This window comes from Cupressus sempervirens, chromosome 5 (assembly GCF_028749045.1).
Source record: "Cupressus sempervirens isolate cs-2001-9-10 chromosome 5, ASM2874904v1, whole genome shotgun sequence".
NCBI classification, from domain to species: Eukaryota; Viridiplantae; Streptophyta; class Pinopsida; order Cupressales; family Cupressaceae; genus Cupressus; species Cupressus sempervirens.
The window spans coordinates 439,916,354-439,988,442 of NC_143122.1; the positions used below are offsets into that span (position 1 = coordinate 439,916,354).

Here is a 72,089-nt window from a genome sequence, read left to right on the forward strand (position 1 = left end):
CACGGAAGATGAATATACAAATTCATATTCTGTGTTTGGTTGCCAATTTAGAAATTGGAATTGGAACAGAATATGACTGGAAATATCTTTTTCTTACGTTTGGTTGTTCATTTTCGAATTAGAATTGGAATTTGAAGTAAAAATTTTAAATCTTATTTTGTTAGTGAAACACAAGTATTATAATGAGTAAAGTATTAATATTTAATTTAATATTTATGATTATTAATTTATTTATAATTAGACTACATTATTATTATTTTTAATTCTTGAATATTCACAGTTTTATTTTGTTAATAAAGAATAAATAAAATGATTATTATTTTTTATTTTAATTCTATTTATTAGCAAAGAAAAGTAAAAAATAATCATACTTGCAATCATTTGTACAAAGTTATTTTTTGTCTCATAGTTGGAAATTGTGATCATATATATATTATATATTTTTGAAAAATTATATAAGACAAATTTATCATCGAATTGAATTTATTGTTGAATTCATCCAAACTTCATAATTGTTGAACTCGAACTCGAACGTTGTGACTTAGCCATTAAATATGAGAACACTCTATACCATTATGCCCCACATTCAACAAGAAACCCTCTCATGCTGCTCATACTTCCCATTACTGTCAGTATTGTTAGATGGTCAATCCTACATATATAAACTAGCAATCTCACCTTGGTGTGCAATGGGTATGCCAAATTTATTTTGGAGATAAATTATAGAAAAAAATTGTATTTATGTATACATTTGTGTTGCATGTGATAGTCTAAAATCAACTATGCATCCACCTAAAAGGATCCAAAAATGTCTTAAACCAAACCTCAAAATAACTTGAAGATAATTAGGCTCTTCACTCCATTAGAAATAGCTTCATGTTTGAGATCTCCATCTTTCTATGTCCTTGTGTCTCTCTCGCTTCCTCTATCCCTCTCTCCCCCCCTTCCTTTGTATATGTGTGTGTTTGTGTCCTCCCTCTGTCCCTCTCTCAACCTAGCCCACTCTTCTCTCCCCCCTCTATGTATATATCTCTCGAGGACATCTTTCTACAGATGCAGGAACACACAAGCTCCTCTCTCTCTCTCTCTCTCTCTCTCTCTCTCCCCCCGCTTCCTATCCCACACTCTCTGGCCCTCTATGTATTTCTCCCTTTCAATAAATTTATTAAGTTAGTTAATTATTCAACAAAATATGCAACTAAAATTTTACATGAAATATTATATAAGAAAAAATACACTATTTTACATTCACACACATTAAACATTTGATGATAACTTTAACAAGAAAAATGATGCTTTGTCAATAATTGTTCTTAAAAAATGTGAAATTTTGGCTACATAGATTTTACATGCAATTTTTTTATAAAAAAAAATTGTCTATATAAATGTCTACCCAAATCTTCAGCCATATCTATTCACTCAAATCACACTTTAGCATGTCTAATGTTTAATCCACTTTGGTGCATGTGCAAATAGACTTTACGTCATTTCCCATCGAAACAAGTTCCAACCCAAATAAAAACCAATTGACCAGGTTATTTTTGTACAACCATTACATCTATAACAATAATTACACATAAAAAAGCCATAGTTTTATTTCTTAAATACTTAAATATCAAAATCTCATTGACTATTTTTTTTAATGTTATTTTATTGTTAAAGGGAACTCTATAAAATAGTTTTAGCTTTCAAAATTTAATTTAATTATATTTATACTTAATTTTACTATTTTAATTTTTAACATTGATTTTTTCTCTACTTTTATCCACTTTTCTTTTTTGCTCTATCTCTACTTATATTTAGCCTCCCTCTCTCTCTCTCTCTCTCTCTCTCTCTCTCTCTATCTATCTATCTATCTATCTATATATAACACTTTCTATCTAGATACTTTCTTCCTAGAAAAATATAACAACAATCTATTGATAATGAAGTAAAAAAGCTTAGAGTACATGGACTCAAATTACATGTACATACATTATTTTGTACATTATTTGAAACACTAAATTTCCTCTAACCATAGCCTATCTAGTACACTATGTTTAATAAAAATTCTCAAAGAAATTTTGTAGCTTTCAGAGTTAGGACATCAGAAAAATATTATAGGAAGTTTTTAAATATTTTACTTATAATAAATCCAAAGTGATTAGGCTTGTGTATTTTTACACTATATCACATGTTACTATGAATCAGGGCAAGGATATGTGTTTGACTTGAGTTAATCCACGATGATGCACACTATATCCATCTTCAAACCATCTAAAATAATTTCATCTAATTTGGGTCTTGACATAGCCATGTTTGGTTTAGCTAAACATGATCATTCCATTAAGCTTAGACACACATTATCTGTTTGCAAATATTTTGTTCATGTAATCTTTCTTGATTGAATATGATGAAAAGGTGGTTTCGTTGTTGCATAGGGTTTTTCATGGCTCTAGAACTCAAAATTATAGCTTGTGAAAACTCAGTTACAAAATTTACAATGGTTGTGAAGTTTCTAAGTGGACCAACTATAAGAACACTATCATCCCTCACAATTGGACTCAAAGGTGTGCTTTATTGTATAGCCATAATATAGGAAATACTTCTCGATGGTATCATCCCCTTTGTCTTTGCAAAAGAGTATAGTGTGCATTTAGATATACTAAACATAGGGTATGCTTCTAGTTCTACTTGGTTCACATTGCTAAGTGTTAGTTTATGTAATTAAAACTATTGGTGATGCATGCATTTCAATTTTAGGGTCATATTTGGCATTTCAAATCACATCATTACCAATAAGGAGTTCCACACTAGGACTCACAAGGAAAGAGTCTCATCATGCGGTTCTATCCTTACATTACCCAAGTTTAGCCACTTAGGGCACAAACCCCCAATGAGAAACAATCGATGTGGATTCAAGCCACCTCCTCATGTTGACAAAGATGCTTAGTTATGCATTATACTGAAAGCATCTTCTCTCACTCCCTTTATGAGCCTAAATTAGTACGCAAGACAAGGGTGAGGCACATTTTATCTTTATTAGTGTTATCCATAATTTATTCATTAATTTTTCAATTGATTAATCACTTTCTATAGGTTGTTGCACCAACCCCATGGAAACACTTTCTCCATTAGTGTCCATAGACTTTTGTCTCAGGTGTTAAAATACATATGAAATCCATGACCAAATTTACACACATCTGTACAAGTGACCTCAAGCAACTTTGAGAATAAATAGACACTAAGGTTCTTTCAAAGATCATGTACTAATAAATTTTTATTATTATACAAATTGACATAATATTATGAAAAGAAAAATAAACTTCCCTCTATGATCATATAAATCATATTTTAACATCATGAAATTCTGATAATGAATTTCACATAATTGCTACAATATGAAAACTTGCTAACTTGATCACATTATACAACCATTAGAAAATTTTACCCATCATTTAAACAAGATTAATAAATTTGAAAATAATTAATAAATAATCCTTTTCAATAATGGTCATCTAAGCCCTTCCAAACATTCTAAATCATTGATCATCATAATCAACACTCACACTTCATATAGGAAATGCTTTCAGCATAACTATGTATAGATCAAACAGATACCAGCATTCAAATAACAATGTCATCAAAATATGTTTAAATTATGAATGTGATCCAAATATGTTTAAATTAGGTATGTGATCAATAATTCAATGTTACATATGTAGCATAAGATAGAAGATAGAAAAATAATATCCATGAACTGATGAGAAAGAACAATATTCATGATCTGAATGGTGGTGTGAAAACACACCGTTAAATATGAAAACATTGAGAAATCCATGATGTATGCCCTTATGCCCCACATTCGGCGAGTATCCCTCTCATGCTGCTCAATCTTCCCATTACTATCTGTATTGTTAGATGGTCAATCTTGCATATATGAACTAAACATGCTTGAAAAATTAAAACCTAATTATTTTTTAATGGAATACACCAAGGAGTGGCATTAGAAATATAGACCATTTACAAACATGCATAGTAAATAATCATCAAATAGCTCATTTTTTATCAGCATGTGTGGTCTTGCAATATCAGCAAATCAGGAGCAATAAAAAAATACAAAAGAAAGACACTTTGTCAATACCATTGATAATCTTGTTAGGAAGCACATACATAGGAAACAAAATTGTGGAAAAAAGACAAGAAATTTTAAAAATATCCAAGAAAATTAGGAATATACATATAACATGGGATAGAATCATGAACTGTACAATCATCTACCAGAAATCCTCAATACTTTTGATAATCTTGTCAACGAGAACATACATAGGAAATCAAATAGGGACAAAAAGACAAGAAATAAAAACATATGCAAGAAAATTAGGACTATAGATATAACATAGGACAGAATCATGAACTGTACAATCATCTACCAAACCACATTTCTATTAGCATATGCTCTCAAGTTCTACATTTGAGCATTCATCATTTTCCACTCCTCGTGTATTCCATGTATGTATGGTTCAAATATAACTCTAATTAACAATGCAATGAACAACAATACCAAACATTTACAACATCATAAACTACGTATAAATTAGGTATGTATACATCAAGTATGCTTAGCAAAATAGTAAAAATGTGCTCAGCAATGAGTTCTAGTATAGTGTTGTGAGAGATCAATGCAATACCATTAAACAAAGCCAACTAACCATCTGGAATTACTTCATATGCCAATCGTGTGAATGCCAATGAAATGAACAACTAAACTGTATATTGACCAATGCCAATCATGCCAATGAAATGGATGACTAAACTATGCATAGATCAAGTATGTATACATACGCACATACATGTGTGTACATACATACGTACATACATGTGTGTACATACATAAGTACATACATGTATGTACATACATACACACATACGTACATACATACATACATACATACATACATATGTACATACATGTGTGTACATACATATGCACATACATACATACATACATATTGTTTGTTTCAAATCTGTTTAGAAAAATAGTCAATATGTGCTCACTAATGAATTCTAGTATAGTGTTGTGAGATATCAATACCAGTGAAATGAACAACTAAACTTTGTAATAGTTTCTTGCCAGTAATGAGTTCTAGTATAGTGTTGTGAGAGATGAATGCAATACAATTAAATAAAGCCAAGTCATAAACTATGTATGGATCAACTATGTATAGATCAATGGCAATCATGGCTTTTATCTATACATAATCAATATTTGCTCAATAATGAATTCCAGTATGTGCTCATGTGATCACCTATATATATCATAGTGTCAATCATAATAGCCATATCATGGTTCTATTTCTATCTACTATCTACTTAGCAAAACAATCAATATATGTTGTAACTATTTGTTTCGAATCTGTTTAGCAAAATAGTCAATATATGTTGTAACACTTTGTTTAGAATCTATTCAGCAAAATAGTCAATATGTGCTCACTAATGAGTTCTAGTATAGTGTTGTGAAAGATCAATGCAAAACCATTAATCAAAGTGAATCATGCCAATGAAATGAACAACTAAACAATGGATATATCAAGTATGTATTGATCCATGCAAAATCATTCAACATATTGATGAGGTCATAAACTATGTAGAGATCAATTCAATACCATTAAACGCAGCCAACTCATAAACTATGTATGGATGTTTGTCCTATATTTATGTAGCATACATGGAAGATCAATTGAAATCATGGCTTTTATCTATACATAGTTGACCTATAGATAGTTTATCATGGTTCAAATCTGTTTAGCAAAACAATCCAATATAGAGATCAATGCAATACCATTAAACGCAGCCGACTCATAAACTATGTATGGATGTCCATCCTATATTTATGTAGTATACATGGAAGATCAATGGAAATCATGTCTTTTATCTATACATAGTTTATCATGGTTCAAATCTGTTTAGCAAAATAGTCCAATATAGAGATCAATGCAATACCATTAAACACAGCCAACTCATAAACTTTGTATGTATGTCTATCCTATATTTATGTAGTATACATGGAAGATCAATGGAAATCGTGGCTTTTATCTATACATAGTTGACCTGTACATAGTTTATCATGGTTCAAATCTACTTAGCAAAACAGTCCAATATAGAGATCAATGCAATACCATTAAATGCAACCAACTCATAAACTATGTATGGATGTCTATCCCATATTTATGTAGTATACATGGAAGATCAATGGTAATCATGGCTTTTATCTATACATAGTTGACCTATACATAGTTTATCATGGTTCAAACCTGTTTAGCAAAACAATCCAATATATGCTGTAACCGTTTGTTTAGAATCTATTTAACAAAATAGTCAATATGTGCTCACTAATGAGTTCCAGTATAGTGCTATGAGAGATCAATGCAATGCCATTAATCAAAGTGAATCATGCCAATGAAATGAACAACTAAACTATGGATATATCAAGTATGTATAGATCCATGCAAAACCATTCAACATACTTATGAGGTCATAAACTATGTAGAGATCAATGCAATACCATTAAATGTAGCCAACTCATAAACTATGTATGGATATCCATCCTATATTTATGTAGCATACATGGTAGATCAGTGGCAATCATGGCTTCTATCTATACATAGTTGACCTATACATAGTTTATCGTGCTTCTATTTCTATATGCTATCTGCTTAGCAAAACAGTCAATATATGTTGTAACTATGTGTTTCAAATCTGTTTAGCAAAATAGTCAATATGTGCTTACTAATGAGTTTCAGTATTGTGCTGTGAGAGATCAATGCAATACCATTAATCAAAGCAAATCATGCCAATGAAATGAACAACAAAACTATGTAGTGGTCAATGCCAATCATGCTAATTAAATGAACAACTAAACTATGTATTGATCAATGTCAAACATTAAATAGAGGCAACTCATAAACTGATCCATGCAAAACAATTAAACAGAGGCAACTCATAAACGGGAATTACTTCAGATGCCAATTAAATAGTCAAAATGTGCTCAATAATGAGTTCCAATATAGTGATGTGAGATCAATATAGTTTTAGTTTAGTGCTATTAGAGATTAATGCAAAACCATTGAATAGAGTAATCATGTAGCATATATCATTGCAATTCAGTCAGTAGTTGAAATAGCTAAATCGTACCAAATGTCATTGCAATCCAGTCCACTCTCTCCGCCTCATCCATCATTAGGAACCCTTTGGATCTTCCATGTTGAAGCACAAAGGTATCATGTGCTTTCACGAAAACTACTCGACTCAGTTCAGGGACAGCTTTGAGAGCAGTATATGTAGCACTCAAAACATTATCCTCTTCAAATTTATCCACTTTTACAATCTGAGGCTTACTGAGGCCATATGTTAATTCCTTCATAGTTTTGCATATCACATCCAATGATGTAGACAAAGATGTCTTCTTCCTATTTCCCCTCCTTGATGATGATGGTGGAGGAGTCCCTCTAGCACTTGCACTCGACTTATTGGAATGATATAACTCTTCATCAAAATCTGGTTGGCTGTCAAGAGGTGTACCACAATTAGTATCATCCTCATCAAGCACGTGAAATGCATCATTCATAGGGTGCCCTATTTCAGCATCAAGGGGCGTTGTAGCTGAGAACCCTTCAGCAATGTCATCGCCAACAATTACAGCCAACTCATTAAAATATTGGAAAGGTAACCTCTTATACATTTTTGCATTTTTGAATTCTCTCCTCTACATGTAAGCATTAATAGATGGATTAGGTTGTAATTTTTTCATTATTAAAATAAGAAGGGAAAATTTCTTCAACGAAAAGAGTAAAAAGATCATCCTACCTTCAAAAGCTCATCCCACACTGAATCCTCAGCATCCACAGTTTGAGTTTCTTCATTCCAAGCTAACCCACTTGTATTTTTCAAGTCCTTCATTACTCTATATCCTACTTTCCATGTTTTCAACTTATTCTTAAAATGATCTCGTGATAGATTCAAGTTCATCCCTACATTGAATGTCCTCTCTATCGCAGTCCACACTTCTTTTTTAAAACCATCTTCACCTTTTCGTCTGAGATGAACTCGTTCAAGGAGCAAGTCTAGAAACTTGTGTTCCATCAGTTTTGTCCACATTTTCTTCTTTGAAGAAGAAGATTTGTTGCTCGCAATGAGGGATCCATCTATATCACTCAAAGTAATGGAAGAACACATCTAGTTCACATGATCAGATTCGTCCATGCTTATCATGAGCTCGATATATGCCATTGTGTACTCCTTCCTATATTTCATTTAAATTTGAAGGTGATAAACTTTAAATATCAATTTGTAATACATCATAATGGAACAAGGCTAACATATTGAATAGGTAAACGTATTACGATTTAACATAATCATACGATTGAAATTGAAAGTTATTGCTCTTTAAATTTAAATGGAATGCAACAAGGAGTAACATCAGAAAAATAGGATTTTCAATGAATTCATTGTTCTCTTGTTACTAGTGGGTTTATGATCTTCATCATTTGGTACTTCTTGCTATATTTCATTTAAAATTGAAGACGATAAACTTTAAATATCATTTTTTAATACATCCTAATGCAATGAGGCTAACATGTAATAAACTTGAAAGCATTTAATTGAAGATGATAAACATTATTCAACTATAGCATGTGAAAGTTTGAGTGGTTTTGAGGCAGAAGATAGGAGGAATAGTTGGGAGACATTTAAGCTACTCCTATCAGATGATACACATTTAAGCAATAATTGATGATAACACATCAGCATCAAAAAAACTACCAACAAGTCAAAATGGTGATATCAATGGCAGGTAAATAGTCGTGAGCCCCATTATGAAGCATGTTATTGTACTTTCTCAATGCAAAGATGTATAATAATTGTGCTTTCTTACATTTAAAACAATGTAATCTACATTTCAAGTTGGATTGTGTATTGTAGATATGATCAACAGTTTTTGTACATAAAGTAGGTGTTAAATTGAAATTTAATGCTCTTTTGATTTAATTAGAATGTAGCAAGGACTGATATCAGAATAACGAAATCACACACCATCATTGTATATGCATACATCAATTTAATCATATAAAGCACATTGCCTTCTAATAAATCATTTATTCTCGGGATCTATAATCTTCCCACATCCTACTTGCTATATCTTCTAGAAATTGGGCCCACTCATTTCTATCCTCCTGAGACAACCCATATGTCTCAAGAAATGGTACCTCTATCCCATCACGATCATCTTCCTCTTCAATAGCTACCTCCAATGGAAGGCCATCCTCTATCATAATGAAATTGTGAAGTATGCAATATCCTAAAATAATATAGGATTGTGTCATGATATCATAAGATGTTGCATGTCTTAAGATGTTGCATGTCTTAAGATGATATCATAAGATGTTGCATGATACCAAACATAGGTTCTATTGCATTTCTAAGAGAGGAGTGTCGATGGTTGAACAACTCATGTGCAAAGTTTATTGGGTTCTCTCTTGACCACTCTTGCAAGTGGTAGTGTGTACACCAATAAGGAGTGAGAAATCCAAGTGCATTTGGATATCCAGCATCCACTAGATAATATTTTCCTACATAAAGAAAGTATATTGTCAATACTTGAACCATTTAGCATAACCTTGAGTATATTAAAATGTGATTTGGATTACCAGGGGAACTACAAGTGGATCTGATCTCTATAGAGTTGAGGCTAGAACACAGCTATCTACAGTAGAGCCTTCCCAACCAGCAAGGCAGTACAGAAACTTACAATCAAAGGAGTAGAAACCCATAACATTTTGCGATGGGTTCCCTTTTCTATCACGATATTTACCCTGTATGTCAACATCGACTCGCACTGGAATATGGGTTTCATCGATGGCTCCAATGCAATCTTATGGGATATGATACATTGATCAAATGTATGCTCAAGTAATAATAAGATAAGGACAAAAATCTAGACAATAAACTTGTAACAATGTGTGATTTAACTTGAAGAACGGTTCAAAATGATCCTTCCCACTAATTTTGGGAGGAATGCCTGGACCAGGTGGTATGAAGTAATCTCTGTGAAGGGCTAAGACAGCCATCAAAACCTTGTGGAAGTACCGACTGAGTGTCTCTTTTGAGTGTCCAAAGTTACGGGCAATCTTGTGGTTCCTTAGATTGTGCCCAACGGTGTGGAGGAACATCACTAGTTGTTCCTCTAACTTCAAGTGGATCGTATCTCTCAAGCTTCCTTTCAGCCTGAGAATACGAGCTAGAGAAAAGAAGGCTGCCCTACTCATCTAAATCTGATCATGACAATCCACCTCATTCAAATGAATAATGTCTCTACAAAAGGAATTTCCTTTTCTTATTTGTTTACCCATTTGACTGCCTTCTCGGGCTACAAGTACTTTGGCTATGCCAACAAAAGAAAAAAGAATTGTGAGAATGCGGGTGTATGTGGTCTTCCTAACTATGCTTCCTTGAACCTCTATAGTCTCCATAGGATCCATCAGTGGCCTGAAACGTGGACAATTTAAACACTATCAGTTATGAAATATCAACTATCACCTATTGAGATACAACATGATTATTTGCTAGCCTCATTGCATTAAGAAGTCGATTATTTATTCAAATACAGCAAGGAGTACCAACTATTGAGCATCATAAGCCCATAATGAACAAATTACAATAATGTGTCATTCTACTTCATGTAATCTATCTATACCAATGATAGCATAATACTAATTCCATTTGTCTATATGTATATACACATGTATGTGTATATGTATGTGCACACACATGTATGCATGTATGTATGTATGTATGTATGTACACACACATGTATGTATGTATGTATGTACGTACACACACACACACATGTATGTATGTATGTACGTACACACACACATGTATGTATGTATGTACATACACACGCACATGTATGTATGTATGTATGTATGCACGTACACACATGTATAAATGTACAAACACATATGTATGTATGTACACACACATGTACAAACTATAACCTGAATTTGGGTTTTTATGAATGTGTTTTAATAAACCGTCGGGTCCGCTGAAACTAAGGCTCATCTTTTAGAAGATGAAAAGGAGCATTGTTGGTAGTGGGAATAGGGTTTCTTTATGCATTGATCTATACATAGTTTATGACCTCATAAACTTTGTATAGTTGATGTATACATAGTTTAGTTGCTCATTTCATTGCCATGATTTGCATTGATCTCATTACTAAGCACATATTTATTGTTTTCCTAAGCAGATTCGAAACAAACTGTTACAACATTTATTGATTGTTTTGCTAAGTAGATAGCAAATACAAACAAAAACTATGTATAGGTCAGCTATGTATAGATAAAAGCTATGATTGTCATTGATCTACCATGTATACATTATACTACATAAATATAGGACGAATTTAGTATCCACCCTTTCCCAATGCAAAACTAAAACATGTGAATAGGGTCACAGGCATAAATGCTTATAGTTAGGTACATCCATACATAGTTTATGACTGGGTTGTGTTTAATGGATTTGCAATGATCTATACATAGTTTATGACCTCATAAACTATGTGTCCATGAACTATGTATAGATCAGAGCCAAGATTGGCATTGATCTATACATAGTTTATGATGTCATAAACTATGTATAGATAAAAGCCCTGTAGTTGATCCATACAGAGTTTATGACTTGGCTCTATTTAATGGTATTGCATTCATCTCTCACAGCACTATACTAGAACTCATTACTGGGAAGAAACTATTACAAAGTTTAGTTGTTCATTTCACTGGTATTGATCTCTCGTAGCACTATACTGGAATTCATTGGTGAGCACATATTGACTATTTTGCTAAACAAATTTGAAACAAACAGTTACAACATATATTGACTAAATTGCTAAGCAGATAGCAGATAGAAATAGAACCATGATAAACTATGTATAGGTCAACTATGTATGGATAAAAGATATTGATATACTTGTAAATTTCATTGCTATGGGTACAAAAAATCAGAGCTTTAACTATGATATATACAGGTAATCAGAGGTAATGGCGTGAGCACATACTGGAACTCATTCCTGAGCATATATTAATTATTTTTCTAAGCAGACCTGCAACAAACTGTTACTATTTGAATGAAAAAAAAATCCAAAAAAAAACCCAATATGCAAATGTGGGTGGGAGAAGAGAACTGTGTGTGCTAGAAGAGAGTTGTGTTCAAAGCCACCGCCACCATTCAAAGTGGAGAAACCCTAGCCACAACCACAACCATGACAAACAAGTTGTGTTCAAAGTCGCCGTCGATACCGTCCAAAGCAGAGAAACCCCAACCCCAACCACAACCATGACAAATGCCACAACCCAGCAAATGCCACGGCCACAACAAACACCACAACAGCCACAGAAACCCTCATCTTCCATAGCACAACAACAAAACAACAGAAACAAAACAACAATGCACTTTTTCTCTTCCAAAAACCTAAGGCGGATTTCATGGACCCAACGGTTTATTCAAACCCATTCATAAAAACCCAAATTCGGGTTTTTATTTCAACTTCCACCTATTTGTTTGAAGATGTTTCTTCCATTTTGGAGCAAAATTGACAGAAGAAAGCAAAAATTGAGTTCTGCGTTTGATGATCCAAATGCCCCTTTTTTTCCTTTGATAACCAAATTTTGGCCCTCAAAACCCTATTCCGCCCCACTTCTTGTTGTAACCAAACGGGGCCTTAATGTGATATCTAGATCTCTCTCATAAGTGGTGTCAAAATAATAGAACATGATCTTATTTATATGAAATTTATGGTTCAATATAATATAATCAAAATCATTAAAATATTTGCAATGTAAATATTTGTTAAACATATATATAGAATTTACATTATTAAGTAGAGAGGTTTTCTATAGTAGAAGCATTTGGTTGTTTTAATAAAATTTGACGTTTACTTGAATGTTTTATAAAATGGTGAGCTGGTAGAATGATGAATTGACATGTCACACTTATTTATATTTTAAGAATTAGTTATAATTTATAGTTTGTCCATATGTCCATACAAATGTTTGCTTGCATTTAATTGTGTAATTGCAAATATTGAAGAGCCACTTGCTAGAATTAATAAAGAAAGATATAGATAAAGAAACTTCTTACTTTTTAAATTGAAATTGAAAATGTTTCTAAAGTAGTGAAAAAGTTTCTCTTTTTCTAATGCGAATATTAGAAAAAAAATCGTTTAGTAAATATGTAAATAATAAATATATAACTTATTATTTTTCAATATCTTATTTTTAAAAAGCTTATAGAAGATCTAAAAAAACTTATAGGAAAATTAGAAATTTCTAAATTTTTCCATTGCATGATATTTCTAAATTAATTATCCTATATACAAGATACAAATTGTTTTAATGTCAATTGAATCTATTGTGCATCGAGAATTCTACTAACTTATATATATTCAAAATATTTAAAGGATATCGCTCAGCTTATATATATATATATATATATATATATATGAAGCTAGTATAAATATTTCTTAAACATATATATAGAATTTACATTATATAAAATTTAATGCAATATATGTAAACATAATTATAATATTTTTTTTTATATAAATTAAGTATTTAATATTATTTATCAATATATATTTGAAAAGTAGATTGATAGTTTTAGTTTAACTTTTTTAATATATAATATATATCAAAATCAATTGTTTATATATTATAGGATAAGAATCTACAATACAATGGTAACTTAAGAGTCTCTCATGTGAGAGGTCTTGAGTTTGAGTCTACTCGATCTTAACACATAGTAATAATTAATTTCAATAAATTAATAATAATTCAACAATATATATTGTATTATTTATATATTATAATAATTTTAAAAATAAATCATTTTAAATTACAATGTATAGTACACATAATTATACTAAAAAAATTAATATAAAAAAGTATTTAATATTATTAATCAATATATATTTGAAAAGTAGAATGATAGTTTTAGTTTAACTTTTTATAAATAATATATATCAAAATCAATTGTTTATATACTATAATTTAATGTTTATTTAAAAACAACTTAAACATATACTCTTTTTTTTATCAATAATGGGTCGAAGCCTAAAATTGTTGTTATTATTTTTTGTAATTAATTATTTTTTATGTGTTAAGTTCAAGTAGACTCGAACCCAGGACCTCCCACATGAAAGGCTCACAAGTTACTATTGTGTTATAGGCTCTTGCCTTAACATATACTATATTATTTATATGTTATGAAAATATTAAAATAAATAAATTTAAATTGCTAGATGAAATTGTTATAATATATTACAAAAATATTAACGTTAATTGAAAAATCTATTTAACAAAAAAACAAGAACAAGATTGGACATAATATAATTAATTTTTTAAATAAACTAAAACAAACATATATTTAAAATAAATAAAAATTATACCTTTCTGTTATTTAATCCATCTCTCATACTCTATGTACCTCCATCTTTCTTTATGTCTCCCTTCATTCCCAAACTATAGATATCATTCTCTACCTTTATCTCTCCCCTACCTTTCCCATTCCCTTTTTATCTCACTTTCTATCCCTATCTCTCCACATTTCCCCCTTTCTCTCTGCTTCGAACATAAACATGTTGGTAATCAATACAAATATAGATCAAATTTTGTGATTTGTTATTTAACTTGTTTACCAACATGGTCATGTTATTTTTAAAACATGAAGAGAGGTAGAGATCTAGATGGAGGCATGTCAATAGAAACAAGTTACTATAGAGGAGGAAACAATGAAGGAGAAATAGGTAAGGTGATAGTGATAGAGATGAAGATGGAAATGGAGGAGAGGGATATGTAGAGAAGAAAATGAATAGATAAAGAGTGAGGAGAAAGGGATCAATAAAGGTGGTAGAGATATAGATATGAGTGGGAGGGATATGTAGAGAAGAAAATGAATAGATATATAGAGAAGAGGAAGGAGTAAATAGAGATGGTAGAGAAAAAAGTATATATTTAATATAGAGGATGAAATAGTGAGGGAGCAAGAGGTAAGGTTATAGTGATAGAGATGAAGATGGATATGGAGGAGAGGGATATGTAGAGAAGGAAAGGAATAGATAAAGAGTGAGGAGAAAGGGATCAACAAAGATGGTAGAGATATAGATGGAGATAGATATGACTAGGAGGGATATGTAGAGAAGAAAATGAAAGAGAAAGGAGTAAATAGAGATGGTAGAGAAAAATGTGTGTGTGTGTGTGTGTGTGTGTGAGAGAGAGAGAGAGAGTGAGAGAGAGAATGTTAGTTTCATTATAAAAACCATTGGCATCTATTTTGATTAATGTCACTTAATAGAAAGCTTCCACATGACCCACTAGAATCCTCTTCAAACTATAACTTCATCCTACCTTGGGATAGAATATTACTCTTTTTTCTCCTAATTGAGCTACTTTCTAAAGTTCCTTTGTATACTTAACAAATCACATGTGCTCATAACTTATTTGAATGAATTCGTCAAAGAAGTTTACTGTTGTGGACTACAACTATTGCAAGCTATAGAAAAAAAAAATTTATTTTGAAAAAATATAGTTGTCAAGTATAAAGCCATACTCCAAAATATTTGTCAAGATCCTCCTTGCTTATGCTAACATGGGAGCTTTCGAACAAGGGTTGGACTTCATCAAACCATAAAGAGGGTAAGAGCACAAACTTTGGTCACCTTTTTACAAAGGAGAAGACTAAATTTTTTTTATTCATTTAATTATTTACATCTTAATGGTTTTGTATAGATCTCACATAGGGGGCACACCAAACTATGATCCCTTCCTTGCAATTTACCAATGGAGTGCTTTGATTTCTTATTGGGTTCTCAATATTAACACACCATTATTTTCTCTACATGGAGGGAGAGTGTTTATACATGTGGAACATTCTAAAACTTCCCAAACTAGTGTATGGGAGTTTAGTACAAGAAGAGAGGAGGGAATAGTGTTGTATTCATCTAGTAGGAATTGGTGGGGAAGATATTTAGGCATTCTTCTATACTGCAAACATTATTTGCAGGGTGATGCAGCAATCAATGAATACTCTATTTTCTAGTCTACAAAGCTCTAGTTTGTTGGTAGTCATTGTCATAGATAGGCATTCTCATTGTCATTTATCGATAATCATTGCCATATCGATATTCTCTTCACCATTTTTTGGTAAGCATTGTTTGAATGGACAGTTGACTCTTACCACATTCAACTAATTTCTCCACTTGGAGTGTGCCAACTCATTCAAATGCATTGTCTATAAAGCTATGATTTAGCACACACTTTTGGATAATGTTTATTCCAAATAGATAATGATCCATGGTGCAAATTGGAAATACTTTACCTTTTTGATTGTAACTACTTATGCACTCTCTTTGAACATAATTTATTGGTGTAATGCATTAGCTTCTTTTTAATCAAGAATATATAATATTTGTTTACATATTAAAGATGAGAGAATCATATTTTAAAAAGGAAATTGGTATGCTATTTAAAATGTGAGGATAAGATAAGGAATAAATATAAAGATACATGTAGAAAGTAGTATCATCGCCATCTAATCTTTTGCTTCATTTCTTAAAATATCTTATTTGGTTTTAAAAAGATTTACTTATTGTGATTTTTAATTAGTCAATGGGGCATTGTATGTGAAAAACCTTTTGATGGATTTGAAATGTCCCTTTTTTGATTTTACATGATATTTCCAACCTTTAATCAGATCTTTAAGATCAAACAACTAATATCACAAAGATCCTCCAAATTTCTCAAGAAACCCCAAATCGAGTATGCCAGAAATTGTGCCAAAAGCTTCACAGCTTCACCAATTATTAATAAATCTGAAAGTGGACATTTTTACAGAAATTTCAGCAGCATAACAGCCTAAAAAATGAAATTTCCAAATCCGTATAACCTTTACACAATAGTTCTCAAATGTAGGACAAAAACTATGCTCATCGGGCTCCCGAAATTAACACAAAAATGCCCGGAAACACCACACAACACTAATAAACTATCTCAGAAGTTTAATCACATCCCAATACATATATTCAGCTCTATTTTAACAGCTTAAAGTCTGAAATACAGCAGCAACCAAAACTGATATGAAATGCTCAACTGAAAACACCAAACTCATGCAAAAAACACACCCAAAAACCCACAAATCTCCACTGTTCAACACAAAGGCAAACTCTGTATGAGTATGCACATGGAATGGCTTCAAACTCTCGTCCTTAGCCTTCCTAGAAACCTGCAAACTCCCGTTCTTGGGTCTCCTTCTCCACAGGTTTGGCAGCCTCTGAAGAATAACAAAGAATGAGCAAAAATCAAGTTCTCCCCTCAGCCCAAAATGCCTCCAAACCCCTTAAAAGAGGGCATAACTGTAACTCACGTCCAAGAGAGGTTAATGAAACATATTTTAATAATAATTTTCATTTATTAGTCCAACGGTTTCCAAAGATTAACCCCCTTTTTCCGAAACTTCACTTTCTTGGGCCTGCCTGCCTTAGCAAAGATTATTATTTTTTAATTATTTGAAAAGGGGACATGACAAGTCCTCCCCTCCCAAACATTGCTTGTCCTCAAGCAATGGTTGAACAATAAACCAATCAATCCACCTGGATCCCAAATGTAGTCATGAACTATACTACTACCAATTAACACAGGCTCTTGCAATATCCTCTGCAATATGACCAAGAGGAATCCATAATCAAACTGACAATTATAACTCAACCAAACTCTGAAATCACCACTACCACAATCAAAAACCCATGAGACACAAACTCTTAGAACATCAGAACCCAAGCAAAGTGGACAAATCAAACTACCAACACAGTAAATACCATCAACGCATCCCACTGGCCTATACGGAATGCACAATCCAACTCTACAACAATGGTGAATGCTCTCGAATGAAACTGTACCAAGTATGGAGAATCCACACACTGTACAACTCCTGCAGTCAACACAACTTTGCAAATCACCGGCCACTATCTCATAACCATAACTACCATGCACCCCTGATGGTGAAAAGTCATCACAAGATAAATAGCAAGAATTGGAACCCAAACCAAATCTTCCTGCCATCAACTCCTCAACACAAGGATCAAATGCTAACTGATGTACATACCTTGCAATATAATGTTGATAAAAAAAACCAACCTTAGTCAACAACTCACCATGAACAAGTGATACAACCCACTGTGACTGATCACCAGCTAAGTCAGGAGATGTCATAGCCAAAGGAGTAGAATCAATAACAACACCCGCTGAAGCATCACTCTGAAACTCCTGCTCTAAGTCATGTATTATCAAGCTGTCAACTGTAGAACCTATCGCCATGTCATGCCCATCACAACTCTCATCTTGAGGCATCAAATTGTCCCATAACTGATGATAAGCACTAGGAACCAAAGTACATCTCTGTATCATTATCTCATCAACATGGTCATCAAAGGTAAATTGATGAGCATACCTCACAGTGTAATGCCGATAGAATGCACCAATCTCAGTCAGTGGCTCAGACTGTAATCCAGATGAAACTAACTGCAATTGATCATTAACCATGTTGGAACTAACTACTACCTCCGAAGATATCACCAAGGGAGTAGTGTTACTAGTAGGAACCATGCCAACTGCCGACTCACCAACATCACACATGATCTTTGATAAATCTCTAGTCGCTGTGCCATCAATACTAGAGGCCACCACCATGTCAGGCATACAACAATCTGCTACAACACCCAACTCAACTGAACCTAACTCTAGTGGGAATGAACCTGATATTCCAATGTTAGTATCAAGAATGGATGCATCCCCATCTCCACTGTCTCTGACAATCTCAGCCATGGACATCCTCGGATCACCAAACACCACTGCTTGTGACTGTATAGAATCAGGTGAAGACTGTAGTCGCTCTAACTCCATGGTCACCTTAGCCAAATGAAATTGTGACTCCTTGAAAGCCAACTGTGTACTCTCAAGAATCTCAGAAGTCACCACAAGCTGCTCAGTAAGCTCACTCACCTCATCTTCCTTGGCCAACAATGCATCATATGCTGTACTGCCCCACTTCATAAGATAATCTCTGTCGGCTACCAACTGCATATAATCCTGTCTCAGAATCTGGATAGCCTCCCATAAAGAGTGGAACTCTGTCAAGGAAAGATAACTGCCTCCCTGCTCATCACTAGTAGGAGAACCCCATCCATAAACTGCTAACAACTGACGGGCAGCATCGAAATGCTGGCAAGTGATAGCAATGTCTTGGTCACTAACTCTCAACTGATTAGACACATGATGGCACTAGCTTGACTGTCTCCTACAAACCTCCTCTGATGCACTGTCTAAAGGAGTATCCTCAAAGTTACTAGTCTCTAGAGTATTACCATCCATATCCTGTGAATCAAATCTAAAACTCATATCAACATACGGAGTATCAAAAACATTAGCATTGCTGTCCAACTCCTCTATACTCAAGGAAACTAAGTCTTCAAAATTGCCCACTGCATCCTCCTGGATGTCATCAATGCCAATATGATCCTGGGACTCATCTATACACACTGCCAAATATGAAATATCATCAACACATTCTAGCAAGTATGGTCGAATGGATATATGAACAAAGCCCAACATCGGTGTATAAAAACTAATACCAACATTGGACAAGCTGTTAGCACAAGAAAAGACAACACCGTGCAATCTGCTAATCAAATCCATGATAGCACCCAAACAAACACTGCTACCAAAAAGTGTTAAAGATCTCCTGTCAACTGAATCCCAAATGCCAATATAACAATCTTGAGTCCATATCTGTAAACTAGAATCAGCTGGTAACTCAAGCAAAATCCTCACTTGAGTAATATGACCAATACCAACTAACTCCACATACCTATCATGATGAGATAATGAAGTCAAAATACTATCTTCACTCACCTTCAGCTGGCGAGATAAATCATGTGAAGTACTACCTGCCTCAACCTCATGTGATGAAGCATCTAACTGTGCCTGGTACTCTTTCTCAGCAAAGTCATGAATGCTCAATGTTTGCTCATCTCTACCAGGTATCTCACCATCCTGCACAACAACATCCTCATAATCATCATCTGAACCCACTACACTATAGTCACTGCCTGTTGTAACTATACCATCCTGAATACCTGTGGCATCACCCTTTGACAACCTGTAAACAATTGTCTCAATTTGAGTATCAAGTTGACCATTACTATCAATCTGTGTAATATCCTTTTCCACCACCTCCTGTGGCAGAGTAGAATCTGAGACCTCTGCCTGGCTATCACCTAGTTTCTCAAACTCCTCATGCAAGTTCTTAGGAATTGTGTCATTTGTCCTGTGAGAAAATCTGCCATATAGAAATCCAGTCAACTTATCCACCTTAGCTAGGTCAGATAACATGTCATTCATTATACGGTGGTGCTCAACCAACTGTTTAGACATGTCATGGCTTATTTTCATAAGTTTATCTCGAATGTCTAAATAACCATCCTTTCTACTATTTTGACTCTGGCTATCAATTGTCCAAGATCGTTCCCTCTGAGACTTTGTACTATACCTGTCCATTCTGGATAAAGTAGAGTGTAACCCCAATAGGATATAACTTCTTCAAACACCAAGAACTAACATGAAAATGATTAGAAGTAGCATGCAACCATAGATTTGGACATGCAACTGATTAGAAGCAACATGCAACCACCAAATTATGACATGCAAGATCTGGGTAGTTGTCAAAACTGACATGCAAGATCTGGGTAGTTGTCAAAACTGACATGCAAACTTCTACAACCACCAAATTCACCAAGAACTAACATGAAAATGATTAGAAGTAGCATGAAACCATAGATTTGGACATGCAACTGATTAGAAGCAACATGCAACCACCAAATTATGATATGCAAGATCTGGGTAGTTGTCAAAACTGACATGCAAGATCTGGGTACTTGTCAAAACTGAAATGCAAACTTCTACAACCACCAAATTCACCAAGAACTAACATGAAAATGATTAGAAGTGGCATGCAACCATAAATTTTGACATGCAGCTTATTAGAAGCAACATGCAATCATAAATTATGACATGCAAGATTTGGGTAGTTCTCAAAACTGAAATGCAAGATCTGGGTAGTTGTCAAAACTGACCTGCAAACTTCTACAAACCCTCAGGCTGGCAAGATCATGGCTCTGATACCACTGAAATGTCCCTTTTCTGATTTTACATGATATTTCCAACCTTTAATCAGATCTTTAAGATCAAACAACTAATATCACAAAGATCCTCCAAATTTCTCAAGAAACCCCAAATCGGGTATGCCAGAAATTGTGCCAAAAGCTTCACAGCTTCACCAATTATTAATAAATCTGAAAGTGGACATTTTTACAGAAATTTCAGCAGCATAACAGCCTACAAAATGACATTTCCAGATCCGTATAACCTTTACGCAACAGTTCTCAAATGTAGGACAAAAACTATGCTCATCGGGCTCCCGAAATTAACACAAAAATGCCCGGAAACACCACACAACACTAATAAACTATCTCAGAAGTTTAATCATGTCCCAATAAATATATTCAGCTCTATTTTAACAGCTTAAAGTCTGAAATACAGTAGCAACCAAAACTGATATGAAATGCTCAACTGAAAACACCAAACTCATGCAAAAAACACACCCAAAAACCCACAAATCTACACTGTTCAGCACAAAGGCAAACTCTGTATGAGCATGCACATGGAATGGCTTCAAACTCCCGTCCTTAGCCTTCCTGGAAACCTGCAAACTCCCGTTCTTGGGTCTCCCTGGAAACCTGCAAACTCCCGTTCTTGGGTCTCCTTCTCCACAGGTTTGGCAGCCTCTGAAGAATAACAAAGAATGAGCAAAAATCAAGTTCTCCCCTCAGCCCAAAATGCCTCCAAACCCCTTAAAAGAGGGCATAACTGTAACTCACATCCAAGAGAGGTTAATGAAACATATTTTAATAATAATTTTCATTTATTAGTCCAACGATTTCCAAAGATTAACCCCCTTTTTCCGAAACTTCACTTTCTTGGGCCTGCCTGCCTTAGCAAAGATTATTATTTTTTAATTATTTGAAAAGGGGACATGACAGGATTTCAGTTCCTCATGCTGAAAAGTAGACGGCAATGCCAATAAATATGGTACAATCGTGATATTGAATATTGGTTACCCAATCTTGAATTTGGAAAATGTGTGATAAGTCATTCTCATTGGCCCAAAAAATATCACCAAACTCAGACTCCCTACTACATATATCTATGTTTGCTTATACTTTTTCTATTGGTTGATCTCAACAAATACAAGGAAGAAATTTATACCACAAAGTGGAATAGCTCTAGACACAACAAAGAAATTAGCCTATTTCTATTATGCATTTGAAATGCGATTTCTTATATTCTAGTCATTTTAGGAAAATTATATTGTCCTTATACCAAATTTTTGTTTAGAAAACATTTAAATCTAAATATTTTTCCTCATGATTTAAGGGTTCTTGATCATTTTCTTGATACCTTATTTATCATTTTTACAATTTGTATTTTCAAATTGATTTTTTGGAGTATGGCTCATATTCTGGGGATAAGTGTTTGGTAAGAATGATGATTTGTGAAGTATTTAATTTTCATCTCTACCACATGTAGTATGGACAATGTCATTTCTCAATATGGGATAAATCTTTGGATCCCAAATATCATGAAATATGAGATGCATGGTTTTTAAAGGAGATGGAAATCTTTCCATACATTTAGTAACAATGTGGTGGACCCAAAAAGCATTGTTAAGAGAAATATTGATATTAATATAAGAGTTGTTTTTTAATGGCCTCATCTCTGTCAATTTCTAAAATATATTTTTTGGAAATTATATTTATCTTTAGCTCCTCTTTATTATGCAACCATAAATTATCCAGCAGAAAATATTTTTTATACAAGTCCAACATTCATATTATAGATAACAAAAATTATATACATGCCATGAGTTTCATGATATTAATAAACAATATAAAAAATACATAATAAGCATTTTAGGCATAGGAGAGATGAGCCAATAGTCGCCTAGGTTAACTCTGTGTACATAGACCTCCATGGGTGAGTGAAGAGTTCAAAGCTAAGGCTATCTAGCATTTATAGAACTCTCTGTAGAACTTATAAAGTGCTAAAGTGTGTGGTGGTCTAAAAGTGTCATTTTAAAACATTTGTATTATGTTCACCCCTAATAGCCGCTCACAAAAAAAAAGTACTTTTTGCACAAATGGACCAACTAGAAACCAATAAAGCTAAAATATGATCAACAATTAGTGCATGTGTGATTGACTATTAGTACATGTGGTATCATTTTTGGGTTTTTTTTTATGTGAGGTAATTGCGGGGATAGGTAACATTGGAACATGGGAGGAAACTGGCTTATTTCCTCTAATATGTAAGTTGTATAAAGCACTCTCTCATAATTAATTTTTTCTCTCTTTTCAGATTCAATTTTGGCTTCACAAGTACTAGTGAAAGTAAACCTAATTCAAATTTGGGTGTTGGATATTACCATTGTTTTAAATCTATCACTTCTACGTTGATGCTTACTCATGCTTGGTTCAATTGCTATGTGAAAAATTCTATTAAAAATAGTAAAACTTTAATAGACATTTGAACTTCATGTAGTTTAACCCAAAATATCATGACATCGATGCAATGAAATGAAAAGCTAATATACTTCAACAATTCTATATGTTGATTTCTATATACTTTCATTATGTAATATTCCAAAAAAAATTCTCAAGACACACAATAAAATATTTACATTGTGAGTGATATTCATGTGTTTAATTGTATACCAATGCAAACACAAGAAGTCATGGCTACCACAATGACACAAAAAATAACATTGCTAATCATTAAAAAGGTCATTTTTACCACAAGTAACATCATTTTGTATAAATTCAAACTATAATGATTTAACGATCACTACAATTGAATCTACTAGAAGCCACATCCAATTAATAATTGTAATCTTAACACACTTTTAATATTTCTAGAATATACTAATAATTTATTTAAACAAAAAATTACCAAATTAAACATGAGAAATATTTTGAATAGCTACTAACAAGTTGGCGTGCCCATTGCACACTGCACACTAAGGTGCGATTGCTAGTTTATCAGTTTTTTAGATGATCGTAGGATTTTGGCTATGGAGGGGCCAAAATGCACCTACATAACCAATTTGTTTGTATTTTTTTAAAAATTAATATTATATATAAATTTATAATTAATTAATAAAAGTACATTTTGATCCCGGTATAGACAATGCCTGATCGTAGACCCCATTTTTGTAAGCAGTACCCTGTGCTGGCTGGTTGGAGGACAAAAAGCAACATAGAGGGAAAACTTGCCTTTTTCATTAAGGTCGAACAGTTCCACTTCCCTCGTTTTTTGTTTCATATTTCGCATACATTTTGCAACTACAAAGCTCTCATTGCAGTATAGGCAGGGAGGCTGAAGGCAAAGGTTCCAAAATTTGGTTTTACACCTGTCCATTGCATCTGGTTGAAAGTCACTGAAGCCTTTTGCAAAATCCATTTTGTGCATATCCTACAGTCATGGCGTTCCATGAGGCCACGTTTCTTTAGCGCATTTTCTGCATTGTTGATGCTTCCATATTTAGCTTACGTTTCTCTCTCTTTCTTCTCTTGCGCTCACTGCAATAACCATTTTTCAATCTGAGGCTTACTCTTTCTTTAGTCTATTCAAAGTAAGGCAGCGCGACAACGAAGATTTGAATTGTATTCAGCAATGTGCACGGGAATTGGGCGGATAACTCTCAACTGCCACGGTTTATTGGATTGCTTGCAGAGGAGTATAGGGCTGCCTCCGCCAGTAATGTGGACACCGAGCTACTCGCAATGGCACCGCTATCTGACGCCGAGCTGCTTACAAGCGCCATGATCGATTATTAAAAAGATTGCCGTTGTCCTCAGATTGCAGAATCACTCACTCCCGTTTCGAAGGTTGCATCTGTGCTTGGAAAGCCCATCAACAGGTGTTCTTCAAACCCTAGTGTCCGCATCTGCCTTTCGGTGTTACTATGGTTGCGTAAATATTGGACATTCTCTAAACTGACTCTATTATGCAGAGCTGAGAGTAAGGGTTTCATTGATGTGGGAATTTATAAGTTTCTTTTACGGGGGTATTGTTAGGTTTCCATTTATTTGTGCATTTTTATAGTGTCTTGGTGTTAATAGAATCAGTCTTTACTCAGTAATGATCTTGGCTTTTCCTCTGTTAATACGTTGATTATGCAGAGTTAGGAGTTATCTCTGTGAACTTGGATAAAGCTTTTTCTGTAATGACTGCCCCTGCAAAACCAATGCCACATCAAATATTTTCATAAAAATGCAAAAAATTCAACGAGAGTCAAAGTCCATTGAATATTGACCAGTCAACATTAGTTGATTAACTATCATTAACGTAAACAAAAATAGTACATATACATACATGCTCAAATCTTAAAGAAACCATAAAGTCGTTACCAAATTACCAATACCAGATGCCGGATACCAAATAGTCTAACCATGATGACCAAGTTGGAATGAGCTCCAGAACCTGTCTAAGACCACAAGGGCAAGAATATTGTAGGAGTGCTTTACCACCCTACCATGAAGCTATTAAGCTTTCCCGGAATCTTTCCTGACATGAAAGATACCCAGCCCGGCAACGAGATAGTCTAAACAAGTAAAACTTAGAAGAATAATAGAATCGTGTTACATAAATAATGCCAAGAACATTAATAGGTCAACAAGATAACAAAACAACATTTTCTTAGTTAACAATGAAACTCTTTCTCCATCAATTAATATTCCTAGTATGTTATCCTATCTTGAATATCTTGCATAAATCATAAATACACAAGATGTATATCAAGTAACAAAAATGACACCATTACTTTCCATTCATCAGAAGATCATATTCTCTCCCCCAACTTATAGATTCTATATATAATGTAGGAATTAATGGGAAATATAATAATGTCTTTCCTAAAAATGTAACATATGCATCCTGAAATGACCATATGATAGATAGATAGATAAAAATTTAACATCCACGAGGCTAAAAATAGCCTATGGGATAGCAAGACAACTCAAATAGACTTAAGTAACAATGTTCGTTGCTTGTGTAGGATGATGATGAGTCCACCCAATTGCACAATGTACTCTTCGTTGAATAGGTTATGACAAGAACTGTCACATATAGTGTCCGCAAATTTATCTCTACTACTCTTGTAGGCTTCACATTCTAAAATAAAGTGTTGTTCAGTTTCCACTTTCCCAGAATTGCAGAATCTGCAAATTCTCTCTTCGCAAGCCTCCTTTGGCCTCTTCCAATGTCCAGTCTCACAACGAAGTTGGTGAGAGTTGGTTCTCAGCGGAGCAATAAGAATTTTAGCCCTCCAAGAAATGTTGGCTCCTATGTATGCTTTTTGGAGTTGATCACAAGCGGGGTTGAACTCATTTATATAATATAATTTCTGCCTTTCGATCTCGCTTCCCCAATTTCTCTTGTAGAATTTCTCCATGACAAAGACCTTTATTTCTTTATTATTTGTGGGGCAGATATTGAATTGAATATTCCATTTACTCATCCATTTGATGTTTTGTTGCATCCATGTCCTTTTTCGCTGACATAGTGTGTCACTAAAGACCACTTTAGGCCATCTATCCTCTTCCATTTTTTTGATTATTTTTAGATAACTTAGAAGGCGAACCATAGCAAGTGCCTCAATAGGAGCAGCCCCCATTTCACTTAGCATGATATCATATGGAACAATGCTTTTGATTTTAAACTTGCTTGTGATCAAGCACTTTTGGATTCCTTCGATTTGTTTCCATTGTGCTATAGTAGTGTTGTTGGCCCATAATTCACACTCGTAAAGAACAACTGGCAGCACAAGAAGATCGAACAAAATTTTGAATAGTTTTCCAATCCCACAACTCTGCTTCATGGCACCTATTCTAAAGAGCATAAAAAGCCTTCCACCCACCTAATATCCTTTTATACCTGCAGCTAGACCAGCTTAGTTTTTTGTTGAAATCGATGCCAAGGTATTTATACTCCGCAACTTCTTCAAGAACACTTCCATTGTAATAAAATTCATGTTGGTGTTGTTTTTTATTATTAGAGAAAATCATAACCTTAGTCTTGCTGATATTGACCTGCATCCCCACCATTCCGCAAAAGCGCTCAAGAGAAGATAGATGATCTTGCAAACCATAGGCAGATTTGGCAATTAAAATGAGATCGTCCGCATATAGGAGCAGCTTTATAAAAATTTCACCTAGCTGAATGCCTTCACCCTTTTGCATGTTTAACCACTCTTCCAGTTTGTCAATATATAAACCAAACAAAGTAGGAGATAAAGAGAAGCCCTATTTGACCCCAATATCGCTCCTAAAACATTCTGAAATGCCATCTGAAGTTCTGATTTTAACTTTCACCTCTTCGTACATCCTATGAATAGCAGCTCTGAGATGCATAGGAATCCCCAATTCTTCCATCCTCAACCAAAGCTTGTCTCTCAAGACGGTGTCAAAAGCTTTTTTAAAGTCGACAAAGTAACAAAATACCTCTTCTTTTTTCTCCCATTCTTTTTCAATAATGTGTCTCAAAGTGACACAATGATCCACTGTCGAGTGCTTTCGCCTAAAACCAGCTTGCCCTTTAGCACGTTTATGGTTTTCTTCTGCCCATTTGCTGATCCTAGTTTCTATCATGCTGCCAAAGAGTTTAGCAAAGAGGGGATTGATCATTATAGTCATGTAGTTGGAGGGATTGTTAACATCACCACTCTTAAAAAGTGGTATTGCAAGGCTGATTGTCCAATCTTTCGGAAACCCTTCTTGGCAAATTTTGTTGAAAATTTCAGTGATGTGCAATGCAAGAGTTTTCATACCCCACTTCAGATATTCTGCTTGGAGCGCAACAAGGTATTTTGCTTTACCTCCACCTAACTTCTTAATCCCTACCTCTATCTCTTGCACAGTGAAAAGATTTGTATCATCATTGACCAAAGGTGGTTGTCCCACTCCACCCTCTTATTCATAAAGTTTCTTAGCATATTCAAACCATTGGGTGGCAGTAATATTATTATTTTCAGTTTGTTTTCTCCTTGGTTGGAGTTCTTTCCAAAAACGTTTGAGGTTATTTCTGCCCAAAAAAATTAGCTCCTCTCTCCTTATGAACATAAAATCAATTTTTTTCTTCTTTAGGATCTGTTTGTAAGCCTTAATGTCAAGGTTAGTTTTATTTGACTCCCTTAGGTTTCTCCTAGCCCTCTTGCATTTCTTATCAAACCAAGCATTGGCTGGAAAACGATTAGTTTCAGATTTTCTATTTTTTGCTCTCTTGCATTTTGAAAGAGCCTCATGAATCAGATTTGATAAATCATAACTGTTAACACCATGTTTATACGTAGGGTGTCCCATACAAAGTTCCTCAAGAGTAGTTCTGAAAGTGTTACTGTTTTCTGAAGTTAACAAAATTCTGCCCTAAGAAGGGGGTTATTGAGGACCTTGGGTTTTTGCTCCAATCCGCCTATCCTTTGCCCAATACAAATTTACGTACAGCGGTCTATGATCTGATTTGAGATCCCAAATGTGTTCTCCAATTTCAACTTCTTCAATATTTTCATACAAATTCTGCGAACAAATTACATAATCTACCACACTTGCCCCGTTGTATGTGTTGCAAGTGAAAGTGCCTGACTTAGCCCATCTAGCCAAACCATTACAAATTATGAGATCAAATGTGCCACATAGAGTGATCAATTCTTCTCCAAAATGATTGCAGCCTTTAGCATCTTCGGATATTCTTTCTCATTGATGATTTCTTTCTTCTGTGAGCCAAATAGGGTTATCATTTACTTTGGAGCTGAAAATACTTGCTTGCCAATTTGTTGTCCTAGCATTGAAATCTCCAACAAGAAGAACATCCCCATGCTGCGAAAAAATAGCAACATCTTTCTTTAACGCAGCATAGAGGTCATTGTGATCTAAGCCACACTTTTTATAAGTTTTAGATACTTGTGGAGCAAAGTAATAGGCTGCAATCCTGATAAGAGTGTTATTTTCCACAATTTTGAGCCATATAAATTATTTATTAGAATTAGTCTTTTCCAACTGAATGGCACGACCTTCCCTTTCTTTTACTAGAACCATTATACCTCCATGACCTTTACCATTTCCCACTACCTCATTCCACACTGCCATCTTCCAGTAGCCTTCAAACAATGGGGTCTTACATCCCTCATGCTCATGTGTCTCTATGAGACAAATAATGTCTTTGCCTTTCGCAATAGGTCCTAACCCAGGCCCACATCTCCATGGATAACCTCTGCAATTCCAACAAACTAAACTTAAGGACGCCTGGGTTAAGTTTGATTGCTATTTGTTTTGATGTGAAAGACTCGAAGTTGAGTTATTATCGCTAAGCGTGATTGCTGATCTTGTTGTATCGCTGCATGCTAATGTGTTTGTTGTCGCACCTTTGTTGCCTTCTTGCTTCCCTTCACTGGAGCGGTAGCCAAAATGAGCAATACTTGCTTTTCCCTTGAACATCCAAGCTCTTTTGCCTTCATTTCTAGCTGTTCTAATTTTTTCCATTTCCATTCTTCTTTCTACTTGTTGTCTCATGGTTAAATCCTCCTCTATAACGAAGCGAGAACCCCTCAAGAGCTGTTTTTTGTTAAATAGATTTTGTTTGTTGCTAATGTTGGGCATGACTACCTTGATTGGCCTATTTCTCTCAACTTGTGGTTTGCCAACCCTCCAAGCTTGACAGATTTGTCCTTGCCACAACAACACATCTTGTAGAAAATCCTTTGTTAAGTCGAGGGTGTGTTCGCCTTCCCCATAATCTTTTATCCCTTTGATAATTATATTAGATGCCCTACGCTGCCTTTCCTTGACCTCTCTGTCTTGTGTGTTCACATGAATCTTTGCCTCTTCTCTTGCCATATCAAGGTGTTTGCTATTTTTGTCCCAAGTTTTGGTGACTTCTGAAAAACTTCTCCTCTCCTCTTCAACCCCTGCCTTTCCCAACGAATTAGTGTGAAGAATCGATCTCTCCTTATAATGAGATGACTCGATATTTGTTGTAACCTTGTTTTTCTCCAATGCAGCATTCAAGTTTTTCCATTCATCCTTCATGTTCTGCCATTCAAGCTTCCCTGCTAAAAGTGTTTCTTGTAGCGTTGAGATTTGAGCTTTTAAAATGTTGTTATTATCTGCAAGAGTTTTATTTGTTGCAATTAACACCTACATATTACGATAACTTTCTTGTTCCTTAGCCTCTAGGAGTTCCAACCTCCTCTTGGCCCTCAATAGTTCTTGCACATAAAGATCTTGGCACCAAGCAAGAGGTGTGGAGGTAGCGCTGTAAGTGACAGAATCAACAAAGTTGTTGCTACCACGCAAATGACTGTCACCATCTAAGTGTGGAGGGGGGTACATTTTGACAACATCTTTTTGTTTATTTTCTGGTTTATGCAATCTCTGCCTGTGCTTCTGCTTTTCATGTGACCCTTTCAAGCGAGCAAGTCTACGTTTTAAAATGCCCTTGAACTGTTTAACGTTGACCCAAATATATTTTCTTGTCTTGCCGAGTGATGCCATTTTGACTTGACCTAAATGGTTAGTTTCAAAGTGCACCAGAATTTCTTGACCGTTTTTTACCAATGATATGGTTTGTTTTCCCAATGCTTGCATATCCACCATTTGTTTTCCCATTGTTTGTGTATCCACAATTTGTTTTTCCATTGATCAAAGGAAAGAAGGACGAAACAAAACTAACAAGAGCAAATATATAAAACAAAAAAGTCAGAAAGTGCACCTTGAAACCCCTGGCTTAAAAGCCTACCCCTATCTTGCTGTGGGCTGGGCCCAGTCGTTGTTTTTCCCTTGGAAACGAGCTTGTCTGGAATCTGAGCCTGTCTGGTATTGTGTTTGCTGCCTGGTCCCACTTTGATGCTCCGGTGTGATGTCCTGGTCCCACTGTGTCGTTATCTGCTTAATGCCCTATCTTTATTGAAAAGACGGAGGAATAGAAATTGAAATTCAACACCTGGATTCCTCTTTCATGGGTCACATATGCTTCCTCCTCCCTCCTTTCCCACAAAAGACAAGAAGGTGAAAACGCCCCCACTGCTTTCCGGATTTGCCAATACAAGCATAACCCTTTCCACCATTCGCCTTTATTCTTGTGCTGCGTCACGCCTCCCAAGAAGTCTAAGCATTTTTTATTGAATTGGAGTGGGCCAAGGTTTTGCTCGCCATGGTGGGCAACTTTGAAGCCACATGATAAGTAACATGATAATTTACAAGTCAACATCCTTCCAAAAATAACTGTTTCCTAAGCATAGTTAATAAAGTCGTGGTAAAATAAATGTTGAATAGAACTAATCCCCAGATTATATATATAAAAAGGATGGCAATGTAATTATTATTTTCCAAGAGAGCTCCTAAGTGCCCAAACTATATTTAGCAGCCAACTCAAGTAAACAAAAAGCTTACATACTTAGCCAAAACCACCAAAGAGTACGATCAAAATTCAATAAGGTCAAAAATAATAAATTTCTAATAGAATTTTACTACTGTCCGAATCTCCTCTTTTAGAATTCTATGTTTTCATAATCATTTTTCAATAGAATAACATATTACTAAAGTTATACTATCACATATTTCGAACCCTTTTTTTCAAAGTGAAAAGAAAGACATTTCTCCTTCAAATTCCAACTCGTCCAAACTAGAGCTATAGACTTAACAATAACCAATGCCTCTGTAAAAAGTGGAAAAATTCACCATGTATCTAGAAGCAGATTGTATTGCCCTGAAACAATCAAAATACCCTTCTATTTGGCTTCTAGAGAACTGAAATACAAGACAGGCCTATCCAAGAAGCAGTATTCCCAAAAGTGATCATAGAATACAATTAGAGTTTTAGGAAATGATTTCCAAGAGGATTCAAATGTTCAAATTAGACTGTATATAAATTAATAAATACAAGCGTTTGTTACAGAGATGTTATAAGTGATAGGCCACACTATGTCTAAAACCCAGGTACTGGGGAAACTAGAGGCTCGTTTAGTAGGCCACACTATACATTAATAAAATCCTATCCACATTCCCTGACTGACATCAACGAATAAATAAATAAATGGAATTGCATTATTCAAACCCCCAATCTTTATTAGACGTGCCTCTTATTTGTCCTACAGTTAAGATATTTTTAAAGGCGCCCTATTACAAAGAATCTGGTTGAAACTGGAAAATCAGTTTGTTTATTCTGTCTTGTACAAACATGCGATTCAGAAGTATTATGGTATAAAAATATAATTCATCTCGTAATTTTCCCATTCGATCAGTGATGGACAAAGTGATTCAATTGACAGTCATGGCCATGAGAATGACGTTCTAGAGCCACTTGCAGCCAAGGAGAATGAATGGAAGTGCAGTGGAGGTCTAGTAGGGGAAGAAATAAAGAAATAGTGCTGGATAGCAGGGCCGATGGCAACTGTGGGTTTATTACAATATAGCTCGCGGATGATATCTTTTATGCTGGATATTATCAACGAGCAAGCAGAACATAAAGGTGCAACAAAAATTTCCTAGCAATACAAAACTTCTAACGTCATTCACCGACCATAATAGAATTTCTGATAATTGACAAAGATCTTGCTTTTTCAACAAAGCCATTCTGGAAATAAAAGAGCGGCAGGAATTGATTTCAAAAGAAAGTATTAATAAATACTTAAAGATTTGATAGAGATGAGAAATTCAGCATACCTGGAGATGAGGCAAAGAAAGCCGAGCTATCCCAGTTTTTTTTTCGTTATCGAGCACAAGGGTTACGAACAAGTTGCGCCAGGTAAGGAGCCTCTTTTCTCCCATGATCTGAGATCTTCATATGACCGGCTCTAGTCCTTCACCGCCTGAGTGTCAACAAAGCCAACTTGCAGAGGCCCTCCAGAGATAAGAGTAACCATTTCTGAGGCTCGCGGATGAGTATGTGGTAGATTTACACCACATGGAACCATCTTGAACCTCACATATTAGAGGCGCTGTGATCTTGCTGCGGAAAACGTGTCTACTGAAGTGGCAACGCTATTTCCACACCCCCCCCACCCCCCAAGCCAACTTGCAGAGGCCCTCCAGAGATAAGAGTAAGCATTTCTGAGGCTCGCGGATGAGTATGTGGTAGATTTACACCACATGGAACCATCTTGAACCTCACATATTGGAGGCGCTGTGATCTTGCTGCGGAAAACGTGTCTACTGAAGTGGCAACGCTATTTCCTCCAGATTCGACAGTCATCTCCATTCCACCACCCCCCCAGATATCACGAAGGGTGAAGCTCTTTCATCCAGTAGCAAAATCTGTAAGCGGATCAGGATCTGCTCCATAAACGCCCCCCTCATAATAGGAAGAATAACTGCCAAAGTAATGAATAACAACATTCTAAATAATAGCAGTTGCACGTTTTTGTACGTGCAACAATGAGGGGATAGGATTGATTTGTTTTGTTGAATTGAATGAGAAAAATTGATCATAAATAATAATTAGAACATAATTAAATGACTTTCTAAAGCTTTAATAAGTTGATAGCATATTGATAAAGAGCTTCTTGAGAAGTATTGAATGCAACAACACCACATATACAAGATTAGTATGTTGTACTAAGTACATGAATGATATACACAATGACCTTATGAGTATTACCATTTAATAAAAAATTATGAATACAGAAAAATAGGGAAATGGTATAATGATAATGTTAGAGAGAGAGAGAGAGATTGGGGGGCAAAATAATGAGCATAAGTGTGTATTAATGACAAAATTAGTAAAAAATGTTAGCCTTAATTGAAATGTAACCCTAATTATATCCTAATCTTAATTAAATATTAACCTTAACTAAAACCTAAACTAATTATATCAAATTACACATTATTTAAAACTTAATTCTATTTTAATTGTAACCATGAATACAATATTTCTCTTGTAACTATGATAGAAACCCAATCCTAATTGAACCCTAATCCTAACCTTACTTGAATCTTTACACTAAACCTATTGATTATGATAATGGTAAGGGTTAAGTTACAGTTAAATAATGGTCAACTTTAGGACATACATAAAATTTAGTGTTAAGTTTTTAAGGTTTGGATTAGGTTGTGTGTACGAGTTAGGGATATGATTATTATTAGACTATTATTAGCACTATAACTAGGTTTAAGGTTTTAAGATTTCATTAGTTTAGGCTAAGGGCTAGTATTATGATTAGGTTATAGGTTTAAATATATTTATAATCATTTCCCTAATCTTAATAATACTACTAATCCTAACCTTAAACCAAGTACTCGATTATAATTATAATTATAGTCCAAAATCTAACACTTACCATAAGATTATTCATATCTCAACCTCTAACCATAACCTGTAATTAGTCTAATCAAACTCATAACTAAAATGAAATTATCGTTTGACCCTAAAAACATAACTACGATCTTGAGAAAAAACATATGATCATTTTAAATTTATGCCTCTAATGTTATTTTTAACTATAATATTAACCCTTATCCTAAGCTTTACCTAATAATAAACATAAAGATACCCACATCTATAATTAAAAACCTAGTCCTAATCCTAAGAGCAACAATAACCCTAAGGTTAACCTTGACCCTATCTCTAGTGGTAAGCATGATGCAAATTTGCTAATCATAATCCCTACCCTTGATCCTAAGCACAAGTTGAATCTAATAACTTAAGTGTAATTATCATTCTAACATAAAAACCCTAACTACTATCTTGAGAAAAAAGCTATGATAATTTTATTGTATCCCTCTAATACTATTTCTAACTATAATATTAACCCTTATCTGAAGCTTTACCTAGAAATAAACATAAAGATACTCCTAATCCTAAGAGTAACAATAAACCTAATGTTAACATTTACCCTAGTTTTAGTCCTAAGCATGATGTAAATGCTAATCATAATCTTAACCTTTGATCCTAAGCACAACTCGAGCTTGACCTTAACCATAAACCTAATACTAACCCTAACCTTGATGTAAACCCCAACCCTAGCCATAACTCTAATCATAACCATTACTCTAAACCTTGACCCTATCTGTAATTCTCTCTCTAAAACCATAAACCAAATTAACACCGTAACCATATCTAAATTTGATATTTAATATATAAATTTTCCAATTGATATATAACACTACTTTATTTCAAATTGTAAGGTAGATTCACTATTTTATTTTTTTTCTTGTAATTCATTTAGTCAAGAATCAAGATTTTTCAAACATAAATTTTTAATATCTATTATATTTGATAGTAGAAATATTGGATAAATACCATTACAAATAAAAATTTTCAAATATCAATTTAATATTTTTTATTATATTTATTTATACTCATACATTTATGTTAAATATATTTTGTATTTTTATTAATAAAATGAAAATTATACTATACAATGGTAGAATTTTAGTGACTTTAAATAGGTACGATATCTTTTTAGTTGTGAAATTTAAAATATAGAAATTAATCTACATGTATAAATACTCTTTTTATTCTATTTTCCTTTTTGTATGTAAATTAATTCAACTTTCAAAATTAAAATAAATTCTTTTCTTAAAATCTCAATCGGTCTATAAATCTAAAACTAAAATCTAGATATATGGAGAATCTTTCTAAAAATATGTAGACATAAAATCTTTCTATTTTTTTTTGAAATGTATAAGAAATATTTCTATTTAATTTTTATTTAAAGTTTTACATATTTCAAAATTAAAATAAATCACAATATTTTTAAAATTTTAAATGAATAATTAAAGAATTAATTTAAAATTAAGATCTAGATAGAAATAGAATATTTCTATATTTTTAAATATATTATAAAAAATCTTGTTCTTTCCTTTTGCATGTAAATAACAATTTTGCCTTATTAATTGGCATTCAAAAAGTTTCTTTGAATTGAATGTTTGCGATGTATAATCTCATTTACAAAACAATAAAAGAGTGAGAAATTCAAATATGATTAAACTAACTTATGGTCTATGGTCTTTATGATTGTTTGATCATTTCTAAGTAATATTGCATGTTCCTATTTTGCTTTTGTTTTGTACTTTTGCAATTTCAAACTAATGGGAATATGGAAGATTTTTAAGATGACTATGATTAGACTTTAAGTGAATGCTACTATTCAAAACCGACAATGTGTATCACAATAGTCATTGGTATTAAAGAAAAAATAGAAACCATGATGATCAAAAAAATTCAATGTGCCAAAAGGATAGAGTAAAAGAATTTGGTGTGAAAGATGCAACATACAAAACTATTTCTAATCAATGCAATTACACATGGTCAACATACACTGTTTCTTACTACAATAAGATAATATTATTCACAGTAATCTATCTACTAGTGTAGCAATATAAAAACATGCCTAATATGATATTCAAACCAAATAGCAATGATAGATAGTCTGTTTCTTTATTTTTAATATGTGGAACCTGTAGAGCCATACCTTTGTTAATACTGAATGCCCAACTTAAACTACAATGTTCAAAGATTTCACAAGAATGAAGCTCCACATTAACAAGTCATTTTAATGACAGAGGATTTTATTATTTCTTATAGGGAACAAAAAAAATCTAAAGATTAGAAACTACCAAGACAAATTGATCTAAAACAACTTATCCAAAATGTAAGTACTCTAAACAACTATAGATCTTAAAAAATACACAAGTGTAATAAACCCTATATTGAGTAGAAGGGCAATTTAAAGACATGCAACCTAAAATGATTGTACATGGGAAAGGAAAAAAACAAGTTCAAAGGAAATATTTTGATACAACCAATCAATACAAGAGGGAAAAATTAGAGAAACAAATAGATAAGAATAGAAATAAATTAAAGAAAATAAAAATAATTTATAATAATTTTAAAATAACCGGAGAGCAATTCAAATAACCCATTTTCTGATGAGGCTGACAATTTTCCAGCAAAAAATTGTAAAAACCGATAGCAAAGCTCCCACATATAAACCTATCGGCTTAACTATCGGCTTAATTATGATTCCAATCTCTGCCAGCTGCCTCCACTTTTTCCTCTAGAATCCTGAGGAGTTAAGGAATATCCCGTAGAATGAGGTCTAGGCTTCCTTTTCTAATTGTCTTTTCACATTCTACCAACCCTAACTTACTGTCCGTCTGTCAAAAATTAACTGTCCGTCTGTCATCAACAAATTAACAATAATAATTCTTTTTAACTACTTCCACTTCAAACGGTTGCATTCAATGAATAATATCTTCTTATTAATTTTATTTAAAATAATTCCAAATGGCAACAATGAGACCGACTTATTGGGTTGCTAAAATGGGTTGTGACATTTTCCCCCTTTTCTGTTTGGTTCGTTCCTTACTTTGGACTGGATACATTCCTTTTGTTAATGTTTTTAGTGTTTATTTTTAAAGGGAGCCTCGTGATTCGCTGATTAAAGTACTTAGGCCACTGTTCTGCACTGCTTGTATGTGAGAGGACGGTGATTTTCTCTCTTTACATACAGGATCTGATTCCTTATGTATTTCTAAGGTTCGGAAGCTCCCCTTGCAACTAGCTATTCATAGACAGGGTAAACAATGAATAAAAATTCACTCACTGAAGCTTGTTCTTCAATCTATATCGTATATGATAAACAGTCGCTGAAGCTCTTTCCAGATAGAACTTCCATGTAAACTATATGGGTGTAACTATTGAAATTTTTTTCCTAAAGTATATTTTCTCTCAGGGAGGTTGTTGATAATGTAAAAGATCGAAACACTGTAATTAAATGCTAGGAATTATATATTCTATGATTTTGGAATTGTTTTAGAATTTCATGGTTCTCATTGCATTATTAGTCAATCGTTTGTCTGATTATGTACGGACATCGTGGTTTCTTGTTGAATCTAAACTGAGTGACGACCTAAAATTGATAAACAGTTGTACATATCACATTGAGAACTAATATAGACGGTAACCGGTCTGGGAAAATACACTTAATTTATCAAATTGCTCAAGTTTGGGTTTCCAGCTCTGTTTTCTTGGCTTGACCAAATGGGCATACTCCATCTACAATTCACCGCTGTTGCACAGCCTCCCATCTGTATGCCCAGTTCCATTTGCTCCAGTGTATGACATTTTCACAACTTTTGGCAGACGGAATCCTCCTGCTCTTGAGCCCTGATTCTTCCAGTGACATAAGTGTAAACGTTGCATACATCTCTATCCTTGGGCCTTCACCCACTTTCTCAATCTTAAATGACTTCAAAAAACCAAAAGGCGTTGCAGATTTTTAGTATAAAGATGCGTGAGATGGTTTTGAAAAAGGGACAGCTAGGAATAGAAGCGTCTTTCATATTCTGCTCACAGGGAGCTTGTGATCAAGATAACTGCATTGATTATCTTGATATTTGCTGCAGCGATTAAGATTTGGCTGAAAACTGTTTAGTGTGCTTTTTATTTAGTTTTCATGCTCATCGTTTATATTAATTTTTTGGATTCAGGTAGGTGGGCATTAGAATAGTCAAGCTTTTTTATAGTTGTAAGTTGAGTGGACTACTCATCAGGGTAAGGCTCATTCGACACGGGGATGACAACTACAAGCCTGGGAAAAGCCAGCTCATGTCATGCCCAAGCCTGAAATGCTTATCAGACACAGCATACCTAGCTAGGCTGTGACATTCTTTGTGTGCTTTTTTCTAAGCTTAAATCGATATAAAGCTTCGAACTCCGGTTGAAATATCATTCGGGTCCCATCTGGTTCTGCGAGATTATTATTTGTGATCACTTTCAGACGTTTCTCCCAGTTCATTTTGTGCTGACTTCTGTCCACAGTGTTCTGCATTTGCAAGTGTACAAAGCAATTGAGAAGAAATGGTCTATTGTAACGGAATCTAATCAAGAACATTGATTGAATTTATATTCAATCTTAGAATTTAGATGGCATAAGGTTTTCACTGTTTATGAATTGTTAAATTGAAATTTTGTATTTATTTTTCATTCAATATTTTGAAGCATCGTGATGACAAACAACTTTCTTTTCTTCCTCACAGAATGGCATGTATTATAAACTCATATATTTTATGCCAAGAATTGACACTACTTAGTGAATCTTATGAAAGCTGCACCAACAGTTGGAAGACTTCGTAAACTCAGATATTTTATGCTAAGAATTGACACTGCTTAGTTTATCAAATGACTCAGTCTGGTTTGGATGAGGAGTTAATTTTGTTGTGACTGGGAAAATGGATATTGCAATCGATGTGTGGAAATGGTTTTTGACTGTCGTTGCTGCCCGTGGCAATCAAACTGATTCAGCCTCTGACTTGCCTAATGCCCTACCCAATTTAATCTTGCTCTACTGGCCACAATGTTACCTGCGAATCGTCATTTGTCGCTAGTTCATGGAAAATATGTTTGTATGACACGGTTATGGATTGTCATTTGTTGCATATGTGATTTTAAAGTTCATGGAAAATATGTTTCTACTGACAGTTACAGAAAATGCAATTGAATAAATATGTAACAAGTAAGATTCCTTGCATATGTGATGCAAAAGTTCATGGAAAATACATTGTACTGACACAGTTATAGAAAATGCAATTGAATATGCAACAAGTATGTTTTCCAATAGGTTGTTGATGGATTATAGTGAACTTTTCACTGAAGTTACAGGAAAAAAGAAGATAAGCTCAAGGAAAAAAGTAGATAAGCTCAAGGATATGGAAGAATAATTTGGTGATCCAAGAACGAGTTGGGTCTGTAAAGGGTCTTGGAAGAGATGATGATGGGCTTGTATAAATTGCTGCAACAACACAAGGGTCATCTTGGAAGAGATGGTGATGTTTGGTGATCCAAGAATGAGTTGGGTCTGTAAAGGGTCATCTTGGAAGCGATGGTGATGGGCTTGCATAAACAATAACAGCAACACAAATTGGAGATTAACTGGAGATCACCAACAACAACACAAACTGGACAATACTAAAACTTGTAAATCTGCAGACAGGGGAAGGATTCAATGAATTCACAACATCTGAACATGCATATGTAAATATATGCAGTTTTGTAATATAGATCCATATGTGAAATCTGTGTCCTGGTTTTACTACAAACATCCACTCTATAAATTTCTTTTTAATGTAGCAATAAAAACTTTAAGATCTGCCTCAAAACAGAGTATACTCTGTATTCTGAACATAGCTTTAGAAGGTTTATAATTTCTGTGCATGGTTATTGTATTGTTGATTGTTTAATTACTGGTTCTGTTATCATTCACCTTATTTCTCTTTGAGTAACTTTCAGAATTAATAAGCTGATTCTTTCAAATGTTTTTTTGATATCTTTCTCCGGTTTTGACTATAGGTTAGTTCTAAGTTTTCACTTGTAGTTTCAGGCCCAGAAAATGTTTAACCTTTCCCTGTAGTCAGCAACAAAGAAAGACTAAAGGTCTTCACGTATTGAAGCATCTCCGAGGAACTCAAAATACACAATTCAGAAAGACAAAATGAGGCTGCTTGAGTTGATAGATATGCTTAAGCCAATGAGCAAGCCCTATCTTTTTTCTCAATAGAAAACCACATTGAAAACATAAGGAAAGACAATAAAGCAACAGAGTAAAATTGCACATTCATGTAATTTCAAAGGTTAATCACGGGATAACTTAATATTAAGTGGATGTCAGGTTCAGAGGATAAACACGGAACAAGTTAATAATGAAGTGAATGTCAGGTTCAGAGGTTAAACACGGAACAAGTTAATAATAAAGTGAATGTCAGGTTCAAAGCATCTGTAAATCGAATGGCCTTGCACAAATTATGGAACCCTTGCACAAATTATGTAACCGTTGCACAAATTAAAATCAACGTAACCCTTGCACCGGGGTGGTGCAAATGCCAGTGAAATATCATTGAAGTGTATACTAAAGGCTAAGGGAAGTATGGTTCGACATTAATGTTTCGTATTGTTCCATTGGGGGAAGAATATTATCTAATATACCAAGTAATGACCCAAACATTTTATTATGTATATATCAAACTTCAATGCTTCACGACTGGGTATCATTATGGAAATCGTCTCCTTGAGGTGACTGAGGATCACATTTGATGACTACATTCATTGTTGTGGGTACATGAAGATTATTGTTAACTTTCAAAACTTAGCTGTGACTCCTCTAATTCATTCCAAGTAAAAGAGTATTCTCTACTGGCTGTTCCATGATAATAAAGGTTACATCATCTGTTTGCCATTTTAATTTCCTCCAATGCTCATGTCCTCTCTTTGCTATTGTAATTTCCTCCGATGCTCCCATACTACAGTATTACTGTTTTATATGCACATTACATTAATAAGATCTAGTTTTAGTATTGCACAAATGTTTGAACATTAAAAGCCTCGAAAGAAAATTAACAAAATTAGTAAGGGACATTATTGAGTGTGTAAGATTACAATACATCTGATTATCTCTGTTGTCATTATTTGAAATTATTAGATATTAGATAGGAGATAAATACAAATTAATCAATTTATGTGTTACAATAACTGGATGCTTCTTTTTACATTTTTTAAATCTGTCTATTCAAACTTGCATTCTATATGCTAAGGAATACTATAGCTAATAAGAAAATATCTGACACTAGGTATTTTTCAAAATATTTTCTTTTCTTTTTCCTTTAAAAATTTAGAGGATCTAAGTTTTTTAGGTCAAGAATGTTCATTTATCAACTAAACATTTTGTCAAATAATTCATGTGCTTAGAGAATATTTTTGACATTTTACAACATCTATTTAATTTATAAGATTGCAACATTCTTAAATGTCATGACTTTATTTGATTGTGGCTTTTCTTAAGTATTGCAATGTCATGAATTCTCACAATGAAATCTTAGAAATGTAATTGAACTTTCATGAGAATTTCCACTAATATTACATGAAATCTTTGAAGCTAACAAACAATGTGTTTAATGTCCAATTTTTTTCATTTGTAATAGCAACGTTAAAAAAATATCATATTTTGTCCATTGACAACTAACAATATATTCAAACCATTAACCCAGCACAATATGAGATTGACAGAAAATCTTTAAAATTATTAACAATAACAACTGACCACTTAAAAATAATACCGAGACACAACTATCTCTAGAAGAAAATAGCAGTACTTACTAGGGAGTGAAAACACAAGCATCATATGCAGGTATAGATGTATGTATATTTATATCATAATATGCTGGAAAGTATTGTCGCATATCTCTAACTTATTTGCTAGTCTGTTTTTCCTAGTAGCCCTGAATCATAACTGCTTGCAGAGACCTCTGAAATTGTTCTATGCCAACTTCTGATTTTCCTTGGAGCATAAGAACAACTTGGGCCATGCTTGGCCTCAAGCTCTCATTCTCCTCAATGCTCAAAATGCTCACCATGACTGCTCTTCTTATTTGCTCAACATCTGCCTCCTGGGCTATCCTCTCATCCACAATGTCTATGAAGTTTCCCCTTTGAATTTGAGTGGCAGCCCAGGTGGGAAAGTAGCACTGAGACTCCTCTGCACTCAAGTCCAGATTTCGTCTACCTGAGATTATTTCAAGCAATGTCATGCCGAAACTGTATACATCTGCCTTCACTGTGATTGGCATGCCCGAAATCCACTCGGGAGCCAAATATCCTCTTGTTCCTCTCGTTGTAGTTAGCACTCCGCTAAAATCCCTGCCAACAAGCTTTGCCAGCCCAAAATCAGCCACTTTCGGACAAAATCCCGCATCCAAAAGAACATTTTCCGGCTTGATATCACAATGGATAATGCGATCTCTGCATTCTTCGTGGAGATAAAGCAGCCCTCTTGCGATGCCTAAAGCGATTTTAAATCTGGTATTCCAGTCCAAAACCTTCCCTGCTGCCCTGAACTTCCGAGTCAAGAAAAAGTTGAGAGACCCATTTTGCATATACTCATAAACAAGCATTCTTTCAGACCCCTCTACGCAGAATCCCCGGAGCCTCACCAAATTAACATGATTTATGTTTCCAATTGTGCTTATTTCTGCACGAAATTGCTTTTCTCCTTGTGCAAAACCCTGTAATTTTTTCACAGCCACAAGGGAATTGTCTGGCAGAGTTCCCCTGAAGACAGACCCAAATGCCCCTTTTCCCAACTCATGGGCAAAATTGTCTGTCGCAATTCTAAGCTCTTTGCTGGTGAATGTTCTGAGCAATCTTGGTATGTCATCATTCTCAACCTTCTGAAGGGCTCTTCCACGCCCGCGCTGAATACCCAAAAACAGAATGCCCAAAATAGCAATACACAGAGGAATTGAAATGAAAAGCGCAATTTCTTTATTGCTTCTGCTTCTTCCGCTCCTGGAATGCGACTGCTGGAAATCTGAAGCAGCTAATCTCACGAAGAAGGCCTCTCCCTCAGATGAAGCTTCCTGCATGCTCAACAGATTACCAAACCACAATTTACAAACAGCAGGATAGGAATGGGTGAGGGCAAATGCCAAGCAGGAGCAATTGTTGAGGCACACACTTTTGCATCCTTGCAGAGTCGATTCGTGGGCATATTGAGGAGCTTCTTCATCGGACAGAGAGATATTGGTGACTTGGAGGAACTCATCAGTTGTTGCCCTAGCACTGCCACTGCCACTGCCATTAATGGCGTCTGAGCAGCTCAATTGATTCCTCCGAACACACCCACTCAACCACCACTGTCGTGAATTCCACGCCTGATCATCTGCAGGATGGAATCCTTGCATGCAGCTGCATAATTCAATGTCTCCTGCGCTAAAGCAAACTCCATAAGCCCCACAGGCCCCATACACGCCGCATTTTAATTGGGGTCTTGGTAAGATCATGGTCCATCTGCTTTTATCAATCAACTGAAAGTACAGATAGTATCCATCATAGTTCAAAACTTGCCTGATGATCATCGAACTACCTTGTGGTGTAAGCCAATATTTGTAATAAATTCTTTCCGGAGACAATTCCACCACTTCATGCCCAAATAAGGAACTAGAAATTGTGTCTGGCGCAGTGGTATAATAGCTTCCCATCCATGGCCCAGTGTTGTAATATGAAACACCATTTTTGTAGTGTTGTAAAAAGTTGGTCTGTTCTGGCGCAGGATTCATTTCCAGAATGAAGGGTCCAGCGGCTGGATCCACCCAACTCTTCCAAGATGTTAGTTTCATTCCTTTCCAAAATTTCATGGTAGGCAAAAATGTGTCTGTGGGATGTCTGAAGCTCTCCCACACAATCTCCGAACTGTTTTGGGCGCTTAGAAGAACAAAATTCCCAGAGTCCAGTAACACAGCTCTTGACGCTTTACCTTGCAGAGAATCATTAGTAGACCAAATCTGCCCCCCTCCTAAACTAAAAATGGTGAGATAACTATCCGTGGAGAGCATCAGAATTCCGGGAGCTTCTCTGACAGGAGATTCCCTGTTAGCAACCCAAACAATGGTCTTGTCAGAGATTTGGGCATACCAGATCCCAACATACCAATTGTTGCTCCCATTGGGATTGAAAAACCCCAATTCAAATGTGCCATTCTTTGAAATTATAGTCTGGTTTGCCCTCAGAGAAGCCCCTACAGAAAGGGTGTCTTTACCAGTGGCTCCCAATAACTCGCTATTGCAGAGGGAAATAAGCATAGCTAGAGCGGTAAATAAATAGCTCAAACAGTTGAATGCTAAATTATCCATGCTTGCATTCTCTCGACCTCCACTTTTCCTGGACGATAGCTTTCAGCCAGTGCAGGAACTACGTCTGCTAATTGTGACTATTTGTGCCTGCGACTCCTAGAAATTTTAAGCTAACGAACAGGAAACTTGGGGTGGTTGACTGGAACGCTTGACCATATCTAATAGCCACAAACGACTTTGTCATTATTTTGTTGGATTGAATGAACATTTTATTTTAGACAGAATATTTTAACATTATAAATTTATAAGTGGGTAGGAAATATTTTCTGGTATGAGTAGTTTTTCGATTAAATTTGTTGGTCACAATTTGACTTACTGTAGAAATTATCTCTTATTTATCAATTGTTGGTCTATGTTTTGATGAATTATATTGTTGAATCTTCTAGTAATATTGCAATAATAATAAATTTACATTTTCTAATATTAACTCTATATATATTATTACTAGCACTTGCATCAAAAGAAGATACAATAGCTAGGCCAATGGTAATAGCTAGGCCTAATTAAGCCGATAATAATATGTAACAGGTATAAATTGGATTAGTAATAAAAATTTATAAAATTAAGAGTAAGATCATAATAAGATTCACAAATGAATAATGACATGACTAAATCTAATATAATGATCTATTACTTTTGTGGTATCAAATATCTCGTGGACAATCTTAAAATATGAAAATGCAAGATTTTTTACAATATTTTTGAAAATATAATATATCATTGACTCTTGTAGAAATTGTAAATTTTTAATTAATATTCTTTACTTAGATTCTATATTATTTTAGAATATATAATTTTAAATTTCAACATGTTTTATTATTCATATTTAAGAGATAATTTTTAAAGCTAAATGTTATTCATTATCACATTTAATACTTTTTATTAATTTTTCAAATACTTAAATATTTGTAAACATCAATGAAGGCAATTTTAATATATTTTTCCAACTTAAAAATATTATTTATATATAACATTTAATAATTTTTTTTTTTTGTGATACAACATATTTAATATCATAAAAGAAAAATAGATTTAAAAAGATGATCTTTATTTTAATATTCTACAATACTAAATTAACAATGGTAATATTTTAATTTATAAATATTAACAATATTATATAATTTTGAGCCTCTCATTGGTGAGGTCCTAGGCTCCAATATACACTGAACACAATTGTATAAATATATTTAATTTTTTGAATTATACATATTATTACAATATAAATGTTAAATAATAGTGGTTATTATTCTTTTGAAAACTTGCAAAAGTTAATGAGAGTGATTAGATTTCCACAACCTAATAATTTTGTTCCATATGAAGATTAATTAATTTATGTAAATTTCACACATCAAATAAAGACTAGTATCTATCAAACAAACATAAATACAATATCTCTTGTGAAGAATAAATTATCATCAATTACAAATTTATCACATAAATATGAATAACAATCATATAAAATAGTTAATGTAAAAATAATATTAATGTTTTGTTTATTTCTGAAAAATAAAATTGAAAAAATTGCACTCTTCCTAACACATATTCTAGAAAAAATAAAGGTCTCACTTGAACACCAAAGTTATGTCTAAGAAATATTGAGATAAGATAAAGATAAAGATAAAATTATTAATTTCCAACAAGAGACCACAAAGGTCTATGGGGCTGAAAAACATACAAGATATAAGATCGCATCAGCAACAAAGAAAGTTTCATATTCTCTCAGGATTGAAAAGATCATGTTGTCGCACAATTTCTTTTTTTTTAAATGCATAATTGTAAACAAACAAGACCTCTTATCCACTTGTTTTTTTTTTTTGATATTTTCATTCTTGTACTTTAAGAGATTGAAGGCACAAAACAAACATATACATTTCAACACCACCTCCTTTAATTTTCTTTTCAGTTCTAGGACTATCAGTTTTCATTTGACTATTTCTCAAATGTAGTGATGATGGCTGATACAAGATTTCCTACTACAATAGCCTTCATAGAGTGTGTCTGGAACATTGATGCAAAACAATTCCAACCCAATCATTTCCATTAATTGTTGCTACTTCATAGACCCTTCAACCTTTGCTTTTGTTGCCCTAATCTTTCTCATGGTGGACAGGTAACACTCAAGGACATTTTTGGCAATAGTCTTTTCCCTTGCCTTTTCAAATCTGCTAACTATGACCATCTGTGCTTGTGACTTTTAAAAATCTTAAGTTGGCAACTTGGCATGGTTGACTGGAATGATTTACCATATCTAATAGAATTGGATGTCATCTACATACGACTTTGTCATTATTACAACTTTGAGTATAAGTAGTTTATAAGTGGACGACTTAAACATCACACACTAGGCTTAATTCCTAGGCTTAAAGTGTTAAATAGTCAAAGTTGACTTATTTTTCCAAGCTTAATTTTTTCCTTAGTGTGTGATGTTTAAGGGTGGCTATTTATAAGTAGGTAGGAAATATTTTCTAGTATGAATAGTTTTTCTATTAAATTTGTTGACTTTGTTGACCTATTATATTGTTTTTGAAATATTAAGCAACCAAAATAAGGGGGTTGGCCCTTACAAACAGTCCAACCAACCAAATACCAGTAGCAAGGATTTTTTTAGTGGCGATTAGTCACCAAATGGCGAATATGTCTCGATCAAGTTATAGAAATTGGCAAAAAAAAAACACCATATACTAGTTGACCAGTTCGCCCAGATTTTATAAAATACTCATGTAGTGGTCGGAATGTTTGCCACTATTATTACGTAATTTCAGTTTGGTAGTCAGGTTCTTCGCCCATATTTCTCTTTAATGTTTACTCTTATTTGCCATGGAATTAATTGAGTGTCTCTTTCGACGATCATCATTCGCCAAATTCCCATTTTCCTATGTGAAATTTTTATTTGTCCTAGGACCCAATTCGCCATGCATCACACACAATGGGGTCCCAAATTCCTGCCATATTCGCCCACTCGATTACTTGAAATTACGCGGGCTTCGCCAAATATTAGTTCTTATCATATGTAACGGTCGGCCCATTCGCCAAAATGAAAACGGTTTATTTGTAGTTGTCTATTTAAGACATGAGTTTCATTATTGAAACATGCCAAAAGGAGCCTTCTTCATAGTATTGCGATCAGTAGAGAACCGGAACGACTACAACTACGAGTCCATAGTATTTTATTACAGCCTTAATTTGATGGAGATGTCACAGTCAAATTTAAATAGGAAGAGGAGTAGGACTAATGAAGGTGGAGATGTCCAAGAGAGGCCAACGAAATGCAAAAATATATCTTCATACTTTGGCGGGGGTAGACGCAACAGTGTTGGTCAAAGTAAGGAAGGTACATCATCAGAGGAGCTTGTACAATCTCAACCTACACAGGAGTCCATTCAACAAATTGGGGAGCCTAATAAATCTGGTGATAGAGTTGCAGAACCTGATATCTCTAATGAAGATGACCTTGAAGAAGAATATCTAGTAAATAACCAGTACCAAGACAAACCAATCAACTTCGATGATGATGATGGTGCAATTAACAGTAACAGTGACACTAAAGGGAGAGGAAAATCTAAAGAAAAAACTGATTGTCAGTGGGAGATGGCCAAGAGATTTAAATTTGATTGGGCAGCAAAGTATCCATTCATTGAGCCCGTGGACAATCCAATTGTAGGTGAGCCACCAGTAGAATGCAGATGTGCAATTTGTAGTTGGAAGTATAAAAAGGAAAAGTGGTTGCAGCTTAAACTAGACACCATAGAGAAACATGTTGGTAAGATTTACGAAACCTCAACTGTAGATGGTAAGGAAATAAAAGTGGTAAGATATAAAACAAAGGAGCAATGTCAACATAAAAGGAATGCTGAAGAATATCATATGTTTCAAAAATTTCAGACGAAGCCTGGTGAAGTTCAAGGTTCTATTAATGCTATTTTTGCAAAAGCAAGTGAAGTAGAAGAACGTGGAAAAGCTGTTCAATTAAGTAATGTTTTCTATATTTTGAGCAAAGGGCGTCCAATGATGGACTATCCAGAAATGAGTGGTTTTTTACACTTTCTGAAAGTTCCTAACTATCCTGTCAGTCATTGGTCGATAAACAGTGGATGGGAATGGGCAAGTTGTATTGCGCAGGTTGAAATAGAGGATGTACAAAGAAAAATAAAAGAGTCAAGCTTTATTGCATTGTCCTTAGACGAAGTTATGGCAATAGATAATATGTCATGGGTATGCATGCATGTTTATACTGTACAGAATAATGTCCACCAACCACATCTACTATCTGTTGCTAAATTGAGAGACAATGCGACAGCAGAAACTTTATTTCAATTAATAAAGAGCAATTTAATTGAATATGGAGTTATGGATGAATTGACAATAGCGAAGAAGTTGGTCTGTGTTGGAGCAGATGGAGTTCAGTAATGCAAGGTCGAAGGAATGGTCTTTGCACAAAGATGCAGGCTTCTTGTTCACCATATGTTGTTTCCATTCACTGTATGGCCCATAGGATGAATCTTGCTTTTAGAGTTGTGAAGAAGTTTCCTTTAGTAAACAAGGTTGAAGATTTAGTAAGAGAGTTGTATGCATATTTTTGTCGAAGTCCCAAGCGTTTTAGGGAATTTCAACACTTTGCTGATGGAATTACCGATGGAAACAAGCTTCTAAAAGATGTTGATACCAGATGGATCTCTTTGGATGCACCAGCGCATTGAGTATTTTTCGAATATCAATCTTTGATTGGACTGATCTACGAAAATCGGGACAATGCAGAAAATCAGAGATGTGGCGACCTACTTCGGAGGTTAAGCAATATAGAGACACTTTTGACTTTGGCATCTCTTCTTCCCATGCTAGAAGAAATGAGGTTAATTATGAAAAAAGCCCAGCAAAGAGCCATGTATATTGCAGAATATGCTCAGTTGCGTAAAATTTCATGCCGAGCCCTCGATAGTCTCTATCGTACTGACCTAGATTTATCCGATGATAGATTTAATCACTGGCGGAAACTAACAGATTTGGACGATCCTGATAATTATTTAAAGATCGTTGAAAATGGAGATTTATGTGTTTGTGTAAGGGGATTTCAGATACCAATGTACTACAGTGCCCCAAAGAAGCGAGCTACAAGAGTTACAAGGGAAGAGTTTACCAAGATCGTCAAGTCTATAGCATCTACTGCAAGGGACATAGCCAATAGAGTTTCCTCTGAAATAATATCACAATTCCCATATGATCAACTGCTTGAGGCCATGGCAATTGTGTTTCGTCAATATTAGTCCTTCAACAATAAGGAAGATTATCGTAGAAGGCTGTTGATTTTGATAAAGGAATTTTGCAAATCTATAGAATTCAATGGAGTGACTATCAAAGGAATATTAGATGAGGGTCTTCTTAGACAGCAATCAGGCACCTTTGCAAGGACCATGAAGCATCAATATCAATCAATGCGTAACCCACATGAAGAGGGCTCGGCAACAAAGCTTTGGACAAAACTAAAACAGAGCACATTGTTGCGTGAAGAAATTTTAATTACTTCAAGCTTGTTGATCTATGTCAAACCATGATATTGGGTTCAGTGGAGAATGAGAGAGTTTTCAGTGCTTTGGGCTTCCTAAAATCAAAGCTAAGAAACAAACTAGACAAGAATTTGGAATCATGCTTGAGGGTATACACATCTAGGTATAATGTCAATACTTTTCCTTTTCAAAAAGAAATGGAAATCTGGAAGAAAAGATGCAAAAGAAGAAGGGTGGAACTGGGCAACACCATTAACCAATCTCCTACAGCGACTCCAAGTGGGACAAGTACAATTGGCAGTGGCATTGGCCATGGGATTGGGAGTCCGAGTCATAGAAGCGGAGGTCAAAGTGAACTTGAAGTTGAAGAAGACACAAACGAAAATGAAGAGAACAATGAAGCAACTGGACTACCAGAACTGGATGATGATGACGACATAGAGATGAATTGGAAAATTTAGGAAATTTCTGCTAAATTAGCAGTGGCAACCAATAGGTATTTTTTGAACTTATTAACTACTATATGATATCCTATCATTCAATGTTCATTTTAGAAAAGCAAGAAATTAGAATCTATTATGTTTCATCATTAAAATTTGAGAACAAAGAGTATTATTACTGTAGAGTGTAGTTTATATCATGTCATCAATGATCATTCATATTTGAATTTGAAATTCTTGAATGAAATTTTGTTTTCTATTTTATTCATTTATTCAACATACATTGAATTGGAAAACATGAAAATTAGATAGAATCATAGATTCAATTCCACAATTAATAATTAATAATGGTTTTCATTTGCAATATTCAGCTAATATGGTACAATTCTTGTAAGCCAATGACCCTGAATTCCCTTTTATAGAAAAAAGGGGGCAACAACAGCTTCAGGTCGATTTTCCTAATGTGAAGTCTCAAAATCTAAATCAGTAAGACATCTACAAGCTTAAAACATCTCTACAACTTTAGTTGTACATTTCTGCATTTGACAGGCCGGTTTAGTAAATTAGCAATTTTAGCATAGGCAATAGCATCTGCAAGACTGCAACATTGATCTTGTTCAAAAAATAAAGTTCAAACTTGTTACTTTAAACTCAATTCTAGAGTGTAGACTGTAGTATGTAGGATAATATGAAAGATATTCATATATAGTAAAGATATAGAGATGATTGAAACTGAAAGTACTTTCACATACAGACTATAAGTTTATGTAGTATGCTCCATTCTTCTTCGGTTGGAAAGGCAAAATTTTTGATGTTATGGTAAATGACCTGCATTCTCGTCAGCATTCCATACTTGGAAGAGCGAGTTTCAAGCAATGTTCGTTCCACTAGTGCATGCAAATTTGTGAATGTTTTGATGCACTTTGCAATGCGTTCATGAGTTCTGTCCTGAGGAAGGTTTCCTAAATCAGAGGTTATTTGGTCCTCCAACTTTTTTTTGTAAACTTCTCTTCCAATGAAACCCGTTGTTGAGAAATCAGGTCCAGGATTCGGTAAACCAAGAGATATCAATTTTGTTGTTTTATTGTTCATCTTGGCGAGCTTTGGCCCAAATAAAGCAAGAACTTCTTCTGCTTCTGTTAGTTTTTTACATTTATGAAATACAGAGGTCGCCTTTATTATTGAACCAATGCGGTCCTGAATTCCCTTGCTTGCCAAATGCCTGTCAGCAGTGCTGTTGATTTCTTCCATAATCCGCTTTGCAGTTTTCTGTCTCTAACCAAAACTTTTGTTCTCCTCAAGTTGCTCTTAAAGCTTCCCAAAAACATCTATAAGAGCTTCATAGAGTTTGAACCAATCACACAACCTATCAGCAGAAGTCTTTATGTGCCCCCAGAAGTAATTTTTTATTTGCTTTACTGTATTATTTACATGGTCATTCAAGTCGTTTTCATATTTTTTAATAGTATCATTTGCCTTCTTTAGGTCTTCTTTCATTTCTGAGTACTGGTGTTCACTATGTTTTCTTATTTGCTCTGCTTTATTTTCCCACCTTTTTGCTTTCTCTTCCCACTCTTTTGTTTTTACCCTCTCATTTTCCAATTCTTTATTTAACTTATTGTTTACATTTGCAGCATTCTCCAAGTTTCTGTATAACTTTGTTGAAGATTCTTTTTCATCCTGGAGTTTTTTTCCCATTTTTTCCAAATTTTCCCTCAGAGTTTTCAATTCAGCGTCCATTTGGTCTTGCTGTTCAATTGCTTCTTTAGAGCCAGAGGATGAATTTTTTATCCTTTTCTCTAATTCTTTGCATCTTTTTACTGCTGCTTTCTCACTTGCCTTTACATTTTCCAAGTCTGCCTTTAACTTATCTATTGTGCCCTGAAGCTTTCCTTTCTCTCTCTCCAACTTCATCACTGAACTGTAGACCACTTGGTTGGTCATTTTGGACACATTTATCTTGTCCACATTTTTAATTTTGGATAAATCCATTTGGAGGGTGCTAACTTGAAATTCAAATGGATCTAACTGACTCTCTGGTGGATTGTTATCTCTAGTTGGGGGCATAACAACCATGAATTTCATCATATCTTTATTTGGGTCATATGTGGGAAATAGCCTGTTGGTTGCAGGTTCTGCATCACGAGCTGTAGCAATTGCTTCCATCTTCATTGTCTTACTATTTTGTCTATTCTTGTTTTTAAATTTTTCATAGTTAGTTACAAATTCATTGTAACGAAAATTAGGATTTTGTGAGACAATTGAATGTTTGAATGGTGAAATAGCAGTAGCACTTGCTCTAATGTATGAGCTTCCACCAATACCATGAGGATAACCAACACCTAGACCCATTAGTGGGGTTTGTGGACTGTTTTGAGGGTTTTGTCCTGAAAGAAGGGCAATTGTTGGACTCAAAGTCACCATTGGCGTTGTTGTACTAGTAGTACTACTAATACTTGTCATAATCTTCTGCTTCTTTACACTTTCTTGATCTCCAGGACCAATTTTTTTTGCATCTATATACAATGTCCTTTTCGGACCACTAGTTGTAGTTGTACCCATGATATCTACAGTTGTGGGAGTGACAGTTGATTCGGATTGAATTTGAGTGCTTGGAAGTGGAACTGTAAATGAAGCAGGAACAAATTTAATTAACTCAGATGAATCCAATGTGGATGGAATTGACTGAGTTGATGATTGATCTCCATGCCCAAGGCCTGATTTATGACCATGTTTTGGTGCTACAGCTGGTGGTTGAGGTGGTAACCAAACCCCTTCTCCACTGGGACCCAGACCACCAAAACCTTGGTAGCCCATTTTTCCTACAATTTTTGCCCCTTTGCTATATAGAAGTTTGGTGGATGCATCAACTCCTCTCTGAATTTGTGTACTGGATGAGGGATTCAAAGAATCTTGGTCATCGTAATCATCATCAGTATCACTGTGATGTACTTCAGTTGGATGCTCCTTATTCCACAATTCGTCAAATATTCTATCCTCTTCAGCCTCATCATGATCTAAAGAGATCTTTGGCTCACTGAGATTCTTCCTCATTTCCCAAAGTTGATAAAGTTTGCTTCGACTCCATCCAGCATCTATACAATCATTCATTAGCTCTTTTGGAATAGGTTTTGTAGATGGTTTATCAGCTTTCTTGTAGAAATTGGATGATGTCATGACGTGCACTTTTCCTTTCTGTTTGTACAATGCCATTATTTGTGATGACAATTCCTGTATTGACATATTATTTTCAGCAGCATATATCTCCATCTATTTTTTGACCTCCTCCCAGGAGTCCATGTTTTTAAAATTTTCAATCAAAGGCATACTTCCGTGTTGATATTTTCTTGCAGAAGTCCCAATGCCCTTAAGCCTTGCTCCAATTATGTTTAGTGGATCATACTGCCAGTGACTGTCAACATCAAATCGAAAAATTGAAAAAAAGGCTTCTGCCACTTTGAATCCTCTTCTCTCAAATGTGAACCCTCCAAAGGAGAATGGCAAGGAGGGAAATATCATTTTCTTTTGCTGACCATGAAAGAGTACATCTGTGCTCTCCATTTGTCGCACATATTCTAATGCAAATACCCTCTCTGTTACATGTATTGGAAGTTTGTAGGGTTCTACCCATGAACCGTAAAACCTTAACACAGTGTACTCTTCCATTAAGTACTAGTCAGCCAATTGTAGTTCACTTCTGAGTTGAATGTAATTTCTACAAGTAATAGGCAATCTAGGCATTGGAGTGCCTGTAATTTTATGGTACATTGGTGCCAAAAAGAAGTCTACAAAATTTTTGTAGTTCCTTCTGTTATCAATCATCCTTATATGAGGTGTCCACTCATATATTGGATTTTGGCCTTCAGTCTGACTGCAAAGCTCGTTTGCCTCAAATAATGCACGATGCTTTGCTAGGAGAAGATAGCACAAGTAGGTTGTGAATCTAAATGTATTCTCTGAACCTCTTTGAATCATTAGTAATTGATCTTGCATGCAACGAACAATGTGCTCAATAAAACGATATCTTACTGGTTCTTTTTTAAAATGAATATGATAAAGCATTTCAAGAATGCTGACATCCACTTGTTTGTTACTATCCAATCCCAAACAAAATGCTAGCAAGAAAATAATGTCCTTTGCCCATGGCACAAAAAATTCAAAATCATAAGGAGGCATGTGATTTGGACTTAGCCTACAACCGCTTGTTATTCCTCTGATATAAGAATCTCTCTGTTCTGCATCTAATTTTTCATAATCATCTGCCAGCTTTCCCAGGTCAATATGTATGTTTGAATGTTGTTGTTGAAACCCTAGGTTCAACAGACTAGCAAATTCATTCTCAGTTATGGACGAAATTTCCTCCTGAGTAATTTTATTCACAATTGCTTTTCTATTTTCATCATAATTTTTGGCGCAGAGCATAACAATTGTTGGGCAAGGGAATACTTGAGGTAACGCCATGTGTGTCGACCCAGCTAGCCACAGTGCAATTTTATTTGCTGTTGCATTTACACTAGGGTTAAATGAACAAAATTTTGAAGCCTTATTTGGATCGTTCCGCTTGTTTTCAAGTGCAAATCTTATCTCCATTATACCCTTATTTCCATGAATAACAGGATCATGTATATCATGGAATAAATCACTGAAACCTGGTGTTTTAAGCATATTGTGGAATTCTGTTATTTTGCCCATGTTATTCTTGGTATTTGTTTTGCCCATCATGGTAAATATTTAAACACAGCTACAAGCCTACAGGGGTGATTCAAAATTAAAACCTTATAGACTAAATTTTTTTATATAATATAAACAGTAAAGTTGTAAAATTTAAAATGTGGGATGTAATTTTTTAGGATTTTAGTAGTTACACTTACCCGTTCACATTCACGTTGCCCTTAGTTTCGATTTTTGCAGAGAGCTGAGAGTCTAGAGACTGTAGTTTGTTGCTTTCCTCGGACCACAATCCTCAACCCAGAAATCAAGAATCCGTAACTTTGTTGCGCTGTAACTTTGTAAATTGTAATTTGTAACCCCTTTCTAATTTCTAAATCTGCAGACAACGTATAACTGCAAAATTAAAGAAACTTAACGTGCCAAAATTGTACAATCTATACTCTATAGTCTATAGTCGATACACTTGTCACACAGTACACTTTCAATATAAATGTGAGTGGAATCGTGGACCACTAGTGTTACCTAACCCGTCATAATGTATTAATGTCATTCATAACGTCACTGTTAACTGCAAGTGGAATGTGATTATGTCAATGTGTTAACCGAGCAGTGACGCGTGTCATGTTTCTGGGACGTGTTTGAAATGACATGGTTTCTTTTTCCTTTTCATCCTGAAACTTAACTTCGATCGTTGATCTATTAACATCCAACGGCACCGATGAATGGTGTGGTGGCCCCGTGGGTCGTGGGTCCCACTCCCATTAACTATGGTAGTCAGGTATCAGGATGACTCACATCACAAGTTAGACGTGTCAATGTCACGTCATCACCAAATTGAAACTACATTGTTATTTGTTGGTCAACCAAGGAGTTTAGTGACACCTGTCATGTTTCCAGGACGAGTTTGAAATGACAGGGTTTCTTTTTTCTTTCATCCCCAAACTCAACTTCGGTCGTTGATCTATAAACATCCAACGACACCGGTGAATGGTGTGGTGGCCCCGTGGGTCGTGGGTCCCACTCCCATTAACTAAGGTATTCAGGTATCAAGATGACTCACATCACGAGTCAGACGTGTCAGTGTCAGGTCATCACCAAATTGAAACTGCATTGTTATTTGTTGGTCGACCGAGGAGTTTAGTGACACATGTCATGTTTCCGGGACGCGTTTGAAATGACAGGGTTTCTTTTTCCTTTCATCCCGAAACTCAACTTCGGTCATTGATTTATAAACATCCAATGGCACCGGTGAATGGTGTGGTGGCCCCGTGGGTCATGGGTCCCACTCCCATTAAATTACGAGTATAGTTAGTATATTATTGTACTTGCCGGTAGGCTAGTACTATTGCATTCAGTTTGCACAATAAGTGAATTAGTTTAGAATCAACCAACCAATGAAAATGTACTATTTTTCTTTTTATCAAATATTTCTAAAGTTTTTATATAAATTTATTATTCTCATATATTATCTATACTATTTATCTGTATGATAATTGGTTCTTTTTATTTAGTGTTATAAGACCTCTTTTCTCGGAGGCTACCTCCATGTTCATTTATTTTCGCCTAGATTCTCGCATACTTTTTGACATAAATTTTTTTTTACATAGATTTCAATATCACAATTTGTAAATTGAATAAGAAATAATTATATTATTAAAAAAATTAATAATTCAAGAAAAAAGAGTTTATTGGGTTAATCCTAAGCTAGGTGATTTTGATAACATTTTGATAACGTTTTGATATGCAATAATCTATAAATTATACAACTTTAAATCTAGAGAAGGATTGGTTAGAACATTCTTCACTAACTTGGTTATTAAAAATTAAAATTAAATAATTTAGTAAACTATTTTAAATGTATATTTGTATAATTATATATATTCTAATAAAATATTTAAATTATTTTGTACCTAATTAGAATTTATTTTAATTGAAGTTAAAATTAGTAAATTTTTGTATTTATTTTAACCAATATTTGATATGAAAATTAATAAACCTTTTGCAAACATTGGTATATCAATAAAAAATTTAGATTATAGAACTAATATGGAACTAGGTGATTCCATTAGTTTACTAATAATATTTTATATTCATATAGGCTTTTATAAACAATTCAATAGAAAATTAAAAAATGCAAAATATTGCAATGTTGCATAAGTATAAGAAGTTAAAACAATGAAATACAATTTTATATGGAACTGAAACTCAAGAAATTTCATTGATATTTCTTGAAATTTACAAATTTACAAAATTGGGGGGAAACCCTAGACTCTAGAAGTATTGTACTATTCGTTGTAGAAACCACCAGAATTGACCATGGTTGCGAATTCTTATAGCTAGTTGTTGCCATCTTCCACTTCATCCAGGAAAAACCATTTTCGAAGAAAATTCAACCCAATTCTTGCGCATTTCCTATGGTGCTGCAACTACCCAGCATTCAATCCCAGTAAAAATGGTTGCAGGACCACATTCTAGCCAGGTCCCAGAAGCTTGTGGACTTCACCCGCCCAAGGGATCCCCACTCCTGAAACTGCATGAGCGACAATTTCAATGTCATCACCCAAATATACTACTTTAAAAATCTTCCTCAGGAGCAGCAGAATTTCGGCCCTTGCTTCTCCGAGGTCAAGTAGGGAGGCTAGAAATTGTGATGTAATGTCACTGTTGACACGATACTGATTCTTATTCTTCAAAAACTCACGCCCCAGAACCATTTTGACAGCAGCAATAACAAACTTCACACCAGAGCATGGAACAACCTCATTGCAAATTGACAAGAGGTTTTCCTCAGGAACGCGACCTAGAAAGGCCTTCTACTCCTCTTCCAAAATGCATCTCAGGTGAGTAGGGTTGTCCATCTTTACTGCAAAGTTCAAACTAACACCAAACAATTAACAAACTAGACCTATCGACTACCAAAAATGAGATGAGCAATGATGAAAGAATTAGCTCAAACGCCTATAAATAAGCTTGGCGGGCAGGGTGCCAGGGATTATTTGTTTGTTTCCATCTGACTGCCAATTCAATTACATTAAATTAGCAAATATTCTCAAATCTTGAACATAATTTCAAGTACGTGTTGAAAAGGCCAATTGTAATTAAACACTAATATCGTCCATTGTCCTGTAATGCGTGTGAAGCCACTTAACTAATGGAAAAGGCCAATTGTAATTAAGACTAATAGTAATAGTACTACTGCTAGTGGACTGTGGCATGTTCTGTAATGCGTGCGAAGCTGCTTCACCGATGGAAAAGGCCAATTGTAAATTGTAATTAATAGTGACAAGACATCAATATACTATCTCCTGCAACTTAAGTGATACACGCTGGACAGAAACGTGTCACCATTCCAGACACTTGAACAAGGTCGAGGCTTCACATACTAGTGAGAGAATGTCGCTATCACTGACATGGCATTTAATTCTTTTCGGGTGCACTGTACTCCGTATACAACTTACCTTGATACGTGTCAACATTCCGGTGACTACCTCGACAATTCTTCTTCCTTCAAGAAATGTTGGCCAAAATTAAACCTCAACCATTGATCTTGGATCATCAGACAGTCTGAGTTCTCAAATAATACATTTAACATAATTACAGTGGTAGTGGCCAATAATTTATGTAAGTTGGTATGTTAGGTTAGGCTACTTATTTCCCATCTTTTGAAAATAGCCATACCAACTATAACTTTCTGAAAACCATTCGCCATAACAAATAAATTAATTCAATTATTTGGAAAATAATTTTGCCACCTTTTTATAAAAAAGGTATCGGTTATTAAAATATTCGCCAACCAATATCCATATTTCAAAACATAATTCGCCATCAATATTAATAATTTCATTAAAAACAAAAATTATAATTGCCATTATTTTATAAAAATTGTCTAAACTATTAAAAAAATTGCCACCAAATGTCCATCAATTGACGCATAATTTGCCAACACTATTAAATTTTTTTTCACCCAAATGACATGTGATTCGCCACAATTTTATAAATTTTGGGAGGGGGGGGGGGGGGGTTTCCTTAAAGTTATCCCTGACCAGTAGATTACCAAATGAGCAAGCTGACAAAAAGGAAACCCTAACCCAGCTTAACACATCAAAAATAACTCAAATAACCTAAGGTAAACTTTCAAAACAATCGACAAAATATCAGAGTACCATAACCAAAACCAATTCAAACATAACAAAATTTTAAACAAAGGCATCACTGCCTTAAAACCAACCAAGTTCTCGAACACCAAAAAAACCAAGAACACATAAAGAAGCCAAAGGAGGGGACAAGGCACTAGTTAGCCTTCTCATTGCCTTTCCCCTTGAGGAGGACATTCACCTAGTCTTTCGCCAGGAACCCGAACAATAATTTGGAGTCCTCCTAGTTCAGACCCTCATCCTGGTTACCTTGAAGCAATTGCAAGGTGGTAGCCACTGCATGAGTTACTTTGATGGTCGATTTGGACAAAATGCCAAACCTTTTTTCTAGGACGATCATTTTCTCTCTTAGCCCCTTGACCTCCGCATTCATAACCGCCAACATTTCCTCCAGAGAGTAGCATGACTTGCACTTCTCCTCCTCCATGTTGTCAACCTACAAATTCGAGGAGTCAGAAATAATCTTCCCTTTAGAATGCTCCCAAGTTTGGGAGGAGGCCCTTTAGAATGTTGTTAACCTATTATATTGTTGACTATTGCAATAATTTTTTAAAATTACTTTTTGATACACACACACACACACACACACACACATGGTGCACCTAGGCTCAAGTGGTCAAATAGCCCTCTTACATGGACAATCTAGTTCAAGGAATAAGTGTCTTTGAAATATATTCTATTGTATTTTATTTTGACTATTTTTTGATTGGTTCGATGTTATAATGGATGATTTGGAAGGGCCATAGATTGAGCTACTTGATAACTTTATTTCGTAAATTGTGGTTTTGATAATATGAATTCTCATATGATGTAGCAAACTTCTCAATTATATCTAATAAAAATATATATCTATTATTTTCTTTATTTTAGTAAAAGACAATAAGTTTGTATATTATATTAATACATAAAGAATTATACAGTTTGAAGCAATAATAAGGCTCTCAAAGCTAGATCTTGATTAAATATACAATTGATTTGATTTGTAAAAATTAATCTATCTAATTCCTTTGTGGGTTAGGTTTTTGAATCTTCCCCTTCACCTATGGTTGGTTATGTCCTCGAGGCTATAGGGGAGGCCCTTGGGGACTTCTTACTAGTTGATGCCACATCTTCCAATGTGTTTCAAACAATGCATGCTTGCATTCTTGTGGAGATTGATGTCTCCAAGTAGCTCCCTGAAAAGATTAAGTTGGTCACTCCTAATGGCTCTTGGATTCAGCTTCTTGATTATGAGGGTATCCCCTTTAGATGTAGGAAATGCCATAAGACTAGCCACCTTGCTGCACGATGCTCCTCTAAAAATTTTAGATCAAAGAAGCCACCTTCTTGGTGGAAGGGGCTTTCAGATGATCACTACATAGTTCAGAAAGCTTCCTTTGTTGGGGATGGCAACTCTTCTCAAGATTCTTTCGTGGTGGATTTGGTTGTTGTCTCAAATGGTTCGAATGTTGCCCCGACAGTGGTGACCAATACAGTTGTCCCTCCTTCGGATGTTGTCATTGGTGATTCAATTTTGGCCCCTCTTGTGGCTCTGTCTCAAGATGTTGTTGTTGTCCCTTCTACCACTGTGGTCCTAAAGTCGTGTGGTGGTGGTGTTTCTTCTCCTACCGTAGGGGTTTTGGGGGCTAGTTGTAGTGTTGCTAACTTTGCATGGCAGAAGGCTACTAGGATGGTGGAGGATGGATGGACAATAGTAAAAGGGAAAAAAATGGTCAAGACCTCCATTCCATCTTTTGATATGTCTTTTTGTTCTCAAAAGATGGGATCGAAATGTAAAAATCGAGACCTAGCCTGTTTGTGGCTGTCCCGTGTTTGGACCTCCTGGCTCTTTTGGCCTGTTGTTCTTTGTAGTTTGACATGATTCAAGACTAACTGTCTATTTCTTTTGCAACCATGGGGTTTCAGGTTCCCATTCAAAACTTGTTTTGGTGGTTGAAGAGTATTGTGTTATCTGTGAGGCCACCCTGGTCACCTTGTTTTGGTTGGTGACCTATTTCACCTTTGGGCTGTAGTTTTTTTTGGTTTGGGCATCACTGAAAATATTTTGATTTGTAAATGGTTTCAAGCACCCTTCCAAACCTATTTTCCTTAATCAAAAACAAAAGGCCCACAATTGGAATAAAAATCCTAATTGAACATGTGCAATACTTCTGTAATCATCCTTTGCAAAATTGGTTTACCATTTCCAACCCTTCAACCAAGTAAGATTCATCACAATTTTGAACACATGAGAGATATATGAACATGGCATTGATCAACATATTTCTTCATCTTCATAAATAATTAAAGGAAAATGGAGGTCAATCATTGACCTTCTAGTTGTATCCAACATTCTTTGTAGTAATAGTTTTTAGATATGAAATATAGATAAAATTAGTATTAAAAGAGCATATTGCAATTATAGTAAAGCAAATTATAGCTATTCTTCAATAAGCACAAGTAAAAGCTCACACAAACGTCATTGAGCTTCATCTTTAGACTCAACTTGCAAATATCTTTCATTGAAGCTACCATTGTCCTCAACATTTGCTTGCCTTGGAACATTGTTATGATCAAGCACTATATGGGGGAGGTCCAGTGGACTCTCATGGTCAAGCAGAACCAATAAACCATTAACCCTATCCAAAATCTGTTCAATGATGTGTTCACCCAATAACCCTACAATGTCGATACAATTTCATCTTGGTATACCTGTAATTCCAGGCCTCCATGGCAAGCTTAATACTATCATAAATGACAACAAAGAGTGGTAAGATATATTTTAGTGAGATATTATATTTGGGAATGTTTTGGTCAACATGTATGCAAAATATGGTGAAAATGTTGAAACCTCAAAACAAGTGCAATTGGTAGGTGTAAGGTCCCATTTTTTTAAGCTTTTCCTAGTATCCTCCCTACCTATGTCAAAATGGGAGCTTTGGAAAAATATATGGACATCCATCAAGGCATACTAGAAAGGGGTATTTTGTCATATATTATTAGTAAATGATACAAAAATCTTGCCAAATATTATTGTAGAAAGATATAAATGCATGTGAAACATAGAGATGCGATTAAAATAATTCTTCATGAAGAGATTGTGATGTAAATTATAATTATGATGTATTATTCTCCATAAAAAATATTTATATATCAAAATTAGATTTTTGTAACTACTTATAAGGCATGTATGTATACATCTAACCAACTTTACATTCAATGTGCTACTATTTTTGAAGTCATGCATGTTCATAAGGGGTTGCACATACCGAGTCATTTATCTTAGAATCTTAAACAAACATTTCAATTATGTTTCTAACATCCAAAATCATATTATATCACTCAATGTCTTAAAGATATTGTAGTACACAACTAAAAAAATATTAATGACACTCTTCTATGTTCTATCAATAAAATCTTGTGTGCTTAGAATAGTATACTAGATAGTTTCAAACATGCGTAACAATGTCAAATTATGTTGATTGTACTAAATTTGGTCCTTTTCTAGTTGATTTTATTTATCAAGATGATTAAACCAATTTTGATGTTTGTGATTTTGTGGCACTAATAGAAATATAGGTGTTCCATTGGAGATAACTAGTCTTCTCCTTACATTCATGCAGCCAATCAAGTCTCTTTGTTGACACATAGTGTAACCAAATCCATATTTAACAGAGTGAAATAGATTTTCACTTGGATGGTCTAATCCAAGTTGGAATGAGACATGCATGTGTTTAACCTTGTTTGAGAAGTCCTTTAAATGTTTGCCAATGATATTAAGTGTTAGCAAACAAGTTGAAATTCTTGACAACTTATCCAGCTCTTGTGTTATTTGTAGCCTCATTTTTGTCACTCCAAGTTCATCTCTATTTTCAAGGGTCTACAAAAAATACATATTTTAGAAATCATTTAATCAAATTAATGAGAATTAGAATACAAAATTATGATTATGAATTCACATGTACATGATTAGAATAATTCTCCAAGAGTTCACAATTTTCATTAACTACAATCTCATCAAATGTATTGACTACCTACATTAACATTGCAGCACATTTAAAAAATTAAAAATTAAAAATAGTTTGTAAATAATGGTCTAGAAATGAAATTAAAATGTCATATTTGTTAAGTACCAAATTATTGAAGGCATCGTCGGGACATCCTTATTTTATATAGAACCAACTATACTAGAAATGTTATCAAGGCCTACATCCAAGTTGTTTCACATATGTTTTTTGTGTCTCTCCCTCATCAAGGTCACCTTCATCATATGCTTGCACATGTATTATTCTATTGAAAAATTGTAAGAGCACATGGATAGACTAGGTAAGGATATTTACATTTCGTATTGAAAATTGGGGTTGTTTTCAATTATCACCCATGTTACATAATGATCATTAGTGCCATTGAATGTAATTTGGTCTTGCATTGAATGTAACATGGTCATCCATAATTTTCATGGCCAAATTGAGGATGTGTTTTAAATCTTATAAATATCAAAGTTTCTATAAAAATCACGCATATTGTTAACTTGCACCCACTAGTAATAGACAAAAACATGTGTTGTTAGTCGGTGTACCAACCAATCAACAATGCAATTTTAGCATGCTCGATTGCTTTAAGAATCATTTAAATTTAGGTATGATTGATAGGACCCTATGACACAATTTATCTCTTGTCATGCATGATTTAGTGTATAGAAACATCTAGCCCACATACTTAATCTATTAGATCATAATCCCTTAAAATATTCAATGAATGTGGGTTGTGTCTTTATAGCCTTCAATAAATATGTAAATTTTATTACTTGCAGAATCCTCATTTTTTAAATGATGCATGATAACTCCAATTCTATCAATCATCTCTTGTCTAATTACACTATCTTTAACCTTTCCAATCAAGTTCTTCATACACACACATCTAACATGACAAGTGCACAAATATACATTGCACCAAAACACTTCTTTGCATAATAAATACTTTTTCTTTGTATCTATGTCATATCCTTGTTTTAAGATAGAATTTTAATAATAATTAGACAATACAATGTTATTAACTAAATAATGATGATAAAAAAATTTGAAATGGGAAGCGATAGCGACGGGAATGGAGGGAGCAAGTGTTTTCAAAATTCAAATTCATGCAAGAGCAGGAGTTCCTTGGATGGTCTATTTCGGGTCCCTGGACTGGAGCACGAATAGCAAGATGGAGGCTGTATGGCTGCTCCTAGTAGTAGGGATAGGTCGAAAAGCACGGTTGGGGGTCCAACTGTCCTAATCAAGGAAGCAGCCAAGTCTCCTTTGATTTCCAAAACAAATGTGCAAGGAACTACAAAATGGTCCTCACTTTTCGGGGTTAAACCTTCTGGTAAGTCCTCTTTCCCGCCTGTTAAAACTATTCAGAATTCGGTGATAGGTTCTTGTGTGATAGGCATCCCGGATGAGATTGTGGACCACAATATTCAGACTATGGCTTCTACTTTAGTTGGGAAATTTCTGGGGCCTAGACCGAGCATTGACAAAGTTAGGCAACTCATAAAACAAAAATGGGCTCTCAAGGGCCAGGTCTTGGTCATGGCTATGGCGAAAGGCTTTATGTCTTTCGATTTCACTTGCTCAGAAGACCTTGCTAGCATTATGAATGAAGGGCAATGGGCCATGGGTCATTCTTCCCTTGTGCTCCAGAAGTGGTCATCTGGCATGAGCTTGAATGGTTCTTTTTTCGCCCAAGCTCCTATGTGGGTAAGACTGCCAGAACTGCCACTTGAATACTGGAATGAGGACATCTTTTGGGGAATAGCTAGGATCTTTGGGGAACTCCTCTCAACGGATCCGATTACTGCTTCCAAGTGTCACCTCAATTTTGCACGCATCTGCATTGGGGTGAGAGATGGAATAGACATGCCTAAGTTTGTTGAACTTCATTCCAAACTTGGAGTGCACAACTAGAAAATCATCTATGAGACGATCCCCTTTGCGTGCTTCCTTTGCTTGAAGGCTGGTCATAAGGCCCACCAGTGCCCCAATGAGGCAAAGAAGAAGATCACGAAACCAGTCATCCCTGATCATACCATGAAGCTTGCTACACGCCCTTCTGGAAAGGGAAAATGAAGCTGCTCTAGAGGCGCAAACTTTCTGTGGTGCAGGGGAGAAAGGTTGTTTGCCTAAAAGACATAGCAGCGAAGGACACTATTCAGAAGAATCCCCCCAAGGAGAATGCTAGTTCCCCCCCCTTCAACAGGGCCCTATTTTGGAAAGGACAATCTCAAACCCATTGGAGGACCCAAAGATGCAGGTAAGCTCCCCCTCCATAGCCACGGGTCTCATTGTGGAGCAGAATCTCCCTCTGGAAACTATAGTGCAGTCTTCTCCCGCAGTGGAGGAAGTCCCTCTTTTGGGAGCTACAGTGTTGAATTGCCTGGAACGAGAATCCTCCGCCCAGGAAAAGGATAGCCAAGCTAAGTGTCTTCCCCTTGAGGACACTCTGGCTTCTCCGGGGGTCATCACTGGCAAGGGGGGAGATTCTTCTACCCCCATAAGAATTGAGGCCAAGCTTCATCTCCTCATTAAGAACACTGATCCAACACAGCTCGCCCTATGGGAAGATAGGTTAGATAACAGTGTGACGGATAGCCTTGATGATTGGTGCATGGTCAAGTAGAAAAAGAAGAACCAGAAGAAAACTTCCCCCCCCTATCTCCTGCTTCAACCAGAAGTAGGGTTAAAGATGATATTGGGTCACCCCCCAAGGGAGCAGGAAGAAAGAACTTAAATCAAATTATGCAAGAAGAAACAAGAAGGAACTTGGCAGATGAAAGCCAGAGGTCCATCAAGGATTTCTCAGGAAGTAAGAAATGAAAGTTATCTCATGGAACATAAGGGGCCTTAATGGGGCTCACAAACAGGAACTCATTAGAAATATGATTAGAGACCAAAGACCTGACTTTCTGATGTTACAGGAAACTAAGATGAAAAGGGACCTAGTAAGAAGGATATCTTTCAGTAAAACTTTTTGCTGTGAAGCTTCTGATTCAGATGGAGCTTCAGGTGGTGTCCTAACCTTGTATAACACTAGAGCTTTCAAGTTAACTACTCTTTACAGCTCAACTAATGCTCTTCTTTGTAAGATTTTTCACATCCAAAGCAATGAATCTTGGCTAATCTTTAACCTGTACACCCCCAATACCAAGAAAGAAAGGAACTACTTCTAGACCAAGCTCCTTGGCATCTTATCTAATTGTAACTTGAATAAAGGGATTATAATGGGGGACTTCAACTCGCCTCTATCTGATGCAGACAAAAGAGGGGGTCATGCCCCGGATCAGGATAGTAAACGCGACCTTGCTTCATTCATTCAGCATCTTGCCTTCCTGGATCTGGACCTTCAAGGTGGCAGCTTCACTGGGTCCAACAAAAGAATCGAGGGTGATAGTATTCAGGTTCATCTTGATAGAGCCCTCATCTCCCCCGAATGGCTCCTCTCCCACTCCTGTAGATTATCCCTCCTCCCCAGGGTGGGCTCTGATCATTCCCCAATTTCTCTTTCTGCCTCCCCCCTTTCCAGCAACAAGGCCTTCCCTTTCCGCTTTGAGAAAATGTGGCTCTCACACCCTGCGCTGGAAGATAATATTTCCCATTGGTGGAGCATTGAGGTTGAAGGCACTGCAATGTATAGAGTTGCCCAGAAGCTGAAAAATGTGAAAAGAAACATCAAATCATGGAATAGAACTGACTTTGGCCACATCTTCTAGGAGAAAGACGAGATATCTGATCAGCTCTCTTCTATTCCGGATGAAATCCAGCATTTAGGATACAATGCTCATAATAGCCAGCAAGAAAAGGCCATCCTTTCGGATATGCACAACATCATATCTAAGAAAGAGCTTTTTTGGAAACAGAGATCAAGAGTCAGTTGGTTGAAGGAAGGAGACTGCAACACCAAATTTTTTCACCTGACCACCCTTAAGCACCGGGCTAATAATAGAATAACCAACATTGTTAAGGGCCAGGTTCAGGTTACCAAAGAGGATGAAATTGAGAAGGAAGCTGTTTTCTACTTCTCATCTCTCCTCTCAGTTGATACTTCCCTCTCTGGGTCTGAACAAGAGGAAATCCTGGCGACCATTCCCCCCATTCTTCAAGTTCACCACAACTCCATGCTGAAGGAAATCCCCTCCTTGCAGGAAATCCATCAGGCCCTCTTCTCTCTCCCGGGGGATAAAGCTCCTGGCCCGGATGGTTTCCCAACTTTTTTCTTTTAGATCTTTTGGAATGTAGTGAAAAAGGATGTGGTTAAAGCGGTTCAAGAGTTCTTTGGAGCCAAGAATTTTCTTAAAGAACTTAATGCTACCTTTCTGGTCCTCATCCCTAAAATCCTAGGTGTTGATTCTCTGGATAAATTTAGGCCCATTAGCCTCTGCAATTCCTTCTATAAGATCATTGCCAAGGTTCTCACTTCTAGGCTCCTCAGAGTTCTCCCTCTGATTATCTCTCCTCAGCAAACCAGCTTTGTCCCAGGTAGGCAAATCCTTGATTCAATTGTTTCAGTTCATGAGGTTATCCACTCTCTTGAGGCGGGCAAAAAGGAAGGCTTCCTTCTTAAGCTGGACCTGTCAAAAGCTTACGACAGGGTTGACTGGAAGTTCCTCTTTGTTGTTCTTTGTGCCTTTGGCCTCGATGATCAAGTTTGCAAGCTCATCTCCCAGCTTGTGTCTTCAACCTCTTTGTCAGTTCTGGTCAATGGCCACCCCTCTCCTTTCTTCTCCCCCTCTAGGGGTCTAAGGCAAGGAGACCCCATCTCTCTGGTCCTGTTTGTTATCATGGCAGAATGCCTTGGTAGAATCATCCAGAAGAAGATCAGGGACAGGTGTTTAGTGGGTTTGAGGCCTTCTTTGGGTCCATCCACTTTCACTCATCAACAATTTGTGGATGACACGATTTTGGGGGGTGAAGCTTTAGTTCGAGAGGCCAGGACCTTCAAAAGCATTCTTAATTCCTACACCAGGGGTACTGGACAAGCTATTAACTTAGACAAGAGCTCTATCTTCTTCCTTAACACTCCTCTAGAGAGGCAGAGGAAAATTGCTCGAATTTTGGGTTGTGGCATTGGGTCCCTGCCGGTGACTTATCTTGGGCTTCCTCTAGGCTCTAAACCCCCAGACTCCTTTTGGACAAGCATTATCGACAACTTCATCAAGAAACTTGCTAGTTGGAAAGGGGCCACCCTTAGTCAGGCAGGTAAATGCACCCTGGTTAACTCGATTCTCCAGAACCTCTCCACCTATGCCCTCAGTCTCTTTGGGATTCTGATTAAGTTTGCAGACAGAATGGAGAGGATTCAGAGGGACTTTCTCTGGACTTGAACTGATGACCACAAGAGATACCACCTGGTAGCCTGGGACCAGGTTTGCTTGCCTAAAAGCTAGGGAGGTCTTGGAATCAGGAAAATTTCTCACCTCAATCAATCCCTCTTAGCTAAACTCCCTTGGCGCATCTTTCAAGGCACAAGGGTTTGGAGGGACATCTTGGCTAAGAAGTACCTGGGAGGCCTGTCTCTCTCCTCCATTTTCCAGGGGGCCGAGCTGCCGTTGGGTTCTAACATTTGGAATGGTATCTTGAAGGCCCTTCCCCTTGCTAAATCTAGGGCCAAATGGAAAGCTAGAATAGGAGACAAAATCCTTTTTTGGCAGGACAGCTGGCTTTTTCAGGAACCTCTCAATAACCATCCTTCATTCGGCAGGTGGGCTGATCAAGCAATAGGCAAATATGGTATGTTGGTTAGGAACTACAAAAATGGGAATGAATGGCACAATCTAGTGGAGCTTTTGTAGGATCTCGAGCCTTTGATGACCTCTTTGAACACTATCAACATCAACCAGATAGGCGACGCCTTAGTCTAGGGAGACTCTTCTGGAGGCCATTATACTGTAGCCTCAAACTATTTGTCCCTTGTGGGCACAGGGGAGAAACCTATTTGGGCCAAGGCCTGGACCCCTGGATTAACGCCCAAAATCAACATTTTCTTTGGCTCCTCTTGCAAGACAAAATCCTTACCCTGGATAATTTAGCCAAGAGACGCCAAATTATTCCCAGAAGATGTTGCCTCTGTAAGCATGACCTGGAAACGGTTAATCACATTTTCATTCACTGCCCCTTTTCCTCTAGAGTGTGGAGTCTTCTGACTTCCAATATGAACTTCTACTGGTGCCCGCCAGCCAGTATCCAAGATTTCTTCATACAGTGGAGTAGCAACCACAAAGGCCTGGAATCCCAAATTTTGAGTTCCTAGATTATCCCACACTTTTGCTGGGGAATTTGGAAGGAGCGCAACAACAGGATATTCAGAGACAGAGAAGCTCCTGAGGGTATTATAGCAGAGAAAATTGATGGCCTCATAAAAGAGAACTATTCCACAACTAGAGATGGAAACATAAAGGACAGAGGGAAAATTAAGAACAGGAAAGAAGACAGGATCAAAAGAAGACAACAGGCTACTTGGTCCTTCCCTTCCGAAAATTGGCACAAAGCCAATTTCGATGGTGCAGCTAAGGGGAACCCTGGTCCCGCCGGATGCGGTGGAATCATAAGAAACAACTTGGGAGGGGGCATTGTTGCTATCTCCTCCCCTATTGGTCACCAAACCAACCATTTGGCTGAAGCTAATGCAGCCAAACTCACTATTAAGTTGGCCCTGGACTCAAGGATCGAACAACTGTGGCTTGAAGGAGACTCCCTAAATATAATAAATTGTATTTTAGGAGTAACCAAACCATCATGGACCATTGAAAGCATAATTGAGGACCTAAAAATGGACTTGATCAAATTTTAAAATTACCACATCAGCCATGTCTACTGTGAAGCTAACGTGGTTGCTGATTGGTTCGCAAACATAGTGGTCACATTCAATTCGGTGATGACATGGGGAAACAATAATTATTTTTTGGCACGGCTATGGAGCTCATTCGAATTTAGCAAGTTCAAGGTACCAACTAAAAATATTTTTATGATGATGAGACATGCTAAATCATGTTTTAAAAAGGGAATCATTTGGATTTATGCGGAACCCCCACCGTTTCATAATAACGTGTACGGATTACACGAGCAGAAGAAAGCCAGAGTTAAACCCAATAACATGCACATTAAAGCTCTCGTCCTTAGCGATTTTTTCATCTTTGAGCTCTGCAATTCTGTTAAGGGTTTAGGGTTAGAGAGGCATAATATCGCAATGGTGGGAGAAAGGATTAGAAGAGAGCCATGGGGAGAAACGAAGAGCTAGAAAGAAAAAGGGTAGGTTTGGAAAAAACTCCAAAAGGGCGGCATAACCAGCTTCATGGAGAGGCTCCATGGTTTCGATGCGAGGGTTACCAAGATTATGGTTGAAACCTCGTACAACGGAAAGGTCAAAATTGATGGTGTCTCCCACCAAATCACAGAGGGTCTCATTGCGAAGGTGATAGGCTTCTCCCAGGAAGGCATGAGCTTCTTCAGGGATAAGAAGATGTTTGCCAATGCTGTCAACGCTTTTGTCAAGAACGATAAGGAGAAAAGAAAATTGGTAAAGATTGACACCTACTATGACATTGAGTCCATCAAGAAGTTCTAGGGGCTTGTTCTGAGGATCATCATAGAGTATGTCACTTTGGAGCCCAGGTTTGATAGAGTCAAGACCCATCATTTTGTTCTGTTTAATCATTTTAGACATAAAGTGAAAATCTCCTTTCCTTTCTATATTTATACTTCTACGACTAAGAATATAGAGAGTTACAAGAAATGTCCTATCAAGAACCCCACCCTTCACGAAGGTCTTCTGCTCCTCATTTTTTAGTTTCTAAAAACCCAGACAAGAGTCAAGTCCATTGGGGTTTCGGGTGGCTCCTCGGAGGACACTGTTAGCTCAGACTCAGGGGAAGTGGGCGTTGTGAAATCTGTCAAGTCTGAAACCCCAAAAGCCAATCCCTCTCCCTGCTTCCCTAGCAGGAAGAGCCCCAGGTGCCCTCCCCCTAACCCCCCTACCCCTCATCCTAAGGAGTCTAGTGATGAGTCAGATACGGAGTCAGAGGCGGCAAATTTGGTGGCAGAGAAGGAAGGTGAGTTGGAAGACGAAAAGGAGAAAGATAATGACAAGAAGGAGGTGACCCCCTTGGTAACCCAGGATAACCCCAAGAAAAGAAAATTGGACCAGACCCCAACCCATGATCATCTCAGTGACCACACTGATTTTCCCCCCAGCCCTACTATGCCCACCTCCCCCTTGGAGGTCCCCATTTCGCCCCCAGAAGAGATGATAGAAATCATGGTTGAAAAGGGGGGGGAGGCCATCAGGAAAAATAAGAGAAGAGCCTGGAGCAATTTCAATGTGGATAGTGTCAGTATGGGCATTGTTAGAGAACCTGCTAAAATTAGGTGTTGGGGGATCTCGACAGTAGCACCCACTATGACGAGCTCCTTGACCCGACTCTTTTGGTTCTCTTTGACAA

At 35.6% G+C, this 72,089-nt stretch overlaps 1 long non-coding RNA gene and 1 pseudogene across 3 annotated transcripts; one reads left to right on the plus strand and one right to left on the minus strand.

Moving 5' to 3' along the window:
- Positions 1–24,449: 24,449 nt before the first annotated feature.
- Positions 24,450–40,384, plus strand: LOC149556669 (uncharacterized). Of its 2 annotated transcripts, none has more exons than XR_016352368.1 (2): positions 24,450–25,116; positions 39,846–40,384. It is a non-coding gene; the product is annotated as an uncharacterized LOC149556669 (long non-coding RNA). The 2 variants fall into 2 exon arrangements; XR_016352369.1 differs by having other exon boundaries at positions 39,852–40,384.
- A 1,854-nt stretch (positions 40,385–42,238) lies between these two features.
- LOC149556670 (G-type lectin S-receptor-like serine/threonine-protein kinase At2g19130 pseudogene) lies at positions 42,239–44,926 on the minus strand (annotated as a pseudogene). The gene has a single exon (XR_016352370.1). The product of XR_016352370.1 is annotated as a G-type lectin S-receptor-like serine/threonine-protein kinase At2g19130 pseudogene (transcript).
- Positions 44,927–72,089: the final 27,163 nt, after the last annotated feature.